We start from the raw sequence: 72,089 nt of genomic DNA, 5'->3' as shown, positions 1-72,089 counted from the left end.
GTTGTAAAATACAAGATGTTTTTAATTCCCAAACTGGTTGTGGGAAGGGTCTTGGACAGGAATTCATGTATGGTGCAATTTCATATTTTAGGAAGGTGTTTTACATATTTGCATTCTCCTCTCTCCTGTGGTGCTGGTTTCCAAACAGAGTTGATGCCAGTAATCCTTGCCCATAATAAGACTGAGTGGAGGTGGAAGGTATAGATGGAGTGAGAGCAAGACATTAAACCAAAGCTGAGTCATTTTCCCCCATAATGCAATATAAAATTCTTAGTGTATGGATTTGGAAAAGAAACCATTACTGTATGCAAACGGTTTGAAATTACTATTTTATTGTACAAAAGAAGAGATTGAATTGAAGGGTATAATAAAATTTACATATGGAATTAATTAAGCAGAAGTGAAGATAGATCCAAGTTTAGATTCATCTGATCCTGAAGTTCATGTTTATGGCATTATTCCACATGAACCACCTTCCTTTGTTGCCCCAAATATCCGCAATGCTCCTGCTCCCCTGTTCTCTATATTTTTCCTTCTAAGAATGGACATTTTAATCCTAGTGATTAATGTTACTAACTATGAAGTCTTCATGTTTCCACTGAATTATCTTGTGATATTTGTAGGAATATAATTATAAATAAAGATCTAAAAAAATAAAAAATAAAAAAATAAATAAATATATAAATAAATAAAGATCTAGTTTTACAACTATTGTGTAAATGTGGTTTTTAAATACCATATTAAAATTGATGGGGTTTTTTGTATATTTTTATTGGAGTTCGATTTGCCAACATATAGCATAATACCCAGTGCTCATCCCGTCAAAAATTGATGTGTGTAAATTATCTAAAATTCAGATATCACTGAAGGATGTGTGTAAATTATCTGAAATTCAGATATCACTAAAATAGCTTATCATAAATTCATTAAGAATTATTTACTAAATTGTCCTTCTTATAACTAAAAATTCCTGAACATAACACAACAAACCGACATAAGGAAAGTCTTTTAAGGTAGAAAGGAGAAAACAGCCACTTAGGGGGTCTCAGGACTTAAGGACCAATGCAAAGGAGTGGTCATTGGGTTTTCTTTTTGCCTTCTGTGTACACCAAATATGGCACCTAAGAAGCTTCCAAATTGGATCCTACTACAGGAATAGGAAAAAAATAAAATGTCAAGAAAAGTCTATACTTTCTGGCCAAATAACTTGGAAACAGTAATCCAACAGAACAGATAACATTTTGGTAATATCTATTCTATCCTATCCAAGCACTAATGGAAAACTGTTCTTTACTATTACCATGGTTTCATCTGAGAGGTGTTTTTTTCATCCCAGGACCCTGACCCACAGGAACAGATGGTGATCCTCTTAGTTCTTCCTACAGGCTGTCAGCAAGAGTGAGCAAGTTACTATTCTTTAATTTTCCAATTAATTTATATTAATTAATAGAAACCAACACTGCTCCAACTAACTCCCCCAGCAGAGTAGCCTCTGCGTTGCAGAACAGAGAGCTGATCCTCCATGTCCTCCAGTGAAAGCTTTGATTCACATGCTGAAGTAGAGTCAGTAGGGATGAAAAGTTGCTAATAATCTACCCATGCATGGCAGTGGTAAGCAATCTGATTCCCCACTTGGGATGGTCAGCAGAGCTCAATGGCAACCTGGACTTTCACCCACTCCTGGCAACAGCAAGACTTCACAGAGCAAGTCAAGGCTAGTCACCGGTAGGATCACTCCTACCCCCTAAGAGTCAATAGGGCTTGGTGGGAGTTGAATCTCCCTACTGTCCAGCAACCATAAGAATAAAAGGAGGCAATACGAGGCAGAGCTAATCAGTAGTATTTCCCTTCCACCCCTGGAATAGGCAGAGCTTAGTGAAAAGTTGAGCCTCTGGCCCCATCCAGCAATCAATGAAATTAAAAATGTTATGAGACATGGGGCTAGTTGGCAACCCAGTTCTATCTTCATCTCCTATGGTATCATTGGGGCCAAGGAGGCTAAGCTTTTGCCCCAATACTGTAGCAACAAGAAGTATGAATCAGTCCACCATATTCTCTCTCCTTGGTATTACTGGAGCCAAGCGTGTGTGTATGTGGGGGGGTGCATTCACATCCATCCCATTCATCTGCAATGAAGCAATGTGAATCAGTTGCTGTGACAGTTTTGGGAAGACTGGCAGAAAGCTAAACATATATACCCACGAGTTTCTCACACTACACCTTAACAGGGAGACTGGTTGTTAAATATAAAGCTTAAATAGTACCTGGATTTTTGTGATATAATACCCAAAATATCCAAGGTATAATTAAAGACAAAATCTGTCTGTAGGGGGATTTAGACAGAAGGTAAAAGTCACCATTTTGAAGTACTCCAGAACAGTTTGTTCTTAACAAGGTCTGCCCTCAGGAGAAATTATTTTATAAGACACTGACTTGCTTAGATTTTATCAGAGTCTACCTTACCTGGGGTAAGGGAAAGACCCAACTCCAGCTCCTTCTAGCCATCCTGCCCCCACTAAGGTAGGGGTAGGAGGTGTGGAACTAAGATAATTCACAGTCATACAGTCTGGGGTCACAGATTCACCAAAAGGCTGACCTACTCTTTGGACTGTAGAATACTTCCTCCCTCCCTCCCCATCTTACTCCTATATTACTTAAGTTCTGTTTATTGTAGTCTGTTTACCTAGTACATCACATCCAGTTATCAAAAACAAATTACAAGGCACACTGAAATTAAAAGATTAAATTAACTTCCCTCCTCAAACTGAGCTATGATTAAAGACTTGTGAGTATCAGATGTGACATCTGTCCCTTCTGAGTTAAATCTTTAATGGCGAGCACCTACTACCATATATTCATTTTCACAACGAGACAGAGAACTTTCAAGATGGTAGTCATTGCGTAGTGTGCATTAGAAGGTGGAGAAGGGACAGTAAAGTATCCTCCAGACTGAGAAGGCACTTTGAGATGGAAAAATGAAGCACCGTCTTTCATACCATTTACAGTGTTTTATTGAGAGTAATCTATGAACATGGAGGCATCGGGTAAACAAACAATCCAGGATCCATGTGGCCATTCTCTGCCCAGTCCAAACCTGAACCCACAGCTTTTACAGAGCAAGTGGCATTGGGTGAGATCAAAGGGTAGTTATCTAGACTTGGGCTCCGTGTCCCAGTCGTCTCTACTGGTTATCTAATGTGGAACCTTCCATGGACCACTTAAGCCTTCTCAAATTCTTGTCAGAGCACACATTGACTTCTGTGGGCCTCGAACACAGAGTCCTGAGGGAGGCCATTGTGCAGGCATTGATAAGACGGAAGGCCAAGGTTGGAGACAGTATTGTCAGCCCCACAACAACAAAATGCAGAGTGACTGGCTGGCTGTGCCATAATGTGCAACAATGGAACAATAGAAATAGTTCTCATTGCTTTCAGCCGTGGAGTTTTGAGACTGTTCGCTACCTGATTAATTTAGAAGTTGGCTCTTCCAGATGTATGTTTCTGTAATAAAAACCTAAAATATGACACTCTGGCTTAGTCCTCAGCTGACAGGTAATGACGAAATTTACATCGGAGGCTGGTATAATGGTGATCCTTTCATGCAGTGGGAAAAATTTGCTAACACGCTTGCCTGAGGTATCTTGAAAGCAGATAATGTCTCAATTGTGTCTTTAAAGGGAGAGATTGAATAAACAGAACACACACAGTGTGAGCTGATTACTATAAATTGCAATTGAAAAGAAACTATGAGAAATGAGCTCAGAGGAGAGATGGCTAATTTGTAGGAAGGACTGAAAGAGAACAGGATTACAAGGCTACTTAGGCCAATTACATTTTAACCCATCAATCTGTTTGAAAAACAAAACTAAGGAGAGCTTTGAGTGGCAAACTATAATAAAATAATCAGTTCTTTTAGGCCCAGAGGCAGTAGCTTCATTACTCCTAGGTCTTCTCTCTTACAAATGGTAAACCCTGGACATGATGCAATCAATCACTATGGGGAGACTCTGAAGAGTGGAATGGAGAAGGTGGGGTTTTGGGACTTAAGATTCAGAAGCATCCTATTGCCCACCCCCCCATGTATCCCATAAGGGGTACTTGCAAAAGTGTCAAGGTTGGAACTGCCAGGCGTACACACACACACACACACACACACACACACACATACTTCCAAGAAAGCCTATCCTCCTCGACAAAGTATTGGGAACATGATAGACTAAAAAAAACAGCAATGGGAGTGCTTGCGTGGCTCATTTGGATGGGTACGCGACTCTTCACTCCGGTTCAGGTCATCATATCAGGGTTATGAGATTGAACCTTGTGTTGAGCCCCACCTGGTTGTGGAACCTGCTTAAGATCCTCTCTTTCCCTCTTTCTCTGCCCTTCCCCCTACTTGCTCATTGTCTCCAAAAATAAAGAAATAAATCTTTAAAAGAACAGAGATATTTCTGTCAATATCTAACTAAAACTAAAATAACAAGGAGAAAAACCACCCCTTCTTCAGTTTTCATGGGGCCAAACGAAGAGCTGACGTTTCACTCTAGTTTCAACCCTATCAAAAATATTGTTCTTTCACATCGTGGCATCTGAAGGACACAGGGAAAGATGAATATCAAATAAGAGATGAAAAGAGAAATAAACAAACCCATAAATATAGTTAGAGGCTTCAGCATCCTACTCTAAGCAATTGAAGAACCTACTATACAGAAAATCATCAAGGACATAGAAGATTCAACAATACCACAGCCAACAAGTTCTAAACACACATATAGAACATCCCACCCAAACACAAGAGGTACACATTTTTTGTTTTGTTTTGTTTTTTTTAAACCCATGGGACATTTACTAAAACAGACTGTGTCTTGGTCCATAAACAGAATTCAAAAGGCTTAAAATCACATAAAATACGTTCTGTGGCCATAATGGAATTGAGCTAGATATCAACAACAGTAAAAATAAGTAGCAATATCAAAATACTTGAAATTAATCAAAAACTTCAGAATAATAGATGATTCAAAGTGGAAATCTCAAAGGAATTAAATATATAGAACTTAAATAAGCATAAAAATGCATAATATAAAAATACATAAAAAGCAGCCAAAGCAATGCTGAGAGGGATTTGAATAGCACTTAATGCTTATATTAGAAACAGGGAAGGTCTTAAATCAATAATCAGAGTTATACCTTAATTAAATAGAAAATAAGCAAAATAATTATAGCACAAAAGAAAAAAAATACTAAATGTTAGCAGAATAAATGAAATTATAAAAGAGGCAAATAAATCTGTCTTCCTGCTTTTCCTTCTCCATCTTCCTGCTACTCTCCTTGCTTGTCATCTCTCTCTGTGTGTCAAATTAAAAAAAAAAAAAGAAATATATCTAAAAAAATTTAAAAAAAGAAAACAGAAAACAGAAAAAAATCTTTCAATTAGGATAAAAAGGAAGGGAAAGCTGAGAAAAAAAAAAAATAAAAGAATGTCTGTTCTCACCACTCTCAACATTGTTCTTCAAATTCTTGCCAGCATAATCAGGTTTTAAAAAGAATAGCTTCATAGATTGGAAAGGAATAAATGCAACTGCTCCCATTTATAGATGATATGATTATATCTACATTAAAAATTCAAAGAGGCTTATCAAAAATATTTTAGAATAAGATAATTTAGTAAGTTCACAGGTCATGAATGCAACACATGCAAAACAATCGGTTTTATATATAAATAGAAAACATATGGCAACTGAAATAAAAAGGTAATATTTATAATTGTTCGAAAGAAAATAAAATATATAGGTATAAAATTATTATGTCATTTATATGATGTATATACTAAGAATTATAAAATATCCAATAGAACACATTAGAGGAGATGCAAATGGCAAGACATACCATTTTCATGGAATGGAAGAGGCAGCATGATAAAGATACCAATTCCCTCCTAATTATTTTAAATATTTAATGGAACTACTATAAAAATCCCAGCAAGTTTTTATAGACATACTTATTCTAAAATTCATATAAGAATGATAAACTTTGTAAAATAGATAAACCAACTTGATTAACAAGAATAAAATGAAAAGAATCACTCTTGTGATTAAAGGTTAAAATGAGCTGTAGTATTCAAGGCAATATGTTATCAGTGTAGAAATAAACAGATATGTTGGTGGAACAAAATAAAGAATGTGGACACACTCACACTAATATACCAAATTGAAATCAACAAAGGTGAGAAAGTTATTTTATGAACAAAGGATGGGCCTTCCAGAGAATGCTGAAGTTACTGTATATTCACAGTCAAAACATTGCACCTTAATGAAAATTTAACACCATCTATACAAATTAATTAAATAATACATTGAACTCAAAATGGATCATAGACTTAAATGTAAAAAGTAAAGGTATACAGCTTTTAGAAAAATAATTCAGAGAAAATTTTGAAATCTTGACCTACGTGAAGATTTTAGACTTGATATCAAAGTATCATCTTAGGTTTTAGACTTGATATCAAAGTATAATCTTAGGAGGAAGAAATAATCAATTGGACCTCACTGAAGTAAGGAATATTTGTTCTGTGAAAGTGTATATGACGAGGATAGAAAGGAAAGCTACAAATTTGGAGAAAGTATTTGCAAACCACGTATCTGACAAAAACCTTAGTATCTAGAATACATTAAAAAAACTCAAAATTCAGTGACAAAAACAATTAGAAAGTGGGCAAAAGATATAGCGACATTTCACCAAAGAGAACATACAGAAGGCAAATAAGCATATGCAAATATGTTTATAATCATTAGTCATTAGAGAAATGCAAATTCAAACCACGTTGAGATATGATTACATACCTCCCAGAATAACTAATAATAACAACAACACACACTGGTGGGGATGTGTTGAAACTGGATCACTCATAATTTGCTGGTGGGGATGTAACATAGCACAGTCATTCTAAAGAGAGGATAGCGGTTTCTTAAAAAACTAAATATAAGCTTATCAGATCATCTAGCAATTGTACACTTGGACATTTATTCCAGGGAAATTAAAACTTGTTTTCACACAGTGAAACATATATAGAACATTTCTGGCATCCTTATTTTTAATAGCCATAAAGTGGAAATAATCCAATGTCCTTCAAGCGTCAAGCAATTAAACAAAAACTGTAGTACTCCAGCACATAGAACACTGCTCGGCCATAGTATGAAATGGAGATATTGATATATGCAACAACTTGGACGGACCTCAAGAGAATTATTCTGGGAGGAAAGAGCCGATATCAAGAGTGTATGTACGGTATGGTTTCATTTACCTGCATTTCTAAAATGACAAAATTATAAAATTGGAGAATGGTTTAGTGATGTCCAGTTTAGGGAGGTGAGAAGGAAGGAAGGGAGGGAGGTCACCACAACTATAGAATGGTAGCATGAAATATCTTTGAAGAGGAGCTATTCTTGATTGTGTCTGTGGTTCACATATTTGCATGTGTGACAAAGTTGCATAAAAATAAATGTACATGCACACCCATACAAGTGGGAACATGTAAAACTGGTGAAGTGTGAAGAAGGGTAGATGGAATTTATCAATGATAATATTGGGGTTGTGACATTTTACTGTATAGACATTTTGTGTGTAATTATACGGAATTTCTGTTTGTTATACCACAATGGTATGTGGATCCACAATTATAGATATTAAAAAATAGACATTAAATCCACAAAAATAGATATTAAAAAAAACATTGTATTGGGAATTAAATTGTAGGTTTGACTGACATCCATTGTGAAATCTGACTGAGTAAAACTATATCGGAATCAAGACTTAATTAGTTTGCAACATGTCCTAGACTTCAATATTATTTCACTAGTCAGCAATGATATCCAGAGGGATCCTTAACTACTGGAGAATCTGGGGAAGATAATTTCTTATGTGGGCATATTGTTAGAACCCAAAGACACTGAGGTTTTAATTAAGGAATAAGGTAGAAATCTATAACACAATTCTCATTAGAAACAGTTAAGTTTGGCTAATCAACCCTACAGGTTATCTCATGAATAATACTATCAAAGCACAATTAATAAAAACAAGACCCACTGGAGAAAGCAATAGTATTCTAACTCCATTTAGTTTTTGGTGATTGTGTGATACCTATTAGGTATGGGTTTCAGTACTTCTTCACTCATCTGATATAGTTATAATCCATATGCATAATATATCTAGATATTTAATTGCAATAAACTGAATGAAAGTATGGAGGAAAGGCTAGGTAATGGTAAAGTTTAATAAATGAAATGTGTCTTTCACTTGACAAGTTAGATGCTTAAAGCTGCTTTGTAAATATCTCTCTTTGATAAACCTTAGAAGTTTGTACTTAAGCGAAACACTGTCAGACAGGAAAAAGATGATGCAGTTATGATCATCTGTTCATTTACTTTTTCTGAATGGTCAAGCATAAAATCTGCCTTCCTTTTATTTGGGAGTAAATGTGGAATATAGGTTGTAAATGACTTTCTAATGAGGGTGGTTATAAAAGAGCCATTTTCTGAGCACAAGAGTGTGTTCAAAGCACATGGAGACCATTTTGTATTTGCTTAAAGAGCTGAGACTGATATACAGAAGCTCGAAATAAGTATTCAACTTATTAGTTCATACATTTACTTGTCTATGCATTATTTCATCCCCTTGTGTAACAACATCTCTTGAGTGTGTTCCAGACATCACACAGGCCTGAAAATCATGAATATCATATTTCTTATTCTTGTGGAATTCAGAAACTAGTAATGAGCCTGATAAGTAAGTGTAAAACTGTGCTGTGTTAGTTAAGGATGAGCATGGAAGTATGATTAGTCAGAATGAACCTGTTCTCTTCCTTTTATTGGATCATCCTTTTGACATTATGAGCTGGGAGCATAGGGTCAGCTTAGGGGGCTTCTAGACTACTGAGGAATAATGTGATTACTTATCAGCTTTCTGACCCTTTCCCCCAAATAATATAAATGTACAATTCGGATGTGTGTAAGTATTTGCTATTCATTTATTCAGCAACTATTTTTGGAGCACTTGTAGGAGAGGCATTCCACTGCTATTAACAAAATCAGGCTTGAAAATCTCTTTCATTTATTCCAAGTCATTATTTTTGTCCTCAAAGAATTCATATTGTGAATGCTGCTATAAAGAGAAATATTTATAATTATATACAGGATTTTTTAAACAGTATACACTACTATGATTAAATTGAAATTTGAATTTTCCTGAAAGGTCTAGAGAAGGCACTGTTAGCATATTAACTTTAAAAGAGTTAACAATCTTGATTTAATGGAGATAAATTAATCTTTGATGAACATCTAGTATGTGCAAACCCTTGTACCTGTTGCTTTAGATTTAATGCTCTGATGGTGGTATTGGCAGCTGCATTTTATTTTTGTTTAAATATTTTATATATATATATATTTTTTTTTCGTGAGAAACAAAGAGATAGGCAGAGACATAGGCAGAGGGAGAAGCAGGCTCCCTGCAGGGAGCTCGATGTGGGACTCGATCTCAGGACCCCAGGATCACAACCTGAGCCAAAGGCAGACGCTCAACCACTGAGCCACCCAGGCATAGCTGCATTTTAAAGATTAATGAATTTTATCTATTTCATATGTAACTTTAGTGACACACAGGGAGTAAATGGCAGAGTGAGAAAACAAATCAATGGCTTGCTGCCTCTAAACTGTACTGTTTATATTAAACTACTGGTGCTCGAACTTGTTCTGGAGGTCCAGGAGGTGTCTTGTTTTTGTTATTCTTCCCCCATGTGCATGACAACTCTGTGTGGGAGATAGCATTTTAACAACTTTACAGAAATCAGAGTTCGAAAGTATTCACAAACGTTTGTGGTATCACAGAGAAAGCATCTGGTGAAACACAGCTTTGAACTTAGGTTTGATAAAATCCATAGTGAACTGATTCTCAAGTCTGGAGTGGACAAATCTACATGCAGCCCTCACATCTGCTTTACACGTCAAGTATAGAGGCAAAATTTGATAATAAGCAAAAATGTTTTAAAACCAAACTCTCCACAAAAGCATCAGGGTTTTGCAAGAGAAAAAAAAAATCAATTGACCATTTTTTTAGCTGTCAAGAATATTCAGTAATAAAAAGATTGCGAGGGGAGGAAAAATATAAAGAAACAAATGAAAAATGTAAGATGTTCACCAAAAAACATAAAAAAATCATTATCATCTAATTCTGATAAATCAGTTACAACTGTGAAATGATCCATAATTCTTCCTTCTTGCAGTGTGATTAGGTACTCAACATTCCTTGAATTTTATCCCTTATTATTTTGAGTTCATTTTCTTATCTCTTCAGCAAGCAAATCTCTGTTGAATGAATATTCTGAATGTCCTGACATGTACCACTCAGAACTTATTTTGCATTTCCATCAGATGGAGATTTAAATCTCATTGCTTAATAACCCAATAGATATTGATATGAGCTTTCACTGAAATTGCATTTTTGCTAGTTATGAACAATTAAACATCTGTGTACTACCTATCCAGGAAGACATTGAATCCTCCCAGCTCCCCAAACCATTCCCTTCAGGAATAGAAACAAATAAAAACCACTGTTGAGTTGGGAGTTGATTGTGTCCAGCACCAATGACTGACATGTGGTAGAGATCTTGAGCCACTTTGCACTAGAGTGAGTTCATGTGTCCTTATTCCTTTTGGTTTCATTTTTTTTTTTTTCTGAAAATTGTAATTGAACTGCATTTATACACCAAACCACATAATTAAGAAATAATTTCCACTGACTAAGCTCATACAACACAGTGGGAAGAGCAGTTATTATACAGTCTGAGAGGCCCGGTTTGGAATGTCGGCAGTTCACACATCAGGTATGTGACCCTGTGACTTAACCTACCTGTACCTGTCAGTTCACTCACCTCAACAAACACCTAAAGAATGCCGAAGGTGGTCTCCACTGTGACACTTATTAGGGAATCAAATAAGAACATGGAACAGACTGCCCCTAGGGGCTTCAAATATGAGTAGGAGGGGTTAGATTTTTAAACAAAAATGTGTCATGCCTTGTAGAAGCTAACACTCTATAACTGTATATAGGTTCATCAGAATATGATGAATAAAAGGAACACTTCCACCCAAAATGATGAAATGTATTTTCATAGAGTCTGAACTAAATTATGAAAGTAGATATGGGTTGGACACTCAAGTAGAGAGTTGAGTGTGAACAAAGAAATTGCTTGTTGAGGCATCTTTAAGGCAATTGGTTTGGCTGGAGGATTCAGTCATGTGGGTATGGGAAAGTGTGGGGAGGAACACGGGGTGGCAAAGAAAGATGGGAATGAAACGATGGAGGACTTCCCATGCCAGACTATGAAGGATATGGGAGGCTTTGCTCTCCAAGCATTCAGGAGCTAGAAAGACATGGTGGGGTGATGCATGAAGGCAGAGTGTCCTTCAACAAGAAAATGGATTCCTTTCCTTGAATATACAGGATGAACAACTAGCTATGAGAACATCTATATGTTTAGGGATAGGAAATTGAGGTAACTTAAATCTTAGTGGTCCCAATTTCCTCTCTGAGCGAGGTGGCATGGTCATCAGCTCCTGGGAGAGAGGGAGGGAAGAGAAGCAGTGGGTAAGTAAGGCTGATTGAGGACAAGAAAATCTGGGATGGCTACAATAGGGTAGAGCAGACAGGTGTAATATGGTCAGATACCTGTGAAGTGACTGTCTTCAGGTGTCCAGGATCAGCTGAAGTTGCCAGTAAAGGATTGGTAATGGTAATAATCACAACACTGTGATTCTCCACGGCAGCGCTCAGACAACAAACTTTAGGAAAGGAGGAAGCCTTTTGATGCATCCAAAGTGCCTTGAAAAGTCTAGCTTAGCCTAAGTATTTTCTTCTTGTAACAGGTGTTATCTCTGTTGCAGGTCTGAAGAATTCTGAGCTTATTCCTGAAGTCAGTCACCAACTCATAATATTGAACGGGTTGATCAGGAAATAGATAGATGCCCTGTAACTTTGAGATTTAATTATTCTTTGAGTTTAGGTACAAAATTCCTTATCACGCTTTAAAAACATGTTATTTTTCAATCATTCATTTCTTTACTTCAAACCTTAAATTCATGCTGGATTGACTTTATCTTCCATTTAAAATATTTGCTTCCCATTTTACATCTTTTTATTTGATTTCTCCTATTCAATGGAATTAACTCAAGCTATGAGAGGAATTTGGCTTTCAGCTTTGTTTAGTGTGTCTCAAAGTTTCTAAGGTATTTCTAACTCATGATTTGCCTTGGCCCTCAAATTATTTCTTACCATTTTCGACTTTAATTTTCTTTGGATGATGCTTCACCTGCTCATCTTTGTTTTTATTTAATTCATGACTTTTTAAGTACTTTTAAATTAAAAAGGACTTATTCAGAATCTTCTTCTATTACTTGGAATATATATATATATTTTTAAAGAATGGATTGTTTAATTTTTGTGTGTCTGCTAAGCTGCTTTCCTTTCCTTTGGGGTTTAATATATGTACATAATTAAAAAGCTGTTTCTTTTCATCTTGCTCTTATTTAACACTGGCAGCTCCTTCTAGATATTTTGCATACTTTAATATGCTTTCATTTGGCTGAGGCCTGTTCTTTGGCTAGCAATCTGACAGCGAGGTACCAATTTGGGGGCCTGATATTTGTCAAGAATTGATGGAAAGGTGAGTACTCTCATGCAGCTATCTTCCTCATTTGTTAGAAAAACAGTGCTTGATATATTCTGAATATTTAGACAAAGCCCTGACCCAAGATGACTCCATCTGCTCCAAAAAGTTTGCCTTATGCTTTGGGTCATTTCATTCACATAATAGGAGTAATGTTGGCCATCTTTCTCTTGCTGAAATCCTGAGTATTTCCCAGATTTTTCTGTGATTTGATTTTGAAGAATTTTATGTTAATTTTTCTCCTAATCTGCACACTTTCCCCACAGCTTGCTTCTCTTTCCATTTGGGGATATAAATGAGAATTCTCACATATTGACAACTGAGTATTATCCCAAGAAAAGCAACTGGAGGAATGGGAACAAGCTTTGCCAAATCTTTTATTTCATCCATTAGCTTTAAGAGTTTATAATTTGTACCAGGGCTGCCTGTGGACTGGAGGTTGAGAAAACTATCAATAAATAGCAGTGGTGGACTTGCTTATGAATCACGAATTCTGCTTGGAGTCCAGTCAAGCAGGGAGATCTCAAACAGGTTGAGGAAACTCCCTTTGAGTAGAATTTTCCACATTAAACCATTGATAGCATTCCTGAATTTATCCCTTTCCTGAAGAGTCTATTGTCTGTTGGATTATGTCCCTAAAAAGGGACATTCTAAATCCTAATCTCTGGTATACCTGTGAATTTGATCTTGTTTGGAAATAGGGTATTTGCAGATAATCAAGGACTCAAGTTAAGATAAGGTTATACTGGATTAGGTTGGGCCTAAATCCAATAACTGACATATTTACAATGACTGAGGATTTTGAAGAATACGGGGACAAGAGGGCACAGAAGATGGAGGCAGAGGTCAAAACGACGTGGCCACATACCAAGAAACTCATGGAGCCACCAGAAGGTGGAAGCGACTATGAAGGATTCTTCTCTAGAACCCTTAGATGGAGCATCACCTTGCTAATATCTTTATTTTGGACTTCTAGATTCTAAACTATTGTATTAAGCCACCTCATTTATGCTAACTTGTCATAGCAGCACTAGGAAACATATGCAGGGTCCCAGTGGTTTCCCATGAATGGGAGACAATATAGATCATCTGTATAAGCTTGAGCGTAGTAGCATCAACACTAGTGTTGTAAGTATGATTCTGAAATTTCCTCATTATATATGCACTTGAAGATTTCACGACTTCTTTAAGACTATTTCTATAAAATAGAAAAAGCCAAATGCAGGTCATAAAAATTGAAAGAACCTGTGAAAAGTGATGAGAACAGAGCCTACTCTCCTCAAGTAAGAACTGAATAAAAGGTCCACAGCTTCAGATAGGATTAATCATGCCTCTCCCCCAAATATGAAAATTAAACTCTATAAGTGCAGGCAATCTTGCTGGTACATAGTATTTCTCTTCCCTGGGTTTGGTTTCCCTAGATTTCAGCCGTCATATCACTAAAATTGCAGAGTACTTTTCTGCAGTTTTTGAACAGTTATTTAGGGCACATCTGCCACAAACCAAACATGGTGACTTCATAGTGAATGCAATGGTAGATTTAACAAACACAATGTCTGAACTTACAAAGTTTACACTCTGTAAGGGTGACAGGTAATACAAAGAATACAGACCAAAATATCACAGCTATTTTAGTTATCACTTGCATAATATGATCCTCCTACAAAAAGAAAGTCTATAAAAGATAATGGAGGGGTCTGAATTGCAAAAACTCTTCCTAATAGAGTGGCACTTAAACTGATATCTGAAGGATGAGAAGAAAGTGACCTTGAGACGATCCATGCAACTAATATTCCAAACACGGACACCTGCACAGATGAAGGCTTTGAAGGGAGAAAGGACATGCATCCAAAGGCATGGCACATCACAAGAGATGGGCCAGTGAGAAGTGGTCTGAAATGGATTTCATCAAGAGTCAAATAACATGCAAACATCTAAGCCTCAATGAAGACTTCAGATTTTATTAGTAGAATGATATTCCTTGCAGGATTTAAGTAGAAACATCATGCTGAATTCATTGACTAAAAACAATTGCTGTTGCTACTTTTTGAGGAAGACAAGAGAGGAAATTAATATGCTAGAAAGAAGGCTATTGTAGTAATTCACTAAGGGAGGTGGCATATTTGGAAAATATAGAGATAGATTAATTTAAATAGTAACAAATAAGATATTTTTAAGATATGGGAATTATGGACTTTTTGAAGAATTGACTGAAGGAAAGAGGCATGAGAGATAGCTTCTCTGCGGTTTACACAGCTGAGTGGTGGGACTTGCATTTTCAGGAATTCATTTAGAGAAGACTGGGATAGGGATAGGTTTGGAATTATGAATGGGGTGGGGAAAGTTATCTTGGGGCATGGTATGTGTGGATTCCTAAGGACATACAATAGGACGTGTTGCACATATTTAGGAGAGGAGAATCAGCCCATTGACATCAAATCCTAAATAAGCCAAGATGTCCAATATAATCTAGGGTGAGAGCAGAAAGGGAAAGAGGATGAAGGCACTGGATGGAGATGGCAGTGTGACCACATTTAGCTGTGAGATAGAGAAGGAGGTTAAATAGGATCCAGAAGGTCTGGAGGGAAACCAGGAGAATGTGTCCTCAGAGAGACCAGCAGGGTTGACTCTTCTATTGTGGAGAAAGCATATATGTCAGGACTGTCAAAGCAGCAGAGTTTCAGGAGATGAGAAGAGAGGAGGGTACTTTAGGCCCAGAAACATGGATGAGCAGTGCAGGTAAAGTGGTGAGAGAGAAGTCACAGGTGTACTTACTTGATGCAAGACCTCCAAGCTGGACATGCATGAATCATGGACTTTCTGTATATATATAATATTTGAATAAAAAATGAAAAGAATTAGGATGAACCTGGGGAGGAAGAATGTGCAGGCTTCTCAGAGCATCTCACCTTCAGAATGTTGGGCAGATGTGGATCCTGCTACTCAGAGAGCTGAATCCCAGAGAAAATTTCTGACACCTCGCTATAAGCTGACTCTCTTTCAGTGACAGGCCTCTGAGAATGAGAATGGTTCCTCTGTGCCTCCAGGAAAGCAGGAGAGAAAGAGTAGACGCCACCAGGAAAAAAAAAAAAAAAGGTTTAAAAGTTAGAACAGCTCCAGGGAGCTAATATCCAACACATTTCCACCTTGCAGGGGTTGGCCTGAGCAGGCCTCATCCAGTGAGGGTAAAAGGAAGAAGCAGGAAGGGGTGTCTGCTGTCCAGGTGGGTCTACTTGGGGAATATTCATCCCTGATCCAGTCTTGGGCTATAGGAGAGACACACCCCAAAGACAGGAACAAACATAATGTGATGAGGCATAAAAGACATGAGGAAGGCCTTCACCCAGCCTCAGGGGGGTCAGGGGGTTGAACTGGTACATAGAGGCATGATTCTCAGTTCAACACTGACTTGGGACTGAGGAGAACACAAATCCCCATATATATGAAGCCTATAAGCAGGAATGACGTAAAATGAAATATATATTTACATAAAATATATAAAGAGAAATACATAGGAGAGTATAGTCAAGTTTATGTAAAGTCAAGGAAGTAGCATATATACATATATAATGAGAAAAAAGTATCTGGCAAATTTTGAATTGCCATACCAGTTTCTGGAATTTAGGGTGGGTCAGAAACAAACTCAACACAGATATCAGAAGACAACAAAAGGCTTTTAACCGATAATTAATGTAATAACCTTTGGATGAAGTTTCCCCTGCAAAATTAATTCAGAGTGGGTTAAATATGAGTTTTGACATACATAAAAAAGAGCTGAAGTTCAACGACCATTAATAATGAGTTAAATAAATGACAGCGTCTTCAGGAAGGAAGTATTTAATGAAGTGTCACAGAGGCCAACAATATGCCCGATATTAATTAACTTCTTAATTAATTATATGATGAAAAGAATAGGCTTCAAGTAAATGCAATTTTCTGTTGATAGGTAATGAAGGATGGTGACAACATTAGCAAAGTTGGAAAATGCAAAGTGACCTAAAGAAATCAGGAGTTTCACCAAGCACATTCTATGGAGAAATAGTTACTTCGACGATAAGCAAAATTTAGAAAAGAATATAATTTAATATGTTGGGATTTGAAAAATCGGCAGTGCAATGATTCATGAGGTGCGTTTATGTATCAAGCTAAAAGGAGAGGCGTGCCATTAAATTTGTTAGCAAATGGCGAAACGGAGCTAACTTGGACTAAATAGAGGGTCTCAGCATAATTTGTGTGTCAGTAATGCTTATTTCTATATTTACATGCCAACTACTTATTTAAAGCTGCAATAATTTAGGTTAGGAAGGTGCTAACTTGTACCCATTTCTATGAAATATATTGAGCACAGGTAAGTTGGGGACAGTGCTGGGGTCCTGCTCCACAGTGATGCACTGGATAGAATAGTCCTAACCCAGCATTCTTCAACCGAGAGCCTGAATAAGGAGAGTCCATCCCTCGGGACGTCTGGGGGGCTAGTGGTTGAGCATCTGCCTTTGGCTCAGGGGGTGACCCTGGGGTCCCAGGATCCTGTCCCACGTCGGGTTCCTTGCATGGAGTCTGCCTCTCCCTCTGCTTGTGTTTCTGCCTCCCTCTGTGTGTCTCTCATGAATAAATAAAATCTTTTTTTTTTTTTTTAATTTTAAGGATATTCCATCACTCTGCCCATCGGATGTCTCTGTATAAATGACTGCAGTGAATAGAGGCAACCCCATCCTCCATGTACTTCGGAGTGCAGATTTCATCCAAAGACATTATCATTTTCACTGCCACAGCCTGGTCTAGGTCACTGTGCTTCCTAGTCGGAATGATTCCAAGAGCCATGTAATTGGTGTCCCAAATTTCACCCTTACCCTGAAGTGTATTCTCCACCCAAGGAGCAGAACTATCTTTGGAGAAGGTGCCAGAGCATGCCTGCCCCTGGTACAATGCTGTCCTGGGGCTCCCTGTTACTCAGAGCAAAGCAACAGAGACCTGATGGGGTCCTGCCCCTTCGATCCCCCTCCCCACCTCACTCTCTTCTCCAGACCAAGCTCTTCCTCACTCTTCCTCTTGCAGGCAGAGGACATTTCCCACCACGGGGCTCTCAGCACTGCCTGTTGTCACCTCCTGGTGTGTCCTTCTCCCAAGGAGCTCCACAGACTTCCACAAATGCTTCATTGGATCTTTGACGAAATGTCACACTCTGAGTGAAGCCCTTCTGAAGCTCTATTTATAATTATAATATTCCCCAGGACTCCTTACTCTAATTTTTATGCGCAACTCTCCAAAGTGTCTTCTTTTACTATCCTATGTAATTAATTATTCTTTTTGGTCTCTACCACTCCGCAAAAATACACTCTCCGTGAAGGCAGTATTTTCGGCCAATTTTGCTTACTCTGTACCTCTAGCACTTAAACCAAAAATCTGTCATAAACAGATCCTTAATAAACACTCTGCAGTGAATGAATAAATGCCAGAGAGGATCAAGTTGTTGGAATGATGTCACTGAGTCCCAAGAGGAATCAGGATGTTTCACGGTGGAATGTCTAATTAGATAAGGACTAGGGAAAGAGTGGGGAGGCAAAGACTAGAAATGGAGTTTTGTTTCCTGCACCTCCTGGTCCATACTTTTAACATCCACTGTTCAGAATGTCAAAGAAGTGTATTATTGATTTGGCCCCTCAAATCCCCCAATATTTGGTATATGCAACAGAAACATCAAGGCATAAAATAGAAGGCAAAGGAGTAAAAATAACGCATGGAACTTTGGCTTTTCTCAGGCTGCCATGTCTTTGACTTAGTGCATGATGGCTCATTTTGACACAGGTGGTTTGGGGAAGCTAACATGGGCTAGGGTTTCACTGTTGTAGCTTAGATAGGAAACCACAAGCCTGAAGACACACAGTTGAACAACCTTGATTGATGACTACAGCTCTGCCCTGAAGACAAGTGATGGTTCCTTAGTGTCCTGGTTGGAAGTACCATATTTAAGCACATGTGTGTGAGGGGGTGAGATGAAGGCTTCAGAAAAGGAGCCACAGCTCTAGGGGACCTCTGCGGAGACAGAGTCTTAACATAGGCCTGTGGGTAGCTCCCATAAGAGCTGACTTTGCAGGCATCCTGGCAAGTAGCTCTGTGGCAAGGCCTGGATTTCTGTGTGCTGGGGCTCTTGGCAACTGAGCAGGTTCAGAGCCCCGACTCACAGATGCAGAGAACTGAGAATTCAGGCCACTAAAGCTTCATATGCAGATTTAGCCTTACCTAAGCAGGCATGTCAGGGGAAGACTCAGCTCTAGACAAGGGATATTTTCTTATATCAGTCATCCATATCAAGGAAGCAGAAAAATATTTCTGTTTTTAAGCTCACAGGCATCAAGTAGAGTTTTCTGTGCACTTATTATTGTGGCTAGAGCTTAGCCAGCACAAAATCCATCCTGTGGTTACACCCAAAAGCGAAATATGACAGGGCTACCAAGGGATCCCTACACGTTCCACATACACAACAGGGCCCCCAGTTATTTCCGGATTGCTTGATCATATAGGAGAAACATTCCTTTGTAGGCAGATACCCTAGCCCTAGGCTACACCATGACAATCCCGTAGACAAGTCTCCAGCAAGAGTCCCATGACACAGCACTCTTACACCCAAACAAATACTTGTGCTTTGTTAATAATTCAGAACTTGGATGCCAGAAAAATACGCCTTGAAGAAGAGATGGAAATTAACTGGGCTAGAATATATTAGGAAAAAGAGACAATTAAAGCAAAAACCTGCTGCCACTTTGCATATTCATCAATATTAAAAGAAAGCTGGTTCAGTGCTTCTGCAGTAGAAGAGAGACTGCTTGTAGGTGAATCCTCCTCCCAGGTAGGCAAAGCTCCCAGGGCAAAGCTAAGCACTTGCTGAGTCCTTGGGGGCACTTACCCTTAGCCAGCCACGGCTTCCTCTCACCAGTACTAGTAGACAGGAGAGTACTGGAAGGCGTTCCATCGGCTCTACTGGATTTAAAATATAATTCGACAGCAATTCACTGTTCCTCTGGTGATTGATATAATTTGGCATATACTTCCACCAAAACTAGACGACTGAATTTGCCACCATAAGCCCTGCCCACTGAGAAGACTTACCCCTACGTGGAATTGAAGATCAGTGGCTGGGGCTGGCCCCCCAGTGTCTGCAGCTAGAGGGAGGCAGCTGCGGGCCTTTTCATCTGCCTACTGCTGCAGGGCATACTCCATGAGGCCACAGGCACAAGAAATGCAAAGCACTAGTTGCAGACAGCTGGTGTCTAGGTACCTTTTTACGCAGCTTATTTGTCCCTTAGGACTTGCTAGGGGCTGTTCTTTCTTATAGGCTCAGGGCTTACTGGGTAAAAAAAGGATCAGGACTGTACATCCCAAAGTGTCCTGCATCTTTATATTTCGTGGAGGGCATATGGTGAAGTGACCTGCCTCTTGTTTGATTAGAATCAATATCCCAACACTTCCCTGACCACTATGGCTCTGCAAATTTTACCAATATGTCAGGATCTCAAATTTCATGGGGTTTATCTCCCTCCCCTGGCAGGTTTCCTCAAATCTCTGAGTGCTTATTGCATCCTATTCACTGGGTCAAGGTAGCACAATGTTATCAATGTAATGAACCGGCAGGAAATCGTATAGCATGTCAAGCTCACAGTCCCTCCAGACTGTATTTTGGCAAAGAGCAGGAGAGTGAACATAATCTTGAAACAAATCAACGAAACCGTTTTGTTGTCTATGTAATTGCAAAGTGCTTCTAAATTCACTTCCTGCTAAGAATTTCCAGATCAATAGCTGAGCCACGTGTCAGAGGCTCCCCTCATCCCCAGATGTGATGCGTGATAACCAACAGTCATCACTTGTCACACATCTTTTATGTGTGAATTTGGCTAACTAGGCAAATGAGGACTTTGCAGGAATTAAGTCTTTAAGTTAGCAGTGATTTCTTGAAATTCCTTAAGGTTGGGCTCATATCTTGATGTGCAGAGTGTTAGTTCCAGGGACTTCCATTAGTCTCTTCCCACAATATACTTCATTCCATGGGCCAGGGAGCTAAGTGGGAATCTTATCATCTGGTACTGAGAAATAACCTCAGCACGGATCCATCGTCCAACTGGGACCCATCTGACGTAGATGAAAGCCAAGGCTTTATTCTCACTAGTGAACCACTGTTTCATTGCAGGTCTCTGAAAGACAGCATACGTTTATGTGAAGCAGGACTTTAAAAGGTTGTCAACTTTATTTTTCATTTCATGAGATGTTATTATTATTTTGCCATTGCCACAGATGTAGGGTTGCCAGATAAATTATAGGATGCCCAGTGAGACTACATTTTCAAACAAACATAAGTGCTTTTCAATAAATATTGCATAGAACATACACACATTAAAAAGTTTGTAGTTGGGACGCCTGAGAGGCTCAGTCAGTTAAGCATATGCCTTCAGCTCCGGTCATGATCTCGGGGTCCTGGGATCGAGGCCCAAGTCGGCTACAATAGAGAGGAGCTTGCTTCTCCCTCTTCTGCTGTCTTGTGATTTCTCTTGTTCTCTCTCTCAAATAAATAAATAAAATCTTTAAAATATTTGTAGTTTTTTTACTGAGCATCCTGTACTCTTCTCCCCTAAATCCGACAACTCTGCATGTATATCTCTTGTTTAAAACTCTGATCAATATTGTGGGTTATTTTGGTAATTTTGCCTACCTTGCCTCTGATGAGGCAGTGTGGAATGAAGATTCACTTGGCCCTCATCATGTAGGGCTCCCATTTTCCATTGTGATCATGGAATCAAATCCCAAAGCAGCGATCAGAAATGTTCTTTCTTCTTGAAGCTTCCATGACACACATTGTAGGAAGCTAGGGGGATATGTAAGCCTGGTACTCATGAATGTGCCAACGTGGAATTTCAGGCGACTTCACATGGCATGAAGCTGGGCTTACCAATGGAGCCGATGCAGTTGTGTCTAAATGTCCCATCTTTGTATTTCCTGAGTGCATGATTTCTGAGATGCTTCCTGCAAGGAAACAGTGTGACTAAGCCTCAGTTCTCAGTGGTGACAACCACGTCGTATACCTCTGGGTTGGCTTTCCCTTCTTCCATGCTTCCTTCTTCCCCTCCCCTTCTTTTGACTTCTGAGGTTATTGACAAGATAAACTACCTGCAGAAGAGCCCTGGTCTTGGGCTCTGCTTTCTGAGCCAGTAAAATCTGTAAGTAAAAGATATTATTACCAGGTCTTCATAACCGACCTTGGAGATAAGGGGTCTCAATGTTGTCATGGAAGGCTTTCCTCAAGCTTCCTTAAGTTCATGTCGAGTTTTCCACTTCTCTTTCCTCTGTGTGTACTCTCTATTTTTTTTCCTCTGCAATTAAACATCACAGCTATTGAGTTACTATTACCTTGACCTCACTGGCACTTCATCCTATACCACCACAGTGCTAATTTGAATTAAATGTGGCCATCACTAGCATAGATCAACCATTTTCCATCCTCCCACACAGAGATTATGCCTCATATTATATACAACTTTGTCATGCATTCCTTTTATTATACATGATTGGGTGTATGACCAACCCAACCCTAGAATTTCATTGCAAGTGTCTGTATCCTAAGGCTTTAAAAAAAAAAAACAAAACAACAACAACAACAACAACAACAACTAATTATTATATTGGTGATAAGTTCAAAGAAAAAAACAGATGATATGTGAAAAATATAATACTTTGAGAAAGGTTTGCATGTAAAGTGCCTGGTTGTAGAGGTTGGAGTATAGGGGAGCCACAGTGAGAGCACAACACCTGGACCTGGTAGTGGGCACAGAGCTATCTTTATTCCCAAAGAACATGGGAGGGAATGATCACTGGGACCCAGTAGGACAGCAGTTGTCAGTTAATTTTGTATCAACTTGGGTAGGCCAAGGTTCCCAGCTTTTGTTCAAAAATCAATTATAATGACTTTATGTTGGCATTCTTCAGTTGAATTACCATTCAAATCAGCAACTTTGAGTAAAGCAGAGTAAACTTCTTCCAATCAGTTGAAGGCCTTAAGAGAAAAAGACCGTCATCCATCAAGGAGGAAGGGAATCTGCCTCTGAATGGCCCCTGGACTTGAGAATGAAACCTCAATGTTTTCCTGGGTCTCTAGCCTGCTGGCTTGCCCTGTGGATTTTAGACTTGCCAGCCTTCACGATATGTGAGCTAATTCCTTAAAATATTTCTCTGTCCTTATTTTTGTTTCTTTCTCTTTGACTGTATCTCTAGATATACATATATACATACACACACAAATCCTACTGGTTCTGTTTCTCTAGAGAATCCTGACTAATGCAGGCATGTATAATTAATTGACTCATTAAGAAGACAACCTTCAGTGGGGCGGGGGGGAGGGGGGACTCAACTAGCTGAGTTGACTACCAAGGAGGAAGTCAGGGTGATAAATACCCTGGCCTATCTCTATTCCCTCTTTGACTTCTTCATTGGTTTCCCCATTAGGTAAACCCAACAAAGAAAGTTGACCCTCAATCCATTCAGATCAGCCTTGAAGGATGGGCAGGATGGAAAAGGGGGGGGGGCAATCTCTAGGGGTACATATATGGTAGGCCCTTCACTTGCCCAGCACTGTGCTCTCTGAAAGAAAGCAGCATCTTGGGATGCCTGGGTGGCTCAGCAGTTGAGCATCTGTCTTTGGCTCAGGGCATGATCATCAGGAGTCCTGGGATCAAGTCCCACATCAGGCTCCCTGCATGGAGCCGCTTTTCCCTCTGCCTGTGTCTCTGTCTCTCTTCCTGTGTCTTTCATGAATAAATAAATAAAAATCTAAAAAAAAAAAAAAAGCAGTATCAGAGATCAGAAGTCTTCTGCTCCTTTGTGCCTGAATCTACTTACACCACAAAGTGAAACATCAACACAATACCAGTGGTGTTATTTTGGTCTTCTCTGTCACTTAACCTGGTTTATTTCTCCATGTATTCACAACTTGGGGAGGAAAAAAGAGTCCTAATAATAATAGTAATAATAGCAATAATAATATTAATTACACAGGCTATTGCATTATACTAAGAATTATATAAAGTTATCTATTTAATTACTTCACAATTATATGTGTTGGCATTATTCCCATTTTACTGATGGTAACTTGAAACTTGTGGTACAGTGATGGTTGCTGTTGAATATTGATTAGAATCCATTGCTTTCTGATTTTAAAGCTAAGCTTTTTCTGTGATACAGCACTCTTAATTTATAATACAAAACTAAATGTTACAGCAAGGAAATAAAATAAATTGCATTTAGAAATTACATCATTGACTGAGAATCTTAAATGGCCAAATGCATTGTACTATGTTTTTTTATATAAAAGTCATACAGGAAATATGATCTATATTTTCCATGGAGGCACTGTGATAATATTCTGATGAGTTGTGAGTCTAAGACAGAATTAGGTCTATGTTGATGCTGTGTCCACAGTAAATCTAAATTGCAATAGAAAAAATCTTGATTCATGTATTATCTTCACATACAATTTTCAGAAGAAAAATATTGACTGACATCCCGGGAAAGTATGAAAACTGAAGTAACATGCTGAACTCAGTGCAAACTGACAAAACGGGAAAATGATTTTACCTGGGGGTGTGATATATTTTGCATAGATTGCTCTCTATCTCATGCTTCTTTCATTTGGGGTAGATAAAGCCTGCAGATTTTTCTGAAGTGAAGTGATTTTATAGGACCGGGGCACACCTTTAATGAATTCTTGGTCATTTCTTTGAACTGATTTCTCCGGAGATCTGAATATTTCTATCAAGTCTCCAAGAGATGGTTGGAAGTGTTAAGACAGTTATGCCATGAGATAGTCGGGGACAAAGGGAGAAATTCTTTGGAAAGAGCCCAAGGGAGAGATATCAGTAGTAGGGCAAGTTCCAATCTATGGGGCACTGCGATGCCTTTATCCTTAATTATTCTCTGAGCCCTCCTCCAGGGAAGATCTCTCTGAATGTTGAGGACTTTCAGGAGGATACTTGAATCCGTTAATTTCTCTTGATGGCTTCCATGAGAGAACGCAGGACCGGGCAAATATGTCAGCATTCTCCGCAAATTGATGTGAGACCACTATGGGGGAGAAGATAGTGTCTGAGCTCCTACATCTCTCCCCGTGGTGCATGCTTGCAGTCTCGATATAGTTTCTATTTCCAAAACCTAGAATATGGCACACCTTGAATGAAAGGAATTCTGAGGGAGGTGAATGCACTCGTTCTTTCCATTGCATGCTCGCCCTCCTGCCCCTTTGCGTAACAAAATAAAGGTGAGCATGAGTCATAAGATGGTGAACAGGGAAAGCTGTTTTATTCTTAATATGTAATTTAATGCTTTGTTAGGATCCAAAATATAATTTAGCTGATGTGACCTAGAATTCAAAATGCATTACAAAAACAAATCGTAAATCACAGAATAGCAATAGAGGAAAATTGATTAATCAATCTGTGGTTGAAAATAGCAAACAAGTTCCCTCAAAAAGTCTCTAAAGTTCCAATGTGGGGGGGAAACATGATTAATGCATTAAGCTCACCCATTCAATTTTAAGAAAGGAATGAATGCCTTCTTGATAAATGAAGAAATTTGAAAAGACAGAGGGAGCAAAATGCAAAGACCCTTCAAAAGGACGGGTTTCTTAATTTTCTGGTCAACGTAACTGTTAGATGTAGCCAGAGAAACAAACCTCTGTTAGTGGAATGGAGAGGAAGGTTATGCTCACTAATGCCAATGCTTATGAATTTGGCTGCAAGAGCATGAGTGTGACTGAGGAAACAATACCAGGCATGACCCCACCCTTTTCCCAGGTGAAGGACTCATTGTGTATCTTGAGGTCCATTGTTTGATGTTCTTGTCATTATTACTTTATCTCATGGGAAACGCCACATGAGTCATTTAAAATCTCTTGGTTATAAATCTTTTATTTTAGTTACAACATTGAGAAAGGAACAGTGGCCACACTTAAAAAATGTGCAGCAAGTTCTAAAGAAGATTCTGTGGGGAGTTACCATTGACATTTGGCTGGTTACTGCCAGGACTTCGGAATTTGGAGTTTTACAACCTAAGATGGTTGTCTATTTCTGTGGACCGACTTGCTTGCAGTTAATTTCTAGAATACTGGCATTCAAAAATGAATAAAGCAAGTCAGGGCATTAGCAATAATGATGTAAGTAACTCAATAACCTAATCTACCTTTAAAAAAAATCCCACTGCATTAACAACATCATAAATTAAGTGGCCACATTGCAAATGTTGCTGCTGCTGGTAATCTACAGTGGGCAATGACTGACAGCCTCACACCAGACCCCGTGTTTAATGACACAGGATGGATTCCCAGGATACGTTCTAAACTCCTCTCTATGTTAACTGTCATGTTGTTAAAATCATGCCACATTTAATCAACAGAAAGTGACACCAGCAAATGAGAGAGATGCAACTTTCACTCATAAGGCAGAGCTACCCAGGAAGAGCAATTTCTTAGTTACGTGCCAGATTCATGGCATCAAGTAACAACTGTAAATGAAGAACATAGGATGCTGGCGTCATGGAGGAAGCTGGGAGCACACAACAGGGGGGAGTGCTTCCATTATAAATGGTGTCCATTGCGGCCTCCCTAATAGCCTCTCCTTTTGTCTGGGGAAGCAAAATCACAAACGAGGCTGTTTAGCAACAGTGGTTTGCATTACTTTGCCATGTGTCCCTCCTGGAGGAAGGTCTCTGCACAATTCATTATGTAGTGTGGGTTTGTTGATTCTCATTATATACTTTCTGTCAGATTTACTGCCATTTAGCTAGCCAGCTCTGGATCATGTTATTAAAGCGTTGAAGAAACGAGAATGATTTTCTTCCGTGCCGCTAACCCAAGGTCTTGCAGCATTTGTTTAGGCTACAGTATGTAATCAGCTAAATATTCTCTCCTAAAATGTAGAAAAGACTTAAATTTTAACCCATTTGTCAAGTGTCATGGATTTTGAAAGGATTATATTTAGTGTGAAAGCCCTCTGGCTCTTCTCCACCAGCACATGGGAGTGGAAAGAAGCAAATGTAATATTAGAAAACCCTGCGGGACTGCCAGAAAATGTCTAGGAGAAGCTTCCTAAATGTGGAGAGAAACAGATCGGAGTTTGCAATCATTTTAATGTCATTAGAGGGTATTGCAACCCCTGCTATCCATTTAGGAGGGACATCCGGGGAGAGGGAGATGTCACCCTGCAGCTTCGGTCCCCACCCCCAAAAGGCCAGTGAACATTGGCCTAAAGAGAAAAGTCACCCTTTTCTGAGGGTGGGGATGAAGGTTGGAACCTGCCAGAGTCAAGGGCAGCTATCACTGCAGACATCCCTGTCCATGGTGCCCAGCTCGGCTCAGGCTTACAGCTCACCACCTCTCGCCCACACTAGCACAATCAACTCCATTTTTTGTTGTTGTTGTTGTTTTTTTGTTTTTGCCTTCAGACAAGTTTCTAATTGTCCCTCCTTCCATTCTAACCATGTGTGGTTCCTTATTACCATGAGGATAAAAGTCTAATACATTTTCTGGCTCAATATATTAGCGGGTACAATTGATTTCACTCTTAATAACTCACCTGACTCCTGAGATGACCTTGAAGGATAATGGGTGAGTAATTACCATCTCCCTCATGAAAAACTGCCATGACTCAGGTATATATATACCTGAGCAATTATTGAGTATAAGAGGGATCCCTGGGTGGCGCAGCGGTTTAGCGCCTGTCTTTGGCCCAGGGCGCGATCCTGGAGACCCGGGATCGAATCCCACATCGGGCTCCCGGTGCATGGAGCCTGCTTCTCCCTCTGCCTGTGTCTCTGCCTCTCTCTCTCTCTCTGTGACTATCATAAATAAATAAAAAAAAAATTTAAAAAAAAAAAAAAAAAAGAGAATAAGAGATAATAGAAATCATTGATAAGATTTTGTTTCTTGTCTTTGCCCTGGTTCAGGCACAAGAAATACTCTTTCAGTTATTTGAGGGCATATCCATCATTCAGAGAATTTAGTTATACTTTAGAAAGAGGGTGCATATGTAGCCCATCTTGAAAAAATTAAAAAAATCTTATCAATGATTTCTATTATCTCTTATTCTTCAATAATCCTTTTATTAGTGTCCATGTTCAGACTCCATTAGAAATATCTCATCTGGGCATCTCTCAAAGGTAGGAAAGATCATGATTCACCTGAAGTTGTCACTCAGAAGGAAAATGAGGGCCTTCAGAACTCCTTTTTGCTCATTAACTCATAACCCACCTGGAAAAGGCTGTATCCACCTCTCATTCAGTCTCTGCAGGGCTGGAGAGAGGCTGTGTTCCTACAACAGTCAATACAGAAGAGAAGGATGCCAGACTACCTCTCCTCAGATTTCTGCCAGGAAACTATCTCTTTGAAAAAATAGTCCAAACTCCTCACAAAAGTAAGTCATTCTGTATCTTCATTCATTTCAGCCCCATGGATTTTACTAGGCATGTGATGGCTCTGGCTTTGGGATCCAGTGATGTTGTTTGCATACCCCATTTCTTCATCTTAAACTATGCCCTTTCTCTGACCATTTCTTCTGGGATACACCAGTGAGCAAAATCTTAGCATGCAGCTCCCCCAGGGCTTTGTTCTGACTCCCAGAATCTAGGCCAGTAGTCACTAGTAGCAATTGTTAAAGTACTCCCATACTAGCTACTTAACAGTTAATTACAGCACTCAATGACATCGGTGAAGCCCAGGCCCCTGCACGCCCATACCGTCCTGGTGGCTTCAGTCCTAGTGAACCCCAAATGGGCTCTGTCTTGCCACCTTGGTAGCCACCAGCCTGCCAGCCTAGCCCTTTCCTGTAAGCTCTGTCCCCTCATGTTTCGAAACTGAGCAAGCTGGGACACTGAAATGGGGGTAAGACTCTATTTCCTAGAGGAAGCATCCATGTGGCAAATGTCCTGAGTCTTTCAGGGGCCCTTTGCTTCTAGATGGTCCTTTTCAAATTCTTTCTGACACACCTGAGATTTCTTCTTTGTCTACTAAACTGTAAAAAATTATCTAAATTAACCACACTTCATATCAAAGCTTTTAGGTAAACATAGGTAATACTAGCAGAGATGGGCAAAAAAAAAAAAAAAAATGTCTTTCACCTTTCTCCTGAAATATATAGAGAAGGCCTCCCAGGCTGAGTATTCTGGGTACAAGAGTGATGTAAAGGAATAAGATATTCTCTGCATGTCTTCACTGCCTGCTTGTGAGAGCCTCATGGCTATTTGTGCAACATGATATTCATCAGTAGTACAGATTTGTGAACATTTTGTAGTTTATAGTGATTAGGTAGATAGATAAATAGATGGTAGATAGGTAGGTGATAGATGCTAGATGGATAGAAGGATGGATAGATGATTGATAGCTAGATCATGATCATGGCAAAGTTGATGCTCACATTCAACAAATACCTCAATATATCAGTTCCATTCTATTCCAATAGAATGTATCAATCAAACAAAACAGACAAACATGTGCTTTTATGTAGTATACCCTGAAGTGGGAGACAGAGAAAACAAGCGGATAAATAAGTAACAAATGCAATAAATCGTGTAGCATAAAGGGTTGCATCAAAAACTAAACTTGGTTGAAGGAAATTAAGGGAATGGTGGGAAGGAAAATTTTCTCAAATACAGACTCATTTATATAAAGGTCTGAAGGCTACAAGGGAAATGTTTCTTCCAGGTGGAATACAGGAACAAGTTCAAGGCATTGAGGGGAGAGTGTGGTGCCTGAAGGGAAATGAAGAAGGTAAATTTGGCAGCAGTTGAGTTCAAAAGGTGTTGGGAGGCTGGAGCATGTGGTCATATAGCCGTTAAAAGGCTTTGTCAGTTACCTGAGCCTGATAGGAAGGCTGCTGGGGACTTGTCTGTAAACTGGTATGATACAAAATGTGTTAGAAGGATTGCACTGACCACTATTTTGCAAATAATCTGTGATAGCCCAGGAGTAAAATCAGAAAGATTATTTTAGTGGCCGATCCTAACAATCCAGGGAAAAGATGATGGTGACTTACACAAAGGCAGTGGTAGTAATGGAGGTGAGAAGTAGTCAGCTTCTGAATATATTTTGAAGGAATAACTGAAGCTGTTTTATTAATGGAATGAGTAGAGTATATGAGAGACATACGGAATCCATAGGACATGGACAAAACTCAGCGACTTGAATTACAGGATTGTTATTAAGTGAGATGGAAGGGAAAGAATGGATTTGGTGGTAGAAGAATGAACTGGGGGTTCAGAGGAAGATCAGGAGTTTAGTTTGGGGCATGTTGAATTCAAGATCCTTGTTGTCATCAAAATGGAAATATTGTGGAAGCAGATGTGTAAATAAGACAAGAGTTCAGGGACAAGGTCTGTGCTTTAGCTATGCACGTAGAATTGTCAGCATATAGGTGGAAGCCAAAGGCACTTACCCAAGGATCGAGCTCCTGGATATCCCAAGTGTTAGAGATTGGGAAATGTGTAGATGCAGACCGAAGATTGAAAAGGGACACCTAGGGAGCCACGAAGAAAACCAGCAGAGTGCGATATCTTGGTAGAAAAGAAGGAAACATGTTTCCAGAAAGACAGTTGATCAGCTATGATAATGCTCCTAACAGTCCGTTAAGGATGATGAGTACCAGTAATTGGGATTAGCAATGTGTATGTCACTGGGATCTTTCTGAGAACACTCTTTTGAGTTTAAAAAGATTTTTGTATCTAATTGATCATACTAAAGCAAACCAAAACCAAACTACAAACAATAAATCTAGTGAAAGTATGCATAAAAATCGAACAGTAATTGAAGCTTCACATTTTCTGACAAAGGAGCTGGTTAACAGAAACCACATCCAGAAAAGCTTGCCATTACTCCAAGCTGGCTGCTTTCCTTCACTGTACATGATCCTCTTGCTTCTTCCTTTATTGTATTTTCACTTAGCTTTCCTAATGTCGCCAAATGGCAGTTCTGAGTGCCATTTAAAATTGTAGTTTATGGAAAAAGAAGGAAAAGGAGAAAGGAAAGAGGAGAAAGAAGATAGGAGAAGATGATAGATAAATAGTTGATAAATAAATGATAAATGGATAGAGAGATGTATGGCTGCATGGATGCACAGATGATAGATGTAAAGAGAATATGTGTAAACAGGACAAAATTGGAGTATTTTATAACTGATTCTCAGAAATGACAGTCCATCACTCTTGCCAAATCTATTTGCTAAAGCAATTGACTAGGTGCAACCTTCACACAGGAGATGACATTGCCCTAGGGCGTAAATACCAGCAGGTCGGGAATCATTGGGAGCCACTTTGGAAGGTGATGACCACAGGTTAGGTCATAAAAGATACTGAAGCTTCCGACTTGCTCTTCAGGGCCCCTCAAGCAGTGATTAGAGATATTTGTGTGGCAAGGAGCAGAGGCTTCCTACTAAGCACTAACATGAACTTGTCGAGCATGGGAATGAACTACCTTAGAAGCAGATCCTCAACCCAGTCAGATCATCAGATGACCACTGGCTTAGCCAACAGCTTCACTGCAACCTCATGAGATGTGCTGCATCAGAGCCAGGCAGGTGAACTGCTCTCGAATTCCTGACCCCCAGAAACTGAATGAGTCATTGGGAGGTGATTTGTTAGGCAGTGGTTAATAGTAACACATGCGAACATTGATAATTTTCCTTCAAGAAGCCTCTCCATGGCCCTTTCCAGGAGTGTCATGATCAGAAATGCTTCCATGGATACAGCCATCAACCACATCTATAAATCCCACCTATCATTTGGGGGGGGGGGGGTCCTTCGTGTTCCTTGTGAAAAATTGTGCAAAGAGCTAATTTAAGCTGCCAGCATTCTAGGTGCCTAAGATCTGAGGATTGATTGATTTTTTTCCCATTTTATTTTATTTTTATTTTTTTTAATTTTTATTTATTTATGATAGTCACACAGAGAGAGAGAGAGGCAGAGACACAGGCAGAGGGAGAAGCAGGCTCCATGCACTGGGAGCCCGACGTGGGACTCGATCCCGGGTCTCCAGGATCGCGCCCTGGGCCAAAGGCAGGGGCTAAACCGCTGCGCCACCCAGGGATCCCTTTTTTCCCATTTTAATAGAACTTTTTGACAACAAATGCTGTGTAGTTTAGAATCTTGCTTGTGAAAAATAATTTTTTTAAAGAAACTATCTAGTACTTTCTGCAAACTTTGCACCATTTATGTTTGTAAACTGGCCAAAATTCTTTGGCATGTCAGAAATTATGCTGAGTTTCACAATGAAGTATTATGGAAAGAGAAGAAATTTAGGTTCTCTGCAGAAGTCTGATGGTTTTTAGGGACTAGAAAAACCCCAAATTGTTTCATTGCTAAGGAGCTTACTTACTCAGTAGGTCACCTGGAACAGGGTAGGAATGAATTCTAAAATTACAACTCAAAGGCATCTCCAACTACTCACTCTTTAAGCAATGGTTTTCATTTTTATGCACACTGGTGTCCTGCTGGAGGTACCGGTGTTAACGCCCGCTGGAGCTAGTGATGCAGGTGAGGTTCAAATGTGCCAGGCCTCGAGACCTCCCTTTGCTTGCACTCTTGCCCCTAAGCACAGACATCAATTCCCATCCAGCCCAAGCTCACAAATACTTGGACTACACACACACACACACACACACACACGCACAGATAATCAAATATTCACACAAAGAGAAGAAAAGAAAGCCCTAGCTGGTCTCTCCATCCTGCTTTGCTGACTGATTTTCAGACCATCTTATAGCTTTGCCCATTTCATTTACAGAACATAAATATTTCTTAACTCACAATATCAACAGATAGCATTTCTTTCTTGACTGTCCCATTTATTTTATCATCTAACATCAAAGGTTACCCTGAGGCATCTGCACACATTTTAGTGATTTCATCGGGAGAAAACAAAAGTTAGTACTATTGACCCTCAGATTTAAATTCTCATCCTTCCTTCAACAGGAGGAATAACTTTGTCACCTTTGTTGACCTTAGTGAGAGTTCAGCCCTGCATTCCTAGTTAGGTGATCCAAAGCCATAAATTCTCTGAATATCTTTAGGGAAGTCAAGTGGTATAAAAATACTTCAGTAGCTGGCTCTCCAGTCTCTGATTTAACTTGTACTTAAATTTAGCTCCTTAAGTATCTTCTTAAGGAAAAGTAGTTCAGCAGGAGCCAAATAAAATTGAAGTGCCTATTCTCATTGAATTGTAAGATCATCTAGGTTCCATTTCTTTTCCTAAATCCTTCTTTTCTTCTCTCAGTAGCCTTAATTCTTTTTTCATCTGGATCCCAAAGGAAATCAGAGCAGACTTGGACAGATGCCATATTTTCCTCTGAGATGGATTTTGCTTTGATATTCATCACCATATTATACATGAGAAAAGAAACAAATTTTGAACATGCGTTCCATGCCTAGCTCATGCAATGAATTAGTTTGAATATTAGGCTCAACCCGAGGGCCACTGCAATCTGTGGGGGAGGTGAAAATATCACCATCATCATCACCATCATCATCATCATCATCATCATCATTCATATTACCTGGACACTGACTGTTATAAGTGCTTGACAACTTAGAAATCAGACATTATTGTCCTCTTATACAGGTGTGGAAACCAAGGCTCAAGAAGTTAGGTATTTTGTGCAAGATAACCAGGCTAGTAGGAGGCAGGACTGGGTAAGAATCCACACACTCTGACTCTAGAAGCCTGGCTCTTAGCCACTGCAGTAAAATGCCTCTCCAAAAGCAATTAAAAGTTGTGCAAAAGTTTCTGCTGGTCTTGACAACAAGCTTCTGAGGAAGGAACATGCCAGTATTCATTTGCCAGAGCAAAGTTGCCAGTGTTCAGATGGGATGCATCAGGATTGTTACTCTCCACCAAACCCACCCATCCTGAAACCAGTAGCTAACGTGAACAGGTCCCTGCTGTTCTCAGAGTCCTTCCCCCTCTCCACGTCTTGACTATGGTAGTTCACAGTAGTTCGTTCACTTCCATCTGCAAACCCACCTTTGGCTGCAGCTGAGATGTCTTTTCTCCTTTTGTCATTTTCTCTAATTCACTCACAGGTGAGCACTTTCTCTTTTCCCCTTGTAGCAAATCTTCCTAACATCACTCAAATCAATTTGCCTTGAACCGATAGGTATTTTGACATAAGACGGGGTTGTGTAGAAGGCATTAAAATCAGGGTGGCAACATTTAAGTTTAATCATCTATTTAATAGACACTTTCCTAGGGTCATCGGAACTGTCAGTGACATTAAAAAGTGTTTAACTGTTTAAGGACCATTAATCTGGAAGGCGATGCATGCTGGATTTCAGGGACAGAGTAAATTAAGTTACAGCTGCATTGTGAAAGAATACTTAACACATTTTTCTTAAGAGAATATAATTAGTTAAAAACAAAGAAGTATATACTAATAACTACAGAAATAGGGCAGAATAGTTGGCCTGCGGGGGTTGACAAAATGCTTACAGGCAGAAAAAACAGATCATTTTCAGACCCTTATTTCAAACAAACATTTGCAAATAATCTATTTTCACTGTCCCAGGACCTCTGAAGCATAACTCTGAGGGAAGGCTGATATCTCTGAGGACATCTTTAGTTCTTCAGAGTCTCATTCTTAGCGTCTCTCTTCCTGTCTTCATACACAGCTTTGTGCCAGACTGTCTTGCAAATATAACTGCTTTTATGGGTAGATTATTGTTCCATAGAAACAGGTTCCTATTTCCTCCCTTGCTCTAAGGAAGTGAGGTATATGGGAGGGAGGATGCACATAATCTTCAGACCTCTTCCTGAATCTTATTTTCCATCCTTGTGATTGTCTCCATCCTTGTGGATTGAAAAGCACAGATTGAGTATTTGAGAATATGCTTCTAGCACTAATGGGGAAATAAGTGAGTAAATTAAAACTTCGCACCACGAAAAGGGAGAAGAGATAATGAAGCAAACAGAAAGGGTCTGTTGAATGCCATAGCTGAAGGGCTTCTGGTTCATTCCCCAGGTGAAATCACAGCAATGGCAGGAGACTCTGTTTAAAGATGAATAGCTATTAGCTAGTTTCTGCAGAGACGCATACCCTACAAACCTCTCCATATAATTTCATCCTGGCACTTCAAGTAGCACAGGTGCAGATGAGGACAAGCTCTTATCTTTAAGAGTCAGTCAGACCAGAATGAAGAGTCAAAGATTAGATAGAACAGTGGGCATGTTATCAGGCGTTGACAGATGCTTGTGTTGACTGTTGAGAAGAGTTTGGGCCCCCCCTCTACAATTTCCAAGGAATGCTGATATGCCTGTAGATTTCCACATTCCTTATTGAATTTTCTGGAAGTTAGGCAAAATCCTGCATCATAAGGAGAGGTTGAATGGCATTTTCCCTAGGAATAGGTTTACAGGCACTTTGAAGAAATGCAAAATACAGTCATAGAAAAATAAAATTATATTTTCTACATCCAAGTTGTAAGGATCTTACATCTCGTCCAGGCAAAGGTTGATCAAATTTCAGAGGGAAAATAAATTCTTCATTCTCAGTTGAAAGTGACAGGGAGTCAACTTTCCTCCTTCTAGAAGCGGTCCACAGTGGTCAACAGTGCCATATTGAAAATGAGCAAAAACACTCAAAGAAAAAAAATGGAAATAGATAATTATGATTGTTCATCCCACCACCCAAAGCTAACATGTTAATATCCTCCTTTCCAAGTCAATTTTCTTAGCCAAACACTTTCTATGCCGACAATCAAAGAAACAAGCAAGCAGAACCTTAGTCATTCTGCAAAGTGTCTTATGGGAGAATAGTGATGTCTATCCTCAGAGTATATGTTTGACAACATACCTTACACACATATATGGCTACAGTGCATATTTCAAAAAGGAAGAACAAAAAGGAGCTGAATTAATAGGGTTTTATCACAGATTTGAGAATAATAGCATGGAATATCAAAACAACAGAGAAGAGGGTTTCATTAAGGATCTTAACAGAGAAGAAATTCCCACATCAGGGAATTTTCAAGAACATTCCAGCAAGTTTCGAATTTTGCCTCAACTTCATCCCCACTCCACAATATAAAATTAGCTAAAAATGTACTTTTCGCGTGGTAACTTATGTTAGGGGTGCTTCAGGAAACTCTCGTCCAGGTAAGGGTTGATCAAAGTTCAGAGGGACAACAGCTGGTACCTGGATACAGGCAAGAGTAAAAATACAAGCCCAGTGAGCACTGTTGGTTGCTTGCCCACCAAGCATCAACTTTTCTCTTTTCTTCTGTTAAAGAAACTTCAGTTTGTTCTTTGATTCATGTCACAACACAATCATATCATCCAGGTGTGACTCCAGTTGGATTGAGGAGATTTCCACCAATTCTATTAGTTATTATGTCAGAAGTGGACATTTGACCCAATTCTGGTTAAGTGTAAGTGAGGAGGAGTTTGCCAGAGGCTTCTAAAAAAAATTTCTTCATTCTCAGTTGAAAGTGAGTCAACCTTCCTCCTTCTAGAAATCAAGGAAAAGTATAGCCTGGTGTTCATTTCCCATCAACAAAGACCAGGCGATGCTAAAGCCGACTGCCAACAAAGACGAGGAAATGACAAACATCTGCTTCCCTACTGACATCCTTTTGTTGTTGTCGTCATTTTTTTTTAAAGAAAAAATATTATTTGTTTTTAATTGAAGCATGCTTGACATACAATAGCGGTCTAATTTATTAGTTTCAGGTGTACAACATTGTGATTTGACATTTACATACATTACAACATGCTCACAAGAATAAGCATCGTCACCATCTGTCACTGCACAAAGTTATGACAATATTATGGACTATATTCCCTATGCTGTACTTCACATCTCTGTGACTTAGTTTATAACTGAAAGTTTGTATCTCATAATCCCCTCATACTGACATCCTTGAGCCACACACCTACCAGCCCTCTTGCATTAATCTTTAATGCATACTGGGAATTACAAGCCAAAACTACTTTTAGTCTTTTTGCCTCTATATTCCTGGAGGAAGATGGTCAGCATTTTTTCCGGGTGTGTCTCTGCACAAGAGATGTGACTTGTGAAATGTTTTGTGTGTGGCATTTTGAGAGTTAAGTTGTTGACATATTTTATATATTTCCATGGTTATTGATCTAATCAGATTTATTCTTTTTGTTCCTAATTTAACAAAATTAATTGTCTAGAACATCGTCTATTTTTAAATTTATTGGCACATGTTTTTGCATAAAAATCTCTTAAATTTTAATGCTGTCTACATCTTTGGCTGTATTCTCTTTCTTATTTGATGTTTTGTATATTTGCTTATATTTCTGATTAGATTTGCTTGTTTACTTACTTCCTCTTAAAGCTTCTGGTTTTCATTTAAAAATTTCATGTTTATCATTTTCTAAAAGACATTTGTCCTTTCGTTTCCTTCATTCCTTCTTCTCTTCATTAGTGTTTTATTTTAGTTTGTATAACTTTTTAAACTTTTTTTTGTGTAACTTTTTTGCCTTACTTATTTCCTTTATCACTTAATAATAAAAGTGCATAGAATTGTGGATTTTTTTCCTCGTTTGCCTCTAGCGCTCATTCATTGTCACTACTTTATTTTTTTTTTTTTTCTTTTCAGCCAGAAGGACTATGCACCCAGAAGGGTGGAGCCCGCTAGCATCCAGGTTTCAGGGGCTCAGCCAACCTCTATTGTGTATGCACATCCTGGGCCAATGGCATCCTCTGATCCCTTCCTTCCTAAGTTGCAATGTGGTGGAGTTTGATTTTGGAATAAATGAAGGAAAATCATTCTATTGGAAAAGACAAGTTGGTCAAATAACATTGGTTTCATTTTTTGAATTGTTTCTCAGTCCTTCCGGTCATTGTGGACATTGTTTTTCTGACATGCAAAGAGGTAAAACTTGGGGCAGTAGTTGATTTCTTTTTTCTTTCTCTACTTGGTCTATTATATTTTCAGTACTTACCCTTAATTAGTGGAAACATTTCTGGTATTTTTTATAGAATTTGTGTGAAATAGCTTCTCTTACAACATTCTAGAAGTCTCTCCATAGATTTCCATTGTGACCCACTAATGTGGCCAACCACTCTCTTCATCCCTCCAATCCCATTTCACAGTGAAATACTATGTAGGAAGCTCAAAGCATTGCAGTGAGCAATGTGCATATTTTTGGAAAAAGAGAAAAATTTATCTAGGAAAGGTTTATGTAAGACACACTGAAGGAGCAAAAATGGGAAAAAGCCATCATAATGACTGTAACTACTTGAGTCAGACCATCTTAGTAACTGCATTAGACCCTGTAATTAAAAAACTTGCTGCTTAAAAGTGGTAATATTATTATCCAAAAAAGAAAGGAAAGGATAAGAAAAAAATACCAAAACAAAAAAGAAAGTAACAAATGTTGGTCATCATATGGAGAAACAGGAACCCCATGTCTTACAGGTGGATAACAGAGTGGCAGCCCCTGCAGAAAGCAGTTGGTCAGTGTCTCAAAAAATAAACACAGAATTGTTATAAGATGCAGCAATCCTGCCCAAAAGTGTATGCTCAGAAGAAGTGAAAGTTGGGAGTCAAACTGATACTTATACACCAATGTTCATAGCATCATTTTTCACAATAACATAAAGGTGAAAACAAAGCAATGGTCCAGCAGTAGATTAATGAATGAACATGTGACATCTACATACAATTGTTTATTATTCAGTGTTAAAAAGGAAAGGCTTTCTAACACTCTCTGCAGCAAGGGCAAACCTTGAAGGCGTTCCACTCAGTGAAATAGGCTAGACACGAAAGGACAAATATCACATGATTGTATCTATGTGAGATTATTTGATTAGTCAAATTTATATCAACAGAAAGCACACCAGAGGCACCAGGGGCTGGGGAAAGGGTGTGATGAGGAGTTATGTTTTGGTAGGTATAGAGTTCCTAATTGAGGTGATGAAAGAGCTCTGGAAATGAGCACTATTGATGCTTGCGCATAATTGTAAATATATTTGATGCTATTGAATTATACCCTTGAGTGAGGTTAACATGGTAAATTTCATGATGTCTATTTTACCACAATAAAGACTCTTTTAAAAGATAAATGTTGGTATTTGTTCCATTTATTTCTCAACCCCCTAAAATACTGATAATGAAGTCATAGCATACACATGCCTGAGAAACAGGGCTTTTGTGTAAATCTCTCACTTTCAAGCACTCATCCTTACACTATCTTGAGAACATGCCCCCCTTTTAAACTTTCCCTGGAGAAAATTCTATTCATTTCACTTATAAAAATTCAAATTACATGGAGCTCTTATTTTATTCTTACATGTTTTTGACTTAATGAGCTGCTTTTAAAACATACTATTCCTTTAAGTCAATCTTTTTTTTTTCTAAGATTTTTTGTATTTATTCATGAAAGACACAGAAAGAATCAGAGACATAGGCAGAGGGAAAAGCAGACTCCATGCAGGGAGCCTGCTATGGGACTCGATCCCAGGACCCCAGGATCATGACCTGAGCCAAAGGCACACGCTCAACTACTGAGCCACTCAGGTGCCTCTAAGTCAATCTTTTAACAAATATTTATTGAGCATCCATCTTATGCTAGGTCATTAAGGGCTTAGGGGTGCAGCAGTAAATATATCAAAGTATCTACTTCCAGAGCTTTTTCTGAAGTAAACAATACAGACAAAAATCACATAAAAGTGAGATAGATGATATTGCAAAGGTTGGCAGACTCATAAAGAAAACCAAATCAGGGAAGGAGGAGAGGAGCTGCAAAGGGGAGGGGCAATGAATTGTCACCTCTGTAGCAATGAAGGGCTCCATCAGGAAGTGACATTTGAGTACACATTGTAGCAGTGAGAGTGTTAACCTGAAGGCATCAGGAGGAACAGTGTGGCAGGCTGAGAGAAGAGCTAAAGCAAGGGCCCTCAGGGAAGAGCAGGCCTGGCGGGTTTGCACACAGAAGATGAAGGAAGCCTCATAGGAAATGGTGCCAAGGAGATTGGGGGAAGGGTCAGGGCAGCCCAGTGGGTCCTGCGGGAGCTAGTAAACAATGACAATACCTTTGGCTGTTTGACTCAAGGGAAATGGAAAGATTTGGAGGGTGTGAAGTGGTGTTGAGCATGTTTCATGTTAGTCTCTAACTACTAAAAGTGATGCTATTGACTAGGAATGCCTGTGGCATTTGCCTGGGCCCACACTACTGTGGTGAAGCATGAGAGAACTTTGAAAGAACAAGGTTTATCATTCACAAGTTCTGGAAAATACATGGTGCACCTGAGGCCACACAGTGAGGCCTATGGCAAGAGGAGAGAGACAGAGGTAGAGCAAGAGCCTGGGGCTTTGGCTTTATTAGGGTGCAAGGGTAGCATGGTGGGGGTTTCACAGGTTCACTCTTTAAAGGAGAATTTATAAATTTAGAGCAGTAAAAGAAAAGCAGGGTCCCTCATGTGGCCAGTGATCCAGGTAACCCAGAGCTTTATTTTTTTTTTTTAAGATTTTATTTATTTATTCATGAGAACAGAGAGAGAGAGAGAGAGAGGCAGAGACACAGGCAGAGGGAGAAGCAGGCTCCATGCAGGGAGCCTCATGTGAGACTTGATCCTGGGTCTCCAGGATCACGCCCTGGGCTGAAGGCGGCGCTAAACTGCTGGGCCACCCAGGCTGCCCAACACCTGGGCTTTCTAAATGGTGAACTTCATGTGTAGGGTCAGCCTGGCTCCTTATCCACCTGTTTAGCTAGTAACCGTGTCATATAGCTGGTGATTTGTTTATTGGAGATGGATGCCTTGGCAATCAGAAGCTCAATGTCAGGCACTTATGCTGCAAAGCTAGAGCCTACTCTGCCCTAGAATTACCTAAGTCTTTGGACATCTTGTTTCCAAAACTGGCTGCAACCACTCCCCCATGTTTCTCTGCAAGGTGATTTGCAGCTCCTGCCATCAACAGGTGGCAGCCATTGAAAGGTGGGTTAGACCATGATGCAGCATTAGTCAGCGGCGGCTGTGTAACAAAGTGATACCAACAGGGTGACACACAGAGCAGAAATGTGTGTCTTCCAGTTCTGGAGGCTAGACGTCCAAGATTATATTTACAAACACACACACACTATTTTTGTCTCATATGAACCTCACAACAAACTAAGAGAAGTATAAGCAAGATCAGAGAGGCTATCCAGCTAGCAAGCAGAGGACATCATTTTATCTTTTCCAACAAAGCATGCTCCTCATAGGTCCTATCGTGCTGTAATTCCTTGAATGTGTATTATTCACTTCACTGACTGTGAACTCCTTGTGAACAGAAATCATGTATTATTGATGTATGTTGTTTTCTTTCTGAAGTGTCTTGAACATAGTTGTCATGAAATGAAATGCCTGCTTCATTCTCTTCAGCTAGACAGATGTTTTTGAACTTATAGATGAGTTTAAATTTTGAAATTCTGCCTAATTTTCTTCAATTAAGAGAAGATTTTGTTATGTTGACAATAAGAGGTAAGTTTTGGGACTTTCTATTTGGATGAGCACATTCCACATGCATAAATGCTAAGATTGTGGTATTTAATTTTATTTATTTTTCTTGAAAGAGAGGCCCTGGATTCTTCATGTTTTATCTGTAATGTTCTTTATCTAGATGGCTTTCAACTATACAGAATCTATGAATGCTTGTGTCTTTTTTTTAGAGTACATCCAATTGTCTCTAATCAAAGTGTATATTTAAATGTTAAGTAGATGTTATTTCTGATTATTGTATCTGAAGGTTGTTATTTTTTTTTCTGTCTATAGCCAAATATAACGGAATCAAACTTCACTGATTTCTTTGAGGTTCAAAGAAATTCTCATCTTTAGCATTTTAAGACGTTCATTAGCCCTGACAGGCTCCTCCTGTAGAATCTTCCCACGTCAACCACTTGCAATACTGGCTGTTAATTGACATAACAGCTACACAGCACAACGCAAGGCCGAGGTGAAGGGAATGGTGTCAGAGTCACACTGGTGATGTTGTCCATGTGCTGTGACTTGAGCGATACAAGACCGTCCCATGTGCCACGTGAAATCTCCACCGTTGCTTTACATTTCCCAGAATTCAATCCTCTAATCTTGATATAAAATGTTTCGCTTTCTAATCATGATCTCATTGGAGCTCCAAAGTGATGAAATGAAGACAGAGGCCCGTCTGGTGCACAGGGTCGGAGCAGGGTCTTTTCTGTATATCTCCCATGTCAGCAAAGTGGTTGTCAATTTTGCAGCTACCATCCTGATTCAGGAGGGTGAATGTTCATGGGACCAAATCCTTGTCCAGTGAGTTTATTCTCTTTATCTACCCCAAATCCATCTTCATAACAACCCATATTGTACTATAAACAGAAGTCTTGTTATCAAGAAAGTCTGCAGATATATGTGTATATGAATATCACTCTTATCTCAGAGATGCTTATTCTCAAGGATCTTGTGTGATTCTCTTGCAAACCCTTGATTTTCTGTGCTACTTAGTTCCACTCAATCCTCACCACTTGAACCAAGGTCCTCCTGAGGTCCTGGAAGCAGGGGTATCGCTCAGAGTCACGTGTTTTCTACTATCTTCATTGGTAAGTTAGTGAATATGAAGACACCAAAGACCATAAAATGTAAATATGAAAATGGAAGAAAATTCTTTAAAATTTCTATCTCCCTTAGATCTTGGCCCACTACTTCCTCTTTCACAGAAAATTATTTCTGAGAGATATTAGTTGATAGCAAACACAGACACACACACACACACATACATGTATACATGCACGGGGACCACATAAGCTTTTGGAGACTGGTTCATAACATATTCCCTTTGCAACGTGCGTTACTTTTACAAATCCTCTAACAAATTCCTGCAGCAAAGGAACTGGTTTAATTCTGTTTAATCTGATTTAGTTTCCAAAACTTATTTGAGCCTTATCAAGGTATGAAGACAAAAGAAAGCAGGAGTTGTCACCAGGAATGTCATATTGAATAAGGACATGATCTAAGAGTAGAACAAGACAAGATGTAGCTTCCCCTGCAAGGAGACAACCGTGTGCAGCCACTTTACCCTCTTGGTGTTGAGTTGAAGTCAATTTGTTTTATAACAATTCCTTTGAGTATTTCCTTCCTTCCTTCTTTTTTTTTTTTTTTTTTTGTTTTAAAGATTTTATCTATTTATCCATGAGAGACAGAGAGAGAGAGAGAGAGGGAGAGAGAGAGAGGCAGAAACATGGGCAGAGGGAGAAGCAGGCTCCTTGCAGGGAGCCCATTGCAGGACTTGATCCCGGGACCCTGGGATCACCACCTGAGCCAAAGGCAGACGCTCAACTGCTGAGCCACCTAGGCGCCCCAGTATTTCCTTTCTTAATCTCTCTGAAAATCACTATTTAATATTCATTTCTTAGGGTTTTATGGAGCTTTAGGAATTTCCTGCCAAGTGCAACCCTCGCACCACCCCCCAGAAGATATTGCTTGAACTGTCATGAGTTCTCAGTAGACAGAAATTTGGCCAGAAGTTCCCCAAGGTATTGTCACATAGGCAGGAGGTTGGGCAGAGGCTCAGAGCACAAACTACATAAAAGGACGCTTGGATTGTGAAGTGCTCTTTTGAGGAGCCTCCCTTCCGAGAGCCTGGTCTGCATCGGGGGTGACATCAGGGCAAGCTGTGCTCAAGAAAGGCAAAAGCCTGCCTTGACTGGAAGTTCATGGGAACCAAACACAGGACATAGCTGCTTCATAGTTTTGTCAAAGATGAGCCCTGCCCGAGGTCCCTACAGGAGAGCGGGGTTGAGTCACAGTGGCACTTCTTATTTATTGTGTCTCTCTGTTGCTGCTCTCTGGATAAATATAGAATTTTTGTTTCAAGGGCTATTGATCCTTTCAAACATCATAAATTCTCCCCAAGAAAAGTAACAAATCCGAGCCAATAAACTAAGATTTACCTTCTCTTTATAATCTAAAAAATAAAAATCTATATATTTTAGAAAAAAGGCAGCACAGCATCCTTACCGTAAAAGACTTGGAAACTTATATTTGTTTTTGTTTGAAAAGATATCCTAACAATTCCATGAAATACTTACTAGAGTTTTAGGTTTCGGAAAACTTTCCTATATATACTCTCTGTTATATTAAAATGTATATTATGTGATAAGTATTTTTCTTAAGAGATGAGATTGCAAATCTAAATGTCATCTCAAAATGCAATCATTATCAAAGATGTAAGATAAGTTTATTAACAGTAAAAAATGGTATTTGGTATTTTCCCGGATATTGGACAGCACATAGATTATTTGAAAACCCATACTTATTACTAGAGTGACTTTGTCAAAGTCTGGAATTTTAGTAATATTCTCACTATTACTATTTAGAAAATGTGTTGAAATAAGACTTGTAAAATAAATAAATAAGGAAATTACTACAGTGAGCTGCTATGGCTTCCTAAGATCCATTTGGGAATGTTAACTATTAATAATGTTCTGTGAAAGACCACGTTTTAACATGTATTCATGTAAATATGATATTCATGATGCTTTCTGTCCCATGCCTATAAAATATCCCATAAAATAATAAAACCCGTAGCACTAGGCTCCATGCTGCATTTCAGTGAGCCAGCTAAGACCATCCCTCAAGTGGTTGCAATTAAGCTGCATAATTTGACCACGCGCTGGAAATGTGAGGGAGGGTAGGAGGACAGAATTAAATTAAAGATCATGTGTGGATGTTTATAAAACCCCAGTTAGATATCTTATTTATATAGGTTCATGTAATGACCATGTCCCTGGGAGACGAGGCTGTTTAAGCATGTGGAGAGATAAATTTTAAACCTTGCGGGTTGCCTTTCATTTATTATGATTTGATCATATTAAGTTTAATGAATGAAGATCATTGTCTTTATGAATTCTATTAATTAACCAGGAAAAAGTACAACATGGCTACCAGTGCGTTCATGATTAAGTAAGTCGTAGTAAAATTTTTTTAGCTCTCCTGTCTCTATTTATTTATTGTTTGTTTGTTTGCCTAAATTTAAATTGTTGATTATTTTGGGGGTAATAGGCTTTTCATGTTTACCAGCTGACATCTGAGTGGTGACAAGTCTCTCTGCATGTTTTCCCTTATATGACCATGTGTTTCCCCCATTAGTCTTGGCTGCCATAATCGAACAGACAAGAAAGCCCAAGGACACTTCCTCTGTCTCAGGTGTATCAGATCAATGCATTAGTCCTCCCACTTCCTACAACCTGTTTTTTATGCTACACACTTTTGCCACTAAAGACTCTGCTACTCAAAAGAGAATAATTTTCCTGGGTGTGTCCTAAGCTCATGGTAAGCAATTCTTTTTTGTGTCCCTTCTAGGCCCAGCAATATGATGAGTATAGAAGTGATGCCCAGAAATTTGCTCAATAAGTAAATAAATAATAAGAAAAATATTTTTTCCCTAATCTAAAAATTACCCTAATAGAAGCTTGATCTTTTTTTTTTTACATTTTCCAAAATATCTCAGATCATTCAGCATGCTTCTTTTTGCTTCCTCTACTATGTCTTTATACATTCAGACTCTACATAAATTTTGAAATGCCGCAAAACCTGGAAATCAGAGAATAATTCACAAGACTACTGTTTTTCACTTATTTACTACTCCTGTAAAATACAACTGAATCTAAGTATCCTATGGTTGAACATACTAAAAACTGCCATGTGGAGATTATCTGGTCCAATTACTACTTTACTAAAATGCATGTTTACAATGTTTACTAGTTTAACCAAAAATAGCTAATATTACTTTGGTCAAAAACAGAATAATTTTATCTTTGCAGAATGATTTTTAAAACCACCTTTTACATAATTGAAAAAAAGAGAGAGAAGAAAGTCTTATAAGACATACAGAACTATAAATACTAAAACCATTTTTAAAGCACGGTTTTAAAAAGTCAACTTTTTCTAACCTAGGTCTAGGGCAATTTATTTTGCTTTGTAGGAAGAGACTACAGAGTGGTCAAATTCATGATGCTAAACATATGTTTTCCTGATATGAGTCTAGCCTAACAGCATATGGTCTTTTTTTTTTTTTTTTTTTTTTTCCTTTTTAAAGAGGAGCAGGGTTACTTATCCAAAGAAAGTGGCTCACCATGAAAGGTAATTGACAAACTGGCAAGCAGGATTGTGGAGTCGGGCCCATGTTTCCATTAGGCGATCAATCCTGCTTTTCTTTTTCTTCACACAGCTCATGCCACAGGCCCCAATTTATTGGCATGTTGCCATCGGTTGGCCCAAATAATAGGATAAGGATAGATTTTTAATACAGAGATAACATGACTCTGAAAATGTCCCAGTGCTGTCTCAGTAACAAAAGCTTTCAAATTGGTGTCATTATGCCTTGGCGTTCCCCACCTGCAGCTAGGTGCACACTCTACCTCTCTCCCAGAACACTGGGGGAAACAGCCTCTGCAGAGCTGCTCTGCTGTTGCTGCCCTGATTAGTATTCCAAACACTTCACTGACGTGCAGCAGACAGCTCTGCAGCAGACAGCCTTCCAGTGTGGATCAGGAATGATGCTGTTTATATTTAGCTTGGGAAATTGATGTTGGGTTGGAGGGAGGGTATGATGGGACTGTGGGAATAAATAATGAAAAATACAATTTAACGTCATAGTCGTAGATCTGGGCATTTAGAAAGTTGTTTGGGTGTTTCTTGAGAGTATTTCTATCATTTCAACGGGAACAGGTCTTCTGGACTAGTGGAATCCAATACTCCCTCTTGCCTCTCCATGTCATACTCAAAGTAAGAGCTTGCCTTGGTTTTTATTCTCAGAAAGTCTGGTAAAATAGAAGGCATATGTAATTAAGAATTGTGCAGCTATATAATTTATATGTTTTATATCAAAATTTAGGTCCCTCTAATTATATATGAGGAGTTATTTCATTGTGTGATGTATGATTTCATTCAGCAGAGAAAATATGCAACACTATATTACACATTCATTCATTCATTCATTCATTCACAAATGTGTCTCTTATGTTTACATTGTCCTAAGCATCTCATAAATACATGCTTGGGAAAACAGTGACAAGAAACCCTATTATGGTACATGTTCTCATGGAATCTTAACACTTGTGGAGAAGGCCGGCTTCAAAAGCAAAAGGGCATTTTGACAAAACTGGCAATAATTCCACATTCTGAGAAGCAAGCAAGTTTTATCAATTAGGATAGACAGGATATAGGTTTTACTACAGTAACAAACAACTCCCACTTCTCAGCTGATTAATGTAACAAAAAGTCATTGTTCACACTCTCTACAGGTTTATGCAGCTGGTGGCTCTGTCCCTTATTACTCTGGGGCACAAGTTCACAGGGAAAAGAGAAATACCAGCTATTAAATTCGCTAGCTTGCAAAATGCATTTTGCGTGTGGTTACAATCCTCTGGAACTGGTCGCATGGACCTGCCCTGCCATCAGAGGCCAAGATTCAGTCTTCAGGATTTAGAGTGGAGACAGAAGTAAGACCAGGGGTCTGCAAGAATGACATATGGACACTGGCTCCGTGTTGTCACAGATTAATTTCCCTGTAACTCACAGTACTCTTTATCCTAGTTTATACATTACTCAAAACCTCCTACAAATGGAAAACGCGTCCCCTGAGCCAAGTCGGCACCTAGTTTTTAGCTTCTAAACTATTTTTTGTGTTGCTTTCATTTTTTATTTCTTTTATCTCTTTCACTGTATACCCAGTGCCTGGCCTTCAATAAATATTTAATGAATGGATTAATCCTTGGCACATGCTTGGAGCCCAGTGATGATGGAACTTAGTGTGTTCCATGGATATTCCTTAATACTTAAAAAAAAAAAAAAAGGTGCACCAAATAAGTGTGAAACAAGTTGTAATATATACCTTCCCTTAGACATCTAGAATGAATGTAAGTATATTATTAAATTTAATTAAAAACAGGAGTGTTAAAAAAAAAGCAGGAGTGTTTAATTAAGGTGTTAGGAGTCAGGGTAGCATTTACCTTTGGTGGCCTCGTGACTGAAAGGGGAAAGAAAGGTCCTGTTGAGATTCTGGTACTGTTCTACTTTTGATCTGGGTGCCCTTGAGATGGGTCTGTTCAATTTGGGAATATTTATCAAACTGCAACCTTTTGATTAGCACACTTCATGTATGGTATATTTCAGTATAATGTGAATATGCATAGATTTTCCAGGGAGATGTTCCACAGCTTTCAGCAGTTTTGCAAAAGAGTTCCTGCTTCAAAAAAGTGGCACCACTGAACTGGAAAAAAAAAAAAAAAAAGGCAGATCTTGAATGGCATGAGAATTGCGGGCTGACCAGTAAACTTTTTTTTCTGAATTTTTTCTAAATTGAAAAGAAAAAAAGTGTTTTGCTGTATAATGTAGGGGTTTGCTGTACTTTATTATTCTTGTTTTAAAATTCTAGTTCCCCCATTAATTTTAAAGTTTTTATCTATCTGGACCTCAGATTCCTATAACTCTATAATGGTGACAATATTATACACTTGCTGAGTTATTTCTTCAGTTAAAAAGTTCTAGTCTAATACCTACCTCACAATATTATTATTATTATTATTATTATTATTATTATTATTATTATTTCAGATATTATTACAGTTGTTGTTGCTGTTGTATCATAACACAAGATGAATATCAAATTCTTCCTACCAGTAGATAGGCACAATTTTTAAATAAAATTTTAGGGGAAAATTATTATTCAGATGGACTTTCATAAAATCTCCTTAGTGAAATCATGAGATATTTATCTTTCCAAATTTTATGTTAATAAAATTAAAAACCCTAACCAAAAAAATAAAGGCTGATAGGTTAGGGTAAGTGTAATGTATAAGAATATACACATATTCCTAAGATAAGTGCAAAAATGAAAAATTATTGACAAGTCATAGGACAACTAAAAGTTTAAGTTGCTAAATATGCTAAGAACTCTTATAAATCAATTGTAAATATAACTGTAACTCAATACCAAAACAAAACAAAAAGCAAATGATATGACCAGGCATTTCACAGATAGAGAAATACAAATATCTAGTGCAAATAGAAAGTACTTAGTCTCTTTCATAAAGAACCACACGTTAACCCTATAGTGAGGTACCCTGTTTCCCCTAGCTCATCCGTTTAAATCTGCATGTTTCCAGTCTCTAATGAGATCCTAGCATGGTTGGCCTGGAGATCCCACAATGAGTGGCTCTGAACTCAAAAAGTGTAAATTTCACTGGCCACCTGTACAGACAGATTTCCTCCAGCACAAAATGTTTTATATATTGCCTTCTCATCATTGTCTTTGGGAAAAATTAACTAGAATCACATATGCCCAAACTGCATGAATATATAATAAAGAAATGTTTTCTAAAGTGTGATCCAGAGAGCTATAGCTCTCTGGGATGAAAATAGTGGGATCTTTAAAGACATAAAGATAAATATGTTTTAAATATTAAAATATAGAGAAACAATAGCAAAAAATAATGAAAATTTTTCATAAATTCCACAAAGGTGACAAGATTGAAAAATACTAGTATGAAATAAAGGCAAATGGATCGACATCTCAAATATAAAGCATTAAGGGTTTTTAAGAGATGTTATTAAAACCAGAAGAGAAATTCAAGATGAGTAGCACCCTGCATGGTACAGATGCCAATTAGCCAGAACAGAGGTTAATCAATACTAACAAATAGGGTCATTCTGATGTGTCAGTTCTGCCTGGAACACAACATAACAAAGAGGGTTCAAAATAGAATAAAAGACAAAATTACATCACACCATGTAAACACAAGGAAAACATTCTTTAGAAGGTAATGATTGACTTGGGTTTGCACAGAACAGATAATTCGCACTCTAAATATAGATGATTGGTAGGTAGATGATAGGTAATAGATAGGTGATAGATATATAGATGATAGATAAATGAATAGATGATAGAAGATTCATTTGGAAATTAGAGAAAATCCCTAACATCATAAGCAGTACAAATTAATGTAACACAGAGGTGCCATTCTTACAAATTATTTAGCCAAATATTTAAAAATGTAACATCTGGTGTTGAGAATGTTGTGAAATTGTTCACCAAATCTCTCACACCGGGGTTGGAATATCAGTTGGGAAAGATTATATCATATTAAGTTACCTAATGACTTTCATCTTGGAATTGCCATAATGAATCAGTTCCTTAGGGATAAAGTACTATATTATGAGGAGTTTTGCAAGGAAAGTTTTGGATGTGTGAGGAATAAGTCATTTTAATATTTTGTAACTGTTATATGACATAAGTTTGGAAATTACAGAACTGTCAGGTTGTATTTATTACAAAGCTAGTTGCAAAAAGAGTAAGCAAACATAATCACACAATGTGTCTGTAGGCCTATAAATTGCATATTAGTGGTGTGTTGAGATTATCAGAAAAGAAAAAAAATAATCTGTATATCAAAATGAAGAAATTAGAGGAGATTTTATAAATAATTAACACTGCATTATTTTTTCACAATAAATAAAAACTTAAAATCTACAATTTGAGAGATGCCTAGGTGGCGCCATTGGTTAAGTGTCTGACTCCTCGTTTCAGCTCAGGTCATGATCTCAGTGTCCCTCGTTGAGCTCTGCTCACTGAGGAGTGTGCTAAAGTTTCTCTCTCACTCTGTCCCTCCCCCTCCTCTCTTTTAAATACATACTTTAAAAAATAAATTAAAAAATAATAAATGAAATCTGTAATTTGAACTCAATAGTTATATTTTTATAAACCTTCTTTTACCGTCACTAATTTTTGATAGTTAAATGCCAGAACAAGTGTCATTTTGGATTTTTATAAGCAATGATTTCCTAGAAAATAATTTAATAGTACTAAGTAACTATATGCCAGTAATTAAGATCTTTACTTCTAGACTGTTATGAGAACTCTTTACCAGTTCAGGAACACCAAAGTGCTGGAACATTACCCAGGCATTGTTGGAACTCCAAATCTGCTGCCCTTGTGACAGCTTTTAGCTTTCCTTTGCTTGAGATATTTGTTCTATTAGACTCTTCCTTGCTTTCAGGTCTGGTGGACTTTGCCAATCAATAGTGGGTGGATTGGGGCTTCAGGGGCCATAGCATCCTAGTCCAATCATGCCTCTATTTTATTTCTGATCTCAACTCTGCCTCATTCCTAAAGTTTCTGCCATCTGTCTACTCATCTTTCTTCAGCAGCCACAAAGCTGTCAAGCTTTATTATCTCATGACTCCTTTCTCCAGAGGATATCTTTCAACTTCTCAGGAGCTGGATTTGTCGTTGTTGTTGTTTTGGAAACTGCTCTTCAAATCTGTTTTTTTCTCAGAGGAAGTTTGTTTATGCAATGCTGAGCACAACCCAATACCTTCCTTGCTGCTCTAAAGCCAGTCTCTGTGCCACAGGAAGAACACTCCATATGTCCCTGACCTCCTACTGGCTCAGTCAGGCTCCATTGTCCCCCAAAGCTTGATTTAAGGTAAAGTTCTCATGGTATCATGACCTCCTTATGCAGATCACCTGATTCAAGTAATGGTGGCTTTTCAGTATCATCTTTCCACTTCAAGTCTTCCAATGAAGTTCAGGATGATTTCAACTGCAAGTATCAGAAAACCCCACTAAAATCAGTTTGAATAATGACAGGGGTTTTTATGTCACAGACAAAAAAGATACAGGGATGATGTTAACTCAGTTGTCCCAAACTGGAGCAGGAGGAGCAGAGGATAAAGGTGTTTACAGGAAAAGATTGAGAGCAAAGACAAGGAGGATGAAGAGCCAATGATCAAGCATCTAAAATAAGAGAAGAAACAGAAACACAAGAAGGAATGATTGCAGAACAACATATTGGAAGAGGAAGGGGACCAGACAAAATCATGCTCAGTGCAAGAGAAGATGAAGGAGCAGCTGGAAGCTGCTGGGCTGGAGTCCTCTATCAAGGAAGTGAACTCAGCCAGTTTTGCTCCTTAAGAAGGCTGGACAAATCCTCCAAAGCTGGAAAAGTTGGAGACATGGACCCACAGGAACATTGCAGAATTGATCCACAAGAAAAAAAAAAAAAGTCCGTGGGTCTACGTTCCAAGAGGTTGATGGCTTCATTTCACTTTTGCCTTGATTCATTCAGCTTAGCTGTCATCCCCGTCCTATTGGTGGAAATGTGGGGGAAAAGTGGCATTACTCTAACTCAGTAATGCTGGCACATCCCCAAGCTGCCCCACTCATAAGAACCCTCTGGTAGACAATGTTTTATGCCTGTCAAAGTCAAGCATCTGTATGCCCTTTGACCCAGCATTGCCACAGATACATTTACTCTAGCACACAAAAAATAATGTACAAGAAATATTTACTGCACTGTAGTCTACAATGACAGAAGCTTCTAAATAATACAAGTGTCTTTCAGTAAGAAACTGGTTTAATGAATAGTGTCACAGTCATTCTGTGATATATTATGTGGGCTATTAAAAGAACTCAATAGAACTAAATATTCTAATATGAAATAACTCCTCAAAATTAATATAACATGAATAAAGCAAAATTGTTATGAATCTTGCTTTAAAAATAAGGATGTGTTTATGTATCCATTCAGAATATCTTTGGGAAGAACCCAAGAAACAGAAAACAGTAGGACCTTTGGATAGCATGTCTAGGTGCCTCTCTTATAACATGAGAATAAATCAGTAAATTTTCTACAACACACACACATACACACACACGCATAAATACACACACAGAGAATTATCCATCTTTTTGGTTTGCCAACTTCAGAGTCTAGGCTTTATGTTTTAATTTTTCTTTCATTTTTGCATAATGATTATAGCAGCTCTAGACATCTCATCCTCATCCAATAATATAAAAAAGTGCTTGAATGATTATTTATTTATTTATTTATTTATTTATTTATTTATTTATTGCTTGCTTGAATGTTTTCTAATGCATATGATTTCAAAGTTCATACAAATTTTCATGGTAAAAAACAATAAAAAATGTTTCAAATTCTGCATGTAAAGAGTTTGGAAGTTATCACTTATCCTAACAACAGGTAATAAGCTAAACAGATTTAAAAATTGTAACTCTTCTTGGATCCATAAAAGAAGGAAGGACAGAGGACAAATTACTGCCCCTATTATTGGAGAGATGGGTGAATGCAGGTCATCATGGCTTCTCAGAGCAGCTACTCAGAAGCAGAAACAACTGTGGTAATCAGTGTTGGGGTAGGAATATCTGAACTGTAACTGATAAATTGCTGGAGGCTCAGGGCCGACAACTTCGAGAGTTAAAATCTCTAGGGAGACTAGTCATAGGGGAGCCCTACAATATTATAAGATTTATTTCCAGGAGCTTGACCAGGTTCTCACAGTAAATATCAGAGAGAAATCCTCTCAGGCTTTCAGCAGGAAGGGAAAAGGAATCAACTTGAAATAGACCACTCTGTTCTTCTTAAAAAGGACTGCCTTCAAAAGAAACTGGTTAAGTAGAGCCTAACCTGCTGTGTTTTATGAGAGCTTGATCTGGGGAAGAAAAATACCAACTGCAGCCCTCTATAGCCATCCTCTCACATCCAGGGTAGTGAGGGGCTGAGAAGTACTTTTCGCAAGAGCAGAGGCACAGCTCACTGAAAGACTAAGCCCTAGTCATAGATACAGAACCTTTCCCTTCCCTCATTCCTTACAACCATCTTAGTAAAGGCCTCTTTACAGCAGTTACTTCTGCTCAGTGCATCATGTCTGGCTATCAAAAAAAAAAAATCAGAAGGCATATGAAAAGCAAAAAACACAGTTTGAAGAGACAAAGCAAGCATCAAATCAGACGTGACAGGAATGTTAAAATCACCCAAGTGAGAATTTAAAATGATTAATGTGCAAAGAGCTCCAGTGGATAAAGTAGTCATCATGAAAGAACAGATGGGCAATGTAAATAGAAATGGAAACCCTAAGAAAGAACCAAAAAGTAATGCAAGAGATTTAAAACAAAACAAAACAAAAACTATAAGAGTAATGAAGAACTCCTTTTATGAGCTCATTAGTAGATTGGTCATGGTTGAGCAAAGAATCTCTGAGTTAGAAAATATATCAACAGAATCCTTGAAAATCAAAAAGTTAAGAGAACACTGAGAAAAGAAAAATGAAAAAAAAAACACACACAAAGTAGGGATTGTGAGACAATTATAAAAAGTATAACATACTTCAAACTGTTATATACTTTTACTTGGAGTACCAAAGGAAAAAAGGAGAAAGACAAGAACAGAAGAAATGTTTTAATCAATAAAGACTGAGAATATCTCCAGATTGGTACTAGACACCAAATCACAGATCCAGGAAGCTTAGGGAAAATAAAATAAAGCCTTCCTACCCCCCCCACCCCCTAAAAAAGCTACACCCAAACATACTAATCTCAAATTATAGAATCAAAGAGAAAGGAAAAAAAAAATCCTGAATGAAGCCAGAGGGTGGTGAATGCCCTACTTGTAGATAAGACAATAAGTGAATCTAACTTCTCAGAAATCATGAAACAAGAAGACAGTAGAATGAGATATTTAGAGTATTGAGACAAAGAAAGCACCAACCTGGAATCCTGTAACCTATGAAATTATCCTTCAGTTGTGAAGGAGAAAAAAAAGACTTTTTCAGACAAGTAGAAAGTCAAGGGATTCACTATCAGTAGACTTGCCTTATAAGAAATGTTAAAATAAAAAAAAAAAAGAAATGTTAAAATAACTTATTTGGAAAGGAAGAAAATAATATGGGTCAGAAACTTGGATTTACTTAAAGAAAGGAAGAACATCAGAGAAAGAATATGTGAAGATAAAATAAAAACTTCCATTTTTTTATTCGTAATTGCTTTGATAACAGTTTCTTCAAAATAATAATAGGGACAATGTGTTTAATTATGCATGCTCACTCATGTGATACAAATGACAGCAATAGATGTAAGTGATCAAAAAGAGAAATTAGTATTATTTTTGTACTAAAAGGTACTCATACCACCCATAAATTGATAAAGAATTATTAAAGGGCAACCACCAAAAAAGTCAGTAAACAAAAATAAAAATAAACTGAGATGCCAAGAAAGGAGACAAAATGTAAATGCAAATTAAAATGGCAAAAGGCAGAAAAGGAATGGAAGACAAAACTAGGAAATAAAGTGAAAAAGAACAGGACAACAAATAAAACACAGTAATGAATATGACTAATATTTAATCCAAGTATATCAATAATTACTTTGTATGACAATGGTCTAAATGCACCAATTAAAGGACAGAGATTACCACAGTGAATAAAAAAAAATGAACTAACTGTATGTTCTTTGCAGAAAACTCACTTTAAATACAAAGACACAAATAGTTTAAATTTAAATGGATGGAGAAAAATATACCATCCTAATACCAAACAATAGAAAGCAAGTGTAACTACATTGGTTTCGGACAAAGCAGACTTCAAAGTAAGGAAACTTATCAGGAATTACAATGGACTCTGTATAATGATACAAGGGTTAATTTTCCAAGAAGGAATAACTATTCTTAATGTGTGTATGCCTAACAACAGAAAGTCAGACTATGGGAGGCAAAAACTGATAAAGCAGTAAAGAGAAATAGATGAATCCACTGTCATTATTGGCGTCTTCAACACTCTTAGGAATGAAACAGATCTAGCAGGCAGAAAATCAGTAAAGATATAGCTGGACTCAACAACACCATGAATTAACTGGATATGATTGATGTTTCTAGACAGCTTCATCCAGTAACAGCAGAATACACATTTTTCTAAAGCTTAGTTGGAACATTCCCCAACATAGATACCATTCTTGCTCATAAAACCCCAAATAACAAATTTAAAAGAATAGAAATCATACAGTATCCACTTTTAGACCATAACAGAATTAAACTAGAAATCAATAACAGAGAGATAACTGGACAATTCCCTAATATATAGAGATTAAATAATACACATCTAAATGATGTGTGGGTGAAAGATGAAATTTTGAGAGAAATTTAAAATATTTTTATCTAATTGAGAAATGAAAACAAATCAAAAATTGTGCAATGTGCAGGACATAGTGCTTAGAGGGGAATTTATAGAAATGAAATTTTATATTAGAAAAGAAGAAAGGTCTGAAGTTAATCATTTAAACTGCAATCTTACAAAACTAGTAAATGAAGAGCAAACTAAATCCAAAGTAAACAGAACAAAATAAATAATAAAATTTAGAGTAGAAATCAAGAAAACCAAAAACTGAAAATCAGCAGAGAAAATCAATGAAACCAAAAGCTATTTTTTTAAAGGATCAATAAAATCAATCACCTTCTAGCTAAGCTTACAAAGAAAAAAGAGAGAGAGAGAGAAAAAAGAGACTGATAATATCTAAAATCAAACGAGGAACACCACTACTGATCCTATGGAAATTAGCAGGATAATAAAGAAATATCATTAACAACTCTATGCTCACATATTTGATAACCTAGATGTGATGGACCAGTTTCACGCAAGGCACAATGTGTCAAAACTCACACAAAAAGAAATAGATTATTTGAGTAGCTGATATCTATTAATGAAATTGAATCAACAATTAATAAGCTTCCACAAGAGAAAGGACCAGGCCCAGATGATGAATTCATTTACGAATCCTATCAAACATTTAAAAAAATAAATTATACCAATTCTCTACATTCTCCTTTAGAGAATGGAAGCAGAGAAAATACCTCTTAACTTATTCTAGGAAGCCAACATTACCCTACTATCAAAACCAGAAAAATTCGCTAAAGAAAACTACAGACCAATATTTCTCATAAGTATAGATATGAAAATATTCAGCAAAGTATTAGCAAATAAAATCCAAAAAATATAAAAGGAATTATATACCATGACACAGCACAATTTGAATTTTTTAATTAATTTATTTATTTTGGGAGTGGGGGGGAGTTAGGAAGAGGATGAGAGAGAATCCCAAGCAGACTCCCTACTGAGCACAGACTCCAAAGTGGGGCTCAATTCCATGACCCTGAGATCATGACCTGAGCAGAAGTCAAGAGCCACATGCTTAACTGACTGAGCCACCCACCCATCTTGAAACGGTGGGATAGGGATCCCTGGGTGGCGCAGCGGTTTGGCGCCTGCCTTTGGCCTAGGGCACGATCCTGGAGACCCAGGATCGATTCCCACATCGGGCTCCCGGTACATGGAGCCTGCTTCTCTCTGCCTGTGTCTCTGCCTCTCTTTCTCTCTCTGTGACTATCATAAATAAATAAAAATTAAAAAAAATATTTGAAACGGTGGGATATATCCAAGGGATACAAAGCTTATTCAACATTCAAAAATCAATTAATATAATCAACAAAGGAAAAAATGAAACAAAATATATGATCATATCACTTGATATAGAAAAGCACTTGACAAATCCAATACTCATTCATGATAAAAACTCAGTAAATTTGAAATAAAGAGAAACTTTCTCAACTTGATCAAGACTATCTACAAAAAAACCTACAGCTAACTTCATATTTAATAGTGAGAAGCTAGAAGAATGTGTACAAAGGAAGGATATTTCATCTTAGCACTCCACTTCAACATCATACTGGAACATCGTACCTGCTAATGCAATAAGACAAGGAAAATAAGTAAAAGATATACCCACTTGGAAGGAAGACATAAACTATCTTTGTTTGCAGCTGACATGATAGTCCATGAAGAAAGAAAAAAAAAAAAAACTACTGAAATTAGTAAGCAATTATAGCAAGGTTTCAGAACACAAGGTTAATATGCAAAAGTTGATTACTTTGTATCAACAATGAACAAGCAGGATTTGAAATTAAAAACAATACCATTTATTTTAGCTCTCTCAAGACTGAAATACTTATATATAAATCTAACAAAATATGTACAAGACTAACAAAATATGTACAAGACCTATGTGTGAAAAACCACAACATTTTGATGAAAGAAATCAAAGAAGCACTAAATAAATGCAAGGTGCCCCAGGTTTATGGATAGGAAAATTCAAAATTGTCAAGATGTTAGTTCTTCCCAATTTAATTTATAGATTTAATGCAAACTCAATAAAAATCCTAGCAAGTTATTTTATTGACATTGAAAAGCTGATTGTGAAGTTTATATGGAAAGGCAAAAATCCAGAATAGACAATGTAATATTGAAAGGAAAGAACAAATTTGGATAATTGATACTATCTGACTTCAAGCCTCAATATAAAACTATACTAATCAAGACAATGTGATGTTAGTGATAGAATATACAAACAGAACAACAAGACAGGATGGAGAGCCCAGAAATAGACCCCTATAGATATAGTCAACTGTTCTTTGATTAAGGATCAAAGGCAATGCAATGGAGAAAAGATGGTCTTTTCAACAAATGGTACTGGAACAACTAAACACTTATGTGCAAATAAAGGAAATAAGACACAGTACTTAACCTTTTCACAAAAATAAAAAATGGATCAAAGACACAAATGTAAAATGCTAAACTATAAAGCTCCTAGAAAACCTACACAACCTTGAGTATTAGCCTTTTTAAATGCAAAACCAAAGACACAATCCATGAAAAAAATAATTGATCAGCTGGACCTTATTAAAGTTAAAAACTTCAGCTCCACTAAAGACAGTATCAAGAGAAGTTTACCGAAGAAGATATACACAGATGACAAATAAGTATATGAAAAGATGCTCCACATCATATGTCATCAGGGAAGTGCAAATTAAAACAATGTGATTCCACTAACTTAGAATGACCAAAATCTGTGACACTGACACCATCAAACGTTAACAAGCATGAGGAGCAATGGAACTTTCATATGTTGCTGGAGGGGATGCAAAATAGCACCACTACTTTGAAAAAAAAGCCCAGCAGTTTCTCAGAAAAACATGCATACTCTTACCATATAATACAGAAATCCCTGTCCTTGGTATTTATCCAGAGGAGTTGAAAATATATATGTCCACAGACATACCTGCATAAAAAAAAATCATAGTATCTTTATTCGTAGTTGCCAAAACTTGGAAGAAACCAAGATGTCCTTCAAAAGATGAAGAGATAAAAAAAAAGTGCTACATCCAGACAATGCAATATCATCAGTGGTAAAAATAAATGCTATAAAGCCAAGAAAAGATATGGAGATGCCTTAAATGCATATTAGTAAGTGAAAGAAGCCAATCTGTAAAGGTTACACACTGTATGATTCCAAATATATGGCATTCTGGTAAAGACAAGCTTTGGAAACAATGGAAGGTCCAATAGTTGCCAGGACTGGGGGTGGAAGGAGATGAAGAGTCAGAATATGGGTTTTTTAAACATTAAAAACACTCTGATGTTATAATAATGGTTATAATTCATTATACACTTATTCTGACCCATAGAATGTTCAATTCCAAGAGTGAACCCTAAGGTCAGCTATGGACTTTGGGGGTTATGATGCATCAGTGGTTCATTAAAAATGTAGCATTCTGGTGAGTGATGTTGATGATCGGGGATGCTGCCTGTATGAGAGCAGAGGATATATGAGAAATCTTTGTACCTCCCATTCAATTGTGTTGAAACCTAAAACTGCTCTAAAAATTGAAATCTAAAAACAAAAAACAAATGGGAATCTTTTGAAGAATTTGAAATAGGACATATGTCTAATGTAGGCATTAAAATTTATTTATCAGTGTAGATAATAATGGAGGTGTCAATATTGGCTCTTGTTGGTAACCAGGTATAAAATTCAGTGTTGTCAGTGGTGATAAAACAGCAGAAAGTTACTACCAGTATTGAGGAGATATAATCAACAGTCCAGGGGAGTTTGGGTATGTGAGGGGCAGTGTGTGGAGTATCAAGGATAACTGCCAAGTTCCCTGCTTGCCATGTGAGATGCATATGTTGCCAGTCACTTAGAATGGAAACATGGATGATGAAATACCATGATTTCAGTTTTAAACAATCAAGCATTATATACTCATCAGAATCTAGTAAATGATGGGGTGCTTGGGTGGCTCAGTTGGTTAAGCATCTGTCTTTGGCCTTGCATCAGGCTTCCCGCTCAGTGGGGAGCCTGCTACTCACTCCCCCTGCTTGTACTCTCTCTCTCTCTCTCTGTCAAATAAGTAAATAAAATCTTAAAAAAAAAAAGATATCCAGTAAATGAGCTGAAATGGAGATTGAGCTTATTATACATACACAATATATAACATTATAGATTCTATATCTACTATGTATTTGTATATGATGTTACGTATACACACATAGCCTCTCCTCATTATTCATGGATTCCATATTTGTAAATCCATCTATTTACTAACATTTACTTGCAAACCCAAAGTCAACACTGGGCAATGCTTTTATGTGATTCACAAATGTGCAAAAAGTGGCAGAAAATTTGTGTTTCCTAAATCTCCCGCTCTTGGCTGAGGTCAAACATGGGCAAGTGCTTGTTTCAGCTTTTAGGCTATAAACAAGTGTTCTTTTGTTATGTATATTTAGTTGCACATTTTCACATATTTGTGGGTTTTTTTTATTTTTTTATTTTTTTGGTGTTGTTTTGCTATTTAAAATGGCCTAGGGACGCCTGGGTGTCTCAGTGGTTGAGCATCTGCCTTCAGCTCAGGGCGTGATCTTGGGGTCCTGGGATCCAGTCCCACATGGGGATCCCCATATGGAGCCTGCTTCTCCCTCTGCCTGTATCTCTGCCTTTCTGTCTGTGTGTCGCTCATGAATAAATAAATAAAATATTAAAAAAATAAAAATAAAATGGCCTTGACATGCTGAAGTGCTGTCGAGCATTCCTGAGGGTAAGAAGGCTGTGGTGGGCCTTACAGGGAAGAAACGTGTTGCATAAGCTTCTTTCATGAATGAGTTATGGCGCCATTGACTGTGAGTTCAATGCTAATAAATCAACAGCATACATTCAAGAAAGCTTCTTTAAGTGAAAACAATTATTTAATGATGCTTTTAAAGTTTTTCCTGTATTTTTGAGTTGCCAAAATATTGTAACCAGAGGCCAGAAGAAACCTAACCTTGTGTATCCCCCTAACCTTATGTATTCCCCAGAAGCAACGGTTCAGGGTTCACTAATTCATTGTTCATGACAACTTTATAGAACATAACCACTGCAGATAATGAGAATTGAGTGTCCCGGTATATATGCCAACGAATCCTTGTGCAGGAGATTATACACATGTGATCAGAGAAGTGAGAGACCTTGAATGAGCTGAAGAGTTTCAAAATATGAAGATCTGGTAGAGAATGTACAAGCCAAACAGGAGTACCAGTGTTGCTTCCTTGGTGGAAACAGTCATCTTGTCAATATCTACCTTTTTCCTTTGTACATAAAGATTCAGAATAAATGTTTCCTTGAATTCAAATCTTTGGTTGGTTAAATTTTTTAAGGTGTCATAAAATCCATTGTTGGCCAAGCTCTAGGTGCATAAGTAAATTGTAAATATCATAAAATGCTCCAATTCCCTCACAGAAAAACATAAAAACAACATTTCTAAAGTAAAAACAAAACAAAACAAAAACAAAAACAAGTCATTCACTTTTTCCCAGGAGCCCTATATAAGGGATTTTATCTCAAGGTATTTTTTCAAATAGATCAAAAATATTTTTTTTTAATTTTTATTTATTTATGATAGTCACAGAGAGAGAGAGAGAGAGAGAGAGAGGCAGAGACACAGGCAGAGGGAGAAGCAAGCTCCATGCACCGGGAGCCCGATGTGGGATTCGATCCCGGGTCTCCATGATCGCGCCCTGGGCCAAAGGCAGGCGCTAAACCACTGCGCCACCCAGGGATCCCAAATAGATCAAAAATAAAGAACTAAAATTATACAGTATCATAAAAATCTGCATAATTTTTTGGAAATCTCCTTATTTAATGTTTATATGTCCATTTCAAGAAAAAGGAACGAATATTATAAAAGCATGTACATTTGGTTTGGAAAAATACTGGCGGGAGTATATATATATATATAAATGTAATTATGTATTGAAACTGATATGTCAATATTATTGCTTTGGGGAATAATGTCAATATACATTTATAGAGAAACATTTCTTCAGACTTTCTAGTATATGGATTTATTTTGATTTTGATGGTCCTGCACAATTCAGATTTTGCATACATTGAAAATATTGCTCCCTTACCCTTGTGGAATATTTTAAAACTTGCACCCCATAAAATTTCAAACATACACAACAGAATAAAAGTTTAGAAACCATTTTCAGCCATTTGACAATCCAATCCATTTGCATGTGATTGTATGTATGCATATACATATACGCATATGTGTGTGTGTGCGTGTGTGTGTATGAACGACTAAAATATATGCATTAATGACCAAAAATTAAGACCAAGCACACAAATAGCGCAGCTGGGTCTGTCCCACAGTATGAAGCGCTTCTGTAGGATTTCTTTCAGTCTAGATGTTGCCGATTACCTTCTCGTGGCTTTAATTAACACGCCTGCCTATATTTTCTCCAAATAAGTGGCTGGCGGTTTGATGGGCAGGCCTTCCATATTCCCTTTTCTCATGCGCATTATTACCCAAATACTTTTCAGTGGCCAAGGTGCCAAAACAAATCCCCGTGCAATGGATTAAAAGAGTCTTTCCTCCTTAACCCTCCCTGAATGGTTTCATTCTTTCTTAAAAGCCATTTTTCTTACAAGTACTCAACTGGCACTGCGCTTGCAGTATGCCCTTGAGATCATTCTATTTATGACTCACACGCAATTTATGTGAGCCTTGACATAAATTACGTTGAAATTACACAGAGATAGTAGAAGACAAATGCACAAACAGCAAGAACATGAAAGTTACATTCAGTAATGGCAGTTACTCAGTTTTCTGAAACATGGAAAGACCTATGTCTCCCTGGACAGACTCAGTTGCTGTTTGACTTAAAGCATAAAACAGAAGCTCTGTAGTTTCAGAAAGAGGGTCGAGTCTATAATCTTTACGTTCTGTATTGTATTTCTTTTATTTTTATTTTTTTATTTTTTTTTGCATTGTATTTCTGTATCATATTGTATTGCTACGCAGTTAGGGATATTGTTTTCTTTTTGAACCGTGTGCTCAGTTTAAGATCCTTTCAATATTTCTTAAACATATCAACCTTGGTTTGTATTTTACACTATTTCAGTAATTTTTTTTTCTCCTGGGTTTTATATTCCTTCAGTGTAAGTTTAATTATACTTGATATATATAAGGTTCTAATATCTGGTGAGATCTTTACTCCTTCATTGCTATTCTTTTTATTTCAGAATATATTAAATAGTCTCATTCATTTATTTTATTAATGAATTTTGGAATCTTTCTGTCAGGTTTCATAAAGTATCTCATTAGGCTTTTAATTGGAAATGCACTCAAATCTATAACTTAACTTGGAAAGAGTCATCACACCTTCATGTATTCTTTCAAATTACAATTAGACAAATATGGATTTTCATGCTTGCAAGCGATCATGAAGAACTTCTTGAGTCCTACTTAACGCTTGAATCTCCCGGGTCAGGTGGGTACCCGGATCACACTTCTTAACAATGTGGTATTTGTTGTTCACTTGTTTCCATGATATTTTTTTAAATGAAAAGCATAATGGGAGTCTAGAGAAGAGGCAGGAAGGAAGTGGTGTATGGGATGGGTCTTAGGGTTCAATGAAAGTAAAGGAAAGGGTTACTTCACAAAATCTGGTAAAAAATGTGGGGCTTTCCAATTAATTAGTAAGCATGGAGAACTGACAATCTCAGGGCAGCTGAATTGAAAAGATGCAATGGATTGAAATTCATCACAAATTAGATTCCTGACTATCTCAGTTCTGTTTCAAGTCCCCCCACCCCCGCCCCCCGATTCTGTGAACTGTGCTGGGCACCGTATACCAAAACCCCCCCACAAATGTTGGCATTCAGGGCAGGGATGTGGGTGGGAGCTGGCCTGGGTCCCAACCCAGCCTCCTGCTCCGTATGTTCAGTGCACAGGCTGGGAACTCACCTTCCTGTCGGTGAACTTGTCCGCCCTGCACTGAGGAATGTTCACATTGTTCACCCTGAACCCCACATTCCCGGCATCTTGCTGCACCATCCCACCCGGAGCAGCCCACCCACAACATAAAATTATTTGTAGATTTAAGTTTTTCAATATCTTGCTACATAAATAGTAGTTTTCATAGTGAATTTTTAATGTCCAATTTATTTCATAGTTTAGCTTCTTGAGTATTTTTATTTTCCTTCTATTTGTTTACTTACGGTTATTTTTATTGTCATTATTTAAAATGTATTATCTATTTGATTATATTTTTAGAGATCTATTTCTCACTTTTTCTTTATAAATTTCACTGTGTCCATTTCTCTACTTTATTTCTTGTGTCACATCTTTCACCTAAAACTTTTTCAGGGGATCCCTGGGTGGCGCAGCGGTTTGGCGCCTGCCTTTGGCCCAGGGCGCGATCCTGGAGCCCCGGGATGGAATCCCACGTCGGGCTCCCGGTGCATGGAGCCTGCTTCTCCCTCTGCCTGTGTCTTTGCCTCTCTCTCTCTCTCTCTCTCTCTCTCTCTCTGTGTGACTATCATAAATAAATAAAAATTTAAAAAAAATAAAAAAAAATAATTTAAAACTTTTTCAGGATAAGTTGTTCTGCTCTTTAGAAGAGTAGAGTATTTTTTTGCTTTCTTCTTAGGAAAATATTTAATTCTTTGATTTTTTTCTTAAAAATCATTTAAGTTTTATTCTATAGAGAGAGGCAGTGAAGCCATGGATATTAGTGTCAATATTACTATTATGTTTACTGCTGTAATCTTGATTCCTTGCTTCAAATGGTCACTTGCATGGACATTTTAGCCATGAGATGAGAAAAAAAATCATTAGGATTAATTGATGACTAATTAATTAACAATGCTGAATGAGTATTATTTAATGTTTAATATTATATTTAAATATTTTATATATAAATATATAAATAATATATATAATATATAAATATATAAATAAATATATAAATATATTTAAGTATTGTCAATTATATAATATATAATTGATTAATAAGTGTTAATAATTGGTAGTTGTTACAATTAATTATTAATTAGGTTGACTTTTTAGCATGCAATCTTAGCCATATCACATTTTTTAAGTGATAAAGTCCACTTAGCATACATTGTGATATTAGTTTCAGGTGTACAACATAGTGATTCAACCCTTCCAGACATGGCTTGGTGCTCATCACAGGTGAACTTCTAAATCGCCATCAACCATTTCCCCTCATCCCCCACGCACTTCCTCTCTAATAATAACCACCAGTGTGTCCTCTATAGTTAAGAATCTGTTTCTCAGGATATCTGAGCAGCTCAGTTGGTTAAGCGTCTGCCTCTGGTTCAGATCATGATCCTGGGATCCAGCCCCATATCAGGCTCACTGCTGAGAGGGGAGTCTTCTCCCTCTGCCCCTCATCTTCCTCATGCTGTGTGTATCACTTTCCTTCTCTCTCAAACAAATAAAATCTTAAGAAAAAATAATCTGTTTCTTGGTTTGCTTCTCCCTTTTATTTCCCTCTTTACTCAGTAGTTTTGTTTCTTAAATTCCACATATGAGTGAAATCATATGGTGCTTCTCTTTCTCTCATTGATGTATTTTGCTTAGCATAATACACTCCAGCTCCACCCACATCACTGCAAGTGGCAAGATTTCATTCTTTTTATGCCTAAGTAATATCCCATGGTTAAGGTATGTGTATACATATATATGTATGTATGTATGTATGTATGTATGTATATGTATGTGGCTATATATATGACATACCAAGTCTTCTTTATTCATTCATTAACCAATGGACTCTTGGGTTGTTTCTATAATTTTAGCCATATCAATTTAAAAATTTTAAAATTTTGGTTCATTGAATGTCAGTTTTCATGACAATTCATTTTCACCTAGGGGAAAATTATATACTGTTCTTAAGCATTAACAAATATTTAGCAATCATAGTCACATAAGAATGTTGAAATGCATATTCTATTGTTCTCTAGTGATAATGGTAAATTATCATGTGCTAAATTTTAATGTCTTTACTTATTTTCTTGTATTATTATAATTAGTATTAGAGAGCAAGTGTGAGTGGTGGGGGCCAGAGAGGGGCTGAGGGAGAGGGCAAGAGAGAAAGAATCTTAAGCAGGCTCCACCCAGCACAGAGCACGATGCAGGTCTAGATTCCTCAACCCTGAGATCATGACCTGAACTGAAATCAAGAATTAGATGCCTAAATGACTGAGTCACCCAGGCTCATATATTTTTGAATTCATATTCTCTCTATTCCATTGCTATACTTGGTGGACATTAGATAGTAGGTATTACAAAGTATTTTTAATGAGTCACAAAGCAGGTTATCTAACTCATCTTCCCCCAATTTATCATGCTTTATTCAATTAAAATAAAAAGAAAATTTATATTTCACAATTAATGTGGGAAATATTTCTGGACTGATTATATAGTCTTTGATATTACTGTGAGACAGGCATTTTGAAAGAGGCCAACCCACAGGCTGGGTGAAGCATGTGCCCCTAACCTGCACATTAGACAATACCACGTCCCAGCTTCAACTTGTAGAAAGACACCATCGTGGGGTACACATCGATTTACCTGTCATGCTGATGAGCTGTGTCGCCCACCCCTCTGGTAGCATCACTCTCTCCTAAACCCTGCTACGATAAAATGCTCCTTTGGCCTTTCTGTCCATGAGAGTTACTATCTTCTTTCAGATTTTGCTCAGTAGATTCTGCAAATTGTCCCATCTTTTAACAACTGATCAAAGCTCTTTCAATGAGAGCATCTGCCTCCAGCTAAGAAATTCAGATCCCATCCCTGGGGTTTGAATTGCGAGGTCAGAGATAACTAGTCTGTTTTCATTTCTGCCAATTAGAGAAATGATTAAATACGAAGCACACTGGAAATATTCATTGCTTTCCAGCCCCCGTGGAGGAAGCCCATGTTAGGAGTAAAGATTACTTGCAGTAAGAATCAGCAAGAAGTGAGAGGAAGATGGTCCTGGAGCCATTTCTGTCCATTTTCACTGTGCCCTGTGGCCCAGATGCAGCCTTGCCCTTTTAGAGTTACACAATTTCTCATATATACTCACTTATTTTACTTTGGGTAGTTCAACTTGCATTTTATTTATTTACAGCATACAAACAAAACAAAAAGATGTCTAGTTAGTACACAGCTCCCATTTTCTCATATTATTATTTCTTTCGTCAGTGCTTAGCAAAATAGTAGTCATTAAAAATAAGCCTGTTTGCTGGGGCACCTGGGTGACTCAGTTGGTTGAACAGATGGCTTTTGGTTCTGGCTCAGGTCATCAACTCCAGGTTCTGAGATTGAGTCCTGAGTTGAGCTCTGAGCTGAGTGTGGAGCCCGCCTAAGATTCTCTTTCTCCCTCTCCCTCTGCCCCCCACCTCCACTCACATGCTCTCTCTCTCTCTGTCTCACACACACACACACACAAACAACAAACACACACACACACAGACACACACACATCAATAAATATACCTGTTCACTACAGTTTCCCCCTTCAGGTGAGGCTAGACTTAACTACTCCAAAAGAAGACTGTAGAAAGGGAAGAATGGGAAATTTACTGTGGAGAAAGCTTCAAGCACTAACTTCATCAACTGACCAAGGTTAACATCATCTGTGATATCATGCGAGTATCATGTACTCTCTGATACCATAGGGTGAGAAGCATACTTCTACTGTGTTGTGTTCTTCCTTGAAACTCCAAATGCCATTCTGGTCATGAGAAAACAACAGCAATTCTAGACTGAGGAATGCTGTACAGGACACCTAGCAAATTCTCTTTGGGAATATTAAGGTCATGAAAATCAAGGAAAGACTAAAACTATCACAGACTGTGAGACTAAATCCAACTAAATGCACTGAAGTGTTCTGAGTCAGAAACCTGAGAAAATCCAAATAATGTCTATGGTTTAATTAATAGTCATAACATATTAGTTTCTTAGTCTTGACAGATATACCATGATAATTTCAGAAAGTGTAAGGTAATGAGGTAATAGGGGAGACGAGGTGAAGGGTACATAGAAACTCTCTTTGCAAAGTTTTTGTAAACTTAAAATTACTCCAAAATAATAACCATTTTCAATAAAAAATGAGGAAATATTAAGAAAAACTTCATGCCAATGAATTTGACAACTTTAAAAAAAAAGAAAACCACTTACAAGTTACATGATGAGCATCCATACTCACTTTTCATTCTTTGGTTTTCATAGTTATGAATTCATTATCCTCATGAAGTTGTTTATACAATTCATTACTTGAGTGATGTAAATTGCAGCAGAAGTATTATAAAACTAGTGTGATGGGAATGTTTTCCACAGGTTGTCATAGATTACTACATCCTGATCAAAGCCAGAAAATTGGTCACTTTTCCAACTCGTTTATTCTTTCACCACACATTTTAAAAAATATTTTATTTATTTATTCATGAGAGACAGACACACAGAGAGAGAGAGAGAGAGAGAGAAAGAGAGACACAAAGAGAGATAGGCAGGGACACAGGCAGAGGGAGAAGCAGGCTCCATACAGGGAGCCTAATGTGGGACTCGATCCCCGGTCTCTAGGATCACGCCCTAGGCCAAAGACAGGTGCTAAACTGCTGAGCCACTGAGGGATCCCCAACATTTATTGGATGCCTAATGTATACCAGGCAGTGTCCCAGGAGCTGAGCAGATGCATTAACCAAGCTCTTATTCTCAGGGCGCTTACATTCCAGTGGTGGGAGAGAGAGTGAACAAGCAAACAGATGCATCATATAATTTCAGGTTTTGATAAATGAGAGTAAAGCAGGAGAAGGACAAAGAGCTTAGATCCCTGTGACCAGCTGTGACATGTGCTAGTCCTGCTACTTTCGTTTAATCTGCATGAGGATATCAAGCTAATGTGAATATTAAGATTAGCACGTAGTTGACCAAGATTTAAGAAATTAGGGATACTGAAACTCAAAGAAAAGAAATGCTTAGACATTGGGCGGAACCACCAGCTGGATAAGCTGGAGCAGAGAATTTTCTGTAAAGTTGTAAAGTCCCCTCAGAGCCTTGTTCAGGAGGTGCTGATCAGCATACCACGATGGGAGTGAGTGCATGGCCTGGCAGGGTGCAAACCCAGAATTGAACATACTCCTCTAACTCTAATGGAATACTTGTGTGTTTAGATAATTGGCCTTGTAATATTCACGGCCGACACCTGCTCTGCACAGGGACCTTGGAGAGTCCCTTCAAATTTCAGACACTGGCCACAGAGAAGGGTTGAAACAAGGGATTTCCCACGGTCCTGCAGATGATACAGAAGCAAACGGAGCTGTGTCCACGTCTTTGGAACAAAAGCCATAGGCTATAAAATAAATGTCAAAACTGCATGGGCTCAACTGTTTATTTGGAGGAGTTTTTATTTCCCTTGTACATGGATACCAATCTCCATTTTGCTTTTTTTTTTAGCTTTAACTGACCAGTTCCAGTGGCCTATAATGTCTGTTATGCTAATAATCAGAATAAATACTTCTAAACATTGGATATTGGAGGCAAATAATTGAACTCCAAAATGTTTCTTTCAATCTTTTTCAAAATCAGTAAAGCCCTACTATTTATAAGGACAAACTAATCCATTTACAGTGCCTTCCTTCTGTAAATAAAAGATAGGAACCTACAAATTCTATGTTTTTAATATAATGTCAAATGATGAGGTCCATTGCCACCAGTAAAGCAACTGTGGCAAATTACTTCTGTGGTGGTTGGGAATGGACTGACCTATGGCGACCCCTGTCTTTGTGCCTGGTGGCAGACTTGTGTCGGGAGGCTGGCTAAGGCCAATGTTCAGTCTGCAACTTCAGACCAGAGCTCTCTCTGTGTGAAGCTAATGAGTTCTTATGGGGATGCTACTCACTACGCTGGCCCCAGTAGAGATACAGCCCAGCAAATCCACATTACCACAAATGGCTTATCATTCCATACTCTCTGGATCTCACTAAATTTCTGACAAAATGGTGGCTACACAATGAGCTTGCGGTATTTGAATCTTTGTAAATATATAGTGAGCAGTGCCAAAACTAACAGATTAAATGATACTCTGAAGGATGGAGGTGATTGAATAAAAATTGCAAATAGCTTCTGCTGTGGTCTATTTGGACAAAGCTACTTGAAATCTCATCTATCTTTTATACTCCTAAATCATTCCAACTATAATTCCTAAATAGAAAAAAAGAGTATTTCATTGACTTACGAATTTTGAATCCCCCCTTCCCGCTTCAAAGTCCTTAGTAATATTTATGACATCAATGTCAGCAAAAATTGACGAAGTTTCCTCATTGGACCAGATACCTAATGATGAGCTTTTTTGTGCAAGTTTTTCTATTAAGCAGGAGGGTGAACTTTGGAGCCCACGCTGGAATTTGAACTTCTGACAGCTCGCCTTAGAAATTCATTTTGATGAAGATTATTATTTTGATGAAGATTATTGACTGTAGAATATATGGTTTTATACTGTTTAGTTTTGGGTCAATTACTATCTTAATGGAGATAGGAGTGCAGTAGGTCGGCAGCGTGGGCTCTCTCAGGATCCTGATGCTCAGGCTAATCTCACAAAGAGGGATCTTCTGTGAAAAGTTGAATAATATATTTCTGTAAAGGCTCTGGGATTCCCAGAGATACTTTATGGCTGATTGACATAGAGTCAACAGGACAAAATTTTCCCATTTCTATAAGGCCATTCAGATGACTTCAGCACAATGAGAATCTCAAGAAACACAGCACTGTTTCTTATCTCCTCAGGAGCACGATGACTCAACCTTTCTTGCAAATTTTAGAGTTGACACATCAGGAACTACCTGGGAGTGATTAGCCACCTTGAACATCTTGAGGACAAACAGTACTAAAGGGAGGGTAAGGATAGAAAAAATGTGAGATGTTTGATGGCTCATATGATACACTCCTGTCCATTCTGAGAGAATGACATAGTGAGCCCTGAGGGTCTGTTTTGGTAGTTCTGTGCTTTAAAATTAAGTGATAATAGTATATAAAATTTAGGAAGCTATTGTTCACATGAGACTTTTTGCATACCCATACTGATAAGACTTGGGAAGATGTGGGTTATACTTATCATAAATGTTGTTATTCCCATTTAATAAATGAAGTAACTGGGGCCAGAGGTGAAATTCACTTCTCCATGGCTACTGCCTGGCAGTGAGCAGTGTCTTGTCAACCTGGCACCAATGTCCACATTCAAAATACCAATAATTTAATAATTTAATATACAAGTAATTATATGTGGCTCAGTTGATTAAGCATCTGACTCATGATTTGGGCTCAGGTCATGATCTCAGAGTCATGAGATCGAGCTCCATCTCTGGCTGTGCACTGGGCTTGGAGCCTGCTTAAGATCCTCTCTCACCCACTCCCTCTGCCCCTCCCTCCTTAAAAAAATACAAATGATTTAAAACTCCTAAAAATATTTTTTTTTCAGATTTGAGAAGAGGGGGATAGTGTTTTCTCACTCATATTGTGAAGCAGTGCAACCTTGATATCAAAATTCACAGACATAATAAAGAAAATAACAATATGATTACTTGAATGAACATGGAAGAGAAAATCCTGAATAAAGTATTATCAACCAAATTTCATTTTGCAAAAGATAATAATACATCAAGACCAAATTGGACTTATCCTGGGATTACAAGATTGGTTTAATGTTTGAAAGCCAATTGATAGGATTTATCACATTAGCTGGTATAGTAATACGACTAAGGCAGAGAAAACATTTAGGAAAATGCAACATCTTCTAATAATAAAAGCTTAGCCAACTAGGAAAGGGAGCCAACTTTTAAAATTTCATGAAGAGCATCGCCCTGCACAAATAATACTATGAAATAATAAGAAATATATAATTGTTTTGTGTCCTTTGTTCATAACACAGAGCTCTTAAAACCCTTATAGTTTCCTCAGTGATAGGGGGCCTGGGAGCATCTTTGTTCCAATAGCTGGTCTTTGACCCTGGTTTCCGACACAAGGTGCCTCAATCCATTGAAATTTCCTCGGTGATAGGAGCAGCTTTTGTTCTAATGAGGTGACTTTTGGTGGGCTCCTGGATGACTTCAGCATGGGTGCTGGTCCCCAGAAAGACCAAGCCATGGTTAAGAGTCTGTAACATTCATCCAGACCTTCCATCCTCCAGAGAGGGCAGAGGGGCTGGAGGTTGAGTTATAATCAATCATGTCTACACGATGAGGCCTCTACAGAAACCCAAAACAATCAGATCTGAAGAGCTTCCAGACTGCTGAGGGCATTCACAGGCTGGCAGAGTGCAGCCTAAATCCAGGGAGACAAAATCTCCTGTGCTTGGAACCCTTTCATACTTTGC

Source organism: Canis aureus, chromosome 21 (genome assembly GCF_053574225.1).
Source record: "Canis aureus isolate CA01 chromosome 21, VMU_Caureus_v.1.0, whole genome shotgun sequence".
Taxonomy (NCBI): domain Eukaryota; kingdom Metazoa; phylum Chordata; class Mammalia; order Carnivora; family Canidae; genus Canis; species Canis aureus.
The sequence above is the reverse complement of the archived record's forward strand: the minus strand, read 5'-3'. Positions refer to the sequence as shown.